The sequence below is a fragment of the Argiope bruennichi genome, chromosome 3 (assembly GCF_947563725.1).
Source record: "Argiope bruennichi chromosome 3, qqArgBrue1.1, whole genome shotgun sequence".
Taxonomy (NCBI): Eukaryota; Metazoa; Arthropoda; class Arachnida; order Araneae; family Araneidae; genus Argiope; species Argiope bruennichi.
The window spans coordinates 51,886,846-51,951,182 of record NC_079153.1 but is presented as its reverse complement, the minus strand read 5'-3'; the positions used below and the strand labels follow the sequence as shown (position 1 = coordinate 51,951,182).

Sequence of the window (64,337 nt, the reverse complement as noted above, 5' to 3'; positions counted from 1 at the left end):
GTATTCAGCCTTATCCATATGCTTAGATAGAGTACAGGTTAATTTATCTTTCCCCGCCGTCATCTAGAATAAGGAGCTGAGAAAAAACAGTACAAATTCATAAGTTTTGGCTTCTATGGCAGTATAATATTGATAGAAAGCTGATTGATTAACGATTCCATGATGTAATATGCTTTATTATTTATTTATTCTATGCAACCATAAATAAAAATGCGCAATTAAGGAAAAACCTTAAAATGATTTTACTACAGTTTTTATATTGCACAACCATCATAAAAATGGGCAAACAATTAAAGAATTTCGATGCATTTTCAATGCTGTCTAACTTATCAGATCAACAATCGCATAGCAAACACAACTGCGCTTACTTTTATCTCCTGTAAAATCTCACTGGACTCCAACACTGAATTATCTCTGCGCACATGATTTATATCGCGTGAGATTGCAACATTCTATTTCTGTTTCATTTTTTTTCGTTATGTAGTATGAGTGGTACAAAGAGAATTTTGCGATCTATAATTTCTCTGATCACTTAGGAAAACAGCTAGATGTTAAATAAAAAATATTTATCTTAAGTATTTATCAATAAATTAATTAATTTATTGTTTATCTGATGCGAATGAGTCTGATGAAAATCAATCCTGTTTGTTGATCTCGTTGATATCAATTTAATTAATCAGTGACAATGTCTGTTTTTTGGGCCTAACTCATCAATATTTAAAAGATGAATGAAATGTAGCATCAGCGTAAGTTTTATATGATATTAGCCCCTTAACTATTCGGCCTCTAAAAATATATAATTAGATAATGTCTTCTGTTTCAGGATTGTTTTGGCTTATTGATTCAATCAAGAATTCGTCGAATATTTGAAAATTTTGTGAATTATATGTATTTTTTGTATCGAACCATCACATCTTTGAATGGTTTGATTTCAGTTATAAGTTCCAAAAGTGATAATTTGATGCCCGTCTGATGCGCGTGCATGTCGGATAAGGGGTAAGCTGAATATCGGAGAGGATTTAAACATAAAACAGAAATTTCTGCTTTTAATTATTAAATATACAGGGATATTTGTTAAGAATTTTATACATGCACTAGCCGCCTTTGGCGACCAGCTGGTTCACCAATCTTAATGTTCGTTAAAATTTTAATAATTAAATATTTTATGCAATTCCTACTTTAATAGATTCTTCATCAAAATATTTTAAAACTTCAAATTTTGATAGTCATATAATTCTCTCATAATATTATAAACGCCTTCAGTCATAAGGTAATATGTATCTCTCTCATTTTCGGTCAGTTCCCGTAGAATTTATACTATAAATTAAAGTGGAAAGGAATAATCTGCAATTAATATAATAATATTTTTTACTGAAACAAAGTATTTTTTTTTGTAATATGGTGACTGAAAACAGTCACTGAGCGTTTAAACTTTATGGGCACCAAAGAATATCTTTCCTAACTTATGTAACATTTCAAGAATTTGTCAACAAAATATTCTCAGATTCATTATGATCAGAACGATTAATTAACAATGTTTAATTTTAAATGCATCAAACGTTAAGAAATCAAAGCGAATCGTTTAAAATAATCGGTTGAAAACAGGTTAAAAAATATTAAAAAAAACGATGCACTTAAAACTATAAGCGTATACAAAAAATATATAACTAACATAAATACAATTTAATTACAAAAACATGCAACTAACCTAAACATAATTTAAATCATCCGTTGATATTGGTTGTCATATCCACAATCAGAACACAATGCGCATGCGTGAATTTCCAACGCCAGTTACGGTAACGCAAATGCGTGAGTTTTTCTACGCCAGTTGGGGTAACACTATGCAGATTAAAAATTTTTAATTTCCTTTATTCTGATTTAATCTGAAAGATCGATTGATTAACAATGTTTAATTTTAAATGCATCAAACATTAAGAAAATAAATAGAATCGTTTCAAATAATCAGCCGAAAAATCTTAAGCCTAGCCTCATGACTGTTGGGAAAAAAATCTGAAGCCGTACTCATTTGGCGGTGGGGAAAATGGAAAGATTTTTTTGGCGGGAAAGTTAGTTTTTAATTAATAATTAAAATTCTAATTAAAAATTCCAAAAAAAAGGGCTATCCTATCTTTTAAGTTAGATCAAACTGCACACGGTGTGCAAATTTGATTAAAATCGGTTAAGTAGTTTAGGAGTCCATCGCGGACAAACAACGTGACACGTAATTTATATATATTAAGATTGTATTGGAAAAAAATATGTGTCTTTACCATATCAGTGCAAACTTATGTGTGACGTCTTCACAATGCTATTGTATATAAATGCTTGAAAATATCGTGACGATATCGTAACAGTTTTGATGTATATTTTATGATCATAAGGTTTAAAGATAGATTCACCTTCAAAAGAAAATCGGAAAATCAAAGTATCTCGATAAATACTGATATTAAAATTCTAATTAATAATCTGACTTGAGAAAATTCTAATGTCTCAAGCTGGATATTTAATTTCCAGCTGGATATTTAAATGTTATTATATAATTTTCTTTATAATTCGTATTTTTAATAAATCAAGTAATCATGGATTTGATAAATAAATACATATAAAATGACAACATCAAATGAAATGAAGCCACAACGGAAATTTTCTATGCTCCCTTTCCTTTATGTGCAACAATTCTGAGATAAACATTACAAAAAGGTGGTTTGGAACTCAGACTAAAAAAGGAATTTCAATTTTTCAGGGAGCAAGATGGCTTGACACCTGCACGTTACTACTGGCATGTGCGAATGATGTCACTACAAAAATCTATTTTTGTGTTTCTCCACTATACACAAAAGAAATTAAATCATTTTAAATATACAGCAATAATACATAATCTTATTAATTATCGGTAACTTTATTTAAGAGGATGTAGTATTCTTCAAAAAAATGTGGGAGACAATTTGACGGCTAATTTTATCGCAAATTATAGAAACAAAAAATTACGTTGTAGCGATATACCGATATTCTTTTTGAATATGCTCATCGACGATAACTGGCAAAATATAAGCAATCTTCGTCAGCGCAAAAATATCTTCAAAGGTCCTTACTACGTTCACAAGTATTAAAACGTAGCCAATCAGATTTCCTGAGTTCTCATTTATCAAATAAGACAATTAATTGTTTAAAGTGAGCAAATTGAAATTGAACATTTATTAATTTGTGACATTTAATTCCTCCATCAGAAGTATTTTCATTTTTTCTAATAACAAATACCATTGGAACTATAAAAAAAAATTAGAATTTTCAGACTTGCATCATTGTTTCCTTCCAAAGTTCCAAAACTTCAGTATTGTAACGGTCTTTCTATCCTTTCCCATTCACAAATACTCTTAGCCAAGCACATTATAATTCATGCTAATTGTTGTGTGAATGCCTAACTTTCTACAATATTTCCATATATTATTAACCATTTTCTACTTGCTAATAAAAGAATGGACAGGGTTTTTAATTCATGGATACTGAAAAGACACCTTTCTTACAATGTGGAAAAGTTCCATCAATCTCAAGAACTCTAAAGCTTTCCAGATGACATAGCATATACAAAATAATGCCACGTTGAAAAAAATTAATAATAAAACTTCTCCGAAAATCAATAATATCTAATTGTATAAAACGCTAACGTACATGGCACAGAAATCACTCTTATTACTTATTGTTGAGTGGCAACAGTCAAATGTAAACAAATAATCGCACGAATTTCCATCTGCCGCAATGAAAGTTTTTACGTTCGTGTAGAATTCAACACTTCCCTTTGCTAATTAATGGATGTATAAATTATTAAAAATATTCTTGAAATGTTTCTCCTGTCACCAAAATGTCCATTCGGTCAAAGCGGAAAGATGATATAAAAGTAATCAAGAAATAAGCTTCAATCAAAAATCAATCCGACGGGAAAATAGACTTAGAAGGATAACAGCAATGACTTAAACATGGAAGCTGATTACTATATTTTCCAAAAAAATTATGTTGCACTAGGAAGTTAAGCCTCCTGCGCGTTACCGCTCTCTGTAATTGCAACGCAATTATCCTTTTGTTTAATTCACAAACAAAATCGACTTATCCATTATAGAGCAATGCAATTTATACTTTTTCTTTCCGAAAGTACATTGCAGTGGTTGAATGAATTCAATGAGTCATTGTATATCATAAGAAAACAAAGAAATACATAGTAAATTAATATCTTATACTAAATAAACAAGATAAGGTAAAATAGATTACAGGTCATTAGCCGGAGATTCATCTCCTTTACCAAAACACGCGTGGCAGAGACTGTTTCAATTAATAGGTTGCCGGATTCTCCCTATAAAACGTTTCAACCCTCCCATTAATTTCAAAATATAAATTATTCAAATAATTTACAAACTAATATGTTTTAGTAATTAAAGATAAATTGCTATAAACCAGTACGTTACATAATACTATAAACTAATACATTTTGGTAATAATGTATAAATTTGAAAAAAAATTAAAACATTAAAATAAAAACTTCAAAAATATACAGAATTATCTTGTTAAATTGCATTTGCACAAATTTAATTTGAGATAATATTGTACAGTATTATGCAATATTAAGATTTCAATAAACAACAATATTTTGTAATGTTGCGAATATTGTTTAATATTGTGCAATAAAATGTTACACAAATTACTGGTATTTGCTTTACTAATGATTTCATAATGTCTTTTTTCTCAAAAGCAGGAAAACTGATATTTTAAATTTATATTAATTATTTTTGAAGCTTTAACTTTTTAATTACCCATCCACAACACCATACACAGAAACTAACGCTGCCAAAACATTCTGGTAACTTGAATGATGGTCCTTAAGAAAATAACATGTTAACTGAGAGTGAAATCCTTTCATCATCGATTGAGGCACAATTTCTTCCATGGGAAGTGCATACCATCCTCGAAGTGGAGGTGATTTAACCCTAAGACATGGTGTCAAAATGACTCCATTATAATTTTTCTTTTCTTTCTTTTTTTTTTTTTTTTTTTTTGTCATTTTTAAATAGTATTGGAATCTATTTTAGAAACGCAACGTGTTCTGGAAATAATGCAATTACTAAAAATAATAAAAAATGCAATATTAAGAAGATGTTAAATGCTATAATATTAAATATTGAAAAGATGTTATAAGAAAAAACCTAAACAATCTTTTAGTTAGTATTTACTTCGTTTCGATATTATGGAATGACACTAATATTAATAACTTCTATTTAACAAGGGCCTGGAGAGCCTGATTGGTAGGGCGTTGGATTTGCAACCCTTGGCTTGTGAGTTCGAACCCCACCGGCTGAAAACTCTCCGTATGTGAGGTGGCTGACGCACGTATAAATCACTTAGACCTCCATGTCGAGAGTATTACCACTAAGGGTATTGGTTCAATGGTGATTGTGCTCTGATTCATGTCTAAATTACGATTTGTAGATGAGTGAATGAAATGCATGAATGAAGTCAGCCTCGTAAAAAGGGTTGTGACGCGTGAGTAGCTAAGACGTATTCTTGACCTTAGATGGCGCTATTGAAAAACAAGAGACACTCTCTCGGCTTAAAATCGATGACTTCGTCAGCGGGCTTGTCTATAGCAAGTGCCATTAGAAACAACAGCAACAGAATTTAACAAACAAAAATGAAGAACACTATTTAAAAATTTTATTTTAAGAATATTTCTTTATTCTTTTTACATTATTGAAATTTGAAAGCAGTTTCAGAGACATGGAGTCATTGACTCCATAAATAACAACAAAAACTTTGAAAAAGAATAACTCGATTATACGCACGCGTTTATACTTAGACTTTTGCCATGTTGCTGCTGAAAGAACAATTTGAAGGTACTGAGGAGATGATTGTATTCAAGGACAAATTACCACGTGATAATCGGAGCTAATGAACTACGCTGCGTCTCCAGTTACAGGTTAACTTTGAACTAATTGCGAACTTCCCGGGTGGAGCGAAAATTAATTTACTTATTTAGCGACGCTTATACGGTGTGTCCCACAGAGAATATATTCATTTTCATTCAATTTGGTAAATGTGTATTCATTGTAACCCTTATAATTTTAATGATAATTTAAATTCTAATTCCTGATTACTGATATTTATTACATAATTTGCAATCAAAAATAATTCACATATTTCGAAAATTCTGGATGTTTCATTGATTTAAATTTTACTCTTCAAATTTTTATTTATTAATTAAGCTTTATTTACTATTGATTGTAAATTCAATACGATTTATTGATTGTAAATTATTAAATTCAGAATCGTAAAATAATTTCATTTAAGGGAGGCTTTTTCTTTAATTTTAAAAGCATAATCCTTTAACTTGCAATTTATGTTATTTGCTTCATCATCGGGAAGTAAATCTTAAAGTATGACTTTAACCAGTTTGCTTTGCTTTTCACTAAGGCCGGTGTTCCTTGGTGATCAGGCTTCAAGACCAGGGGACTCAGATTTAAAATTAGATTCCATGAAATATCACCGTGAAACGGTCTTATTGTACGTTAATCTTCATTCTCTTGAAGACAACGGAAACCTGAGTATAGTTGTATATGGAGATTTGTTAGCATGTTCTTTTAGTAGATTTATCTTCAGTAGCAGAGGATGAAACGATCTATAATTGACTGATAATGTCCTTGATAAATCTTCAATATATACCATCCTACTTTGGGCCGTGAAAGAAAAGCACGTGAATAGAGAGCACAAGGAGCATATTTTTGAGAAATCGTTCTCTTTTTATGTTGCGAAATTCCTACTTTTATAGTAACAAAATCGATCTGAAATATTTATTCGTGCAATATTTTCCTTCCTTACGTTACAAATTATTTTAATATTGATTATTGTCGTCTGATGTTGCATTTCTCCTCCTTATATATATATATATATATATTTAAATAGAGACTTAATGTTTCTCTAATCAAACTACATGCATGTTTCTTAGACACGACAAAGATAAAATAGTAAAATCTGGATTTTTTGAAGAATGTACAAGTTTTCTTCAGTAAATAAAATTTTGAACATCTATATAGTCCTTCTTATGAAAAGAGATTATCTGGAAAATTAATAGAGATATAAGTAAATTGCGCTTATAATTTGTACGGAATGTACTCACACTTTTAACTTATAACTGAGTGGTAAAGAATCGTTTATTCTAGAACAAAATTTTTGCAATTAACTGAATTTTAACAAAAAATTTTTAATACCTGATTATCTACTAGAAAGGACCTGTGTGTGTGTGTGTGTGTGTGTGTGTGTGTGTGTGTGTGTGTGTGTGTGTGTGTGTGTGTGTGTGTGTGTGTATGTGTGTGTGTGTGTGTGTGTGTGTGTATGTGTGTGTGTGTGTGTGTGTGTGTGTGTGTGTGTGTGTGTGTGTGTGTGTGTGTGTGTGTGTGTGTGTGTTCTTTGGTAAAACACACGTAAAGTGAAGCAACATAAATATTACTCATTTATAAGAAAATCTGCTGCGTTAGATTCAAAGGCTATTACAATAGATTTTTCAGTAATTATTTTGAAAAAAAAAGTAATTATTTGAGTATATTTTTAATTACAAGAAAAAAAAACTTTGATCAAAGCATTTATGATTGTATTTCAAAATGTTCTGTTTCTTGTACAAATGAATAGTTTATTGAACTTTTTTCAAATCTTAATTTTTGTAGCTGCTTAGCAAAATTATCGTGCTGCTACAATTTTAAAGAATATTTCAGAAAATTACAAATTTTTCAAATCCTGAAAAAGTTTGGAAGCTCTGTATTATTATTGAAATTGCAAGGTATCTGAAAGCTTACGTCGAAGAGTCTTAATTATATCCTTGTTTTTAAAAAATTACATAACATTACTGATAGAGCATACTTTTTTAATACTACTTCTTATAATTATAATTTCTTATAATTTTCATATAATTAAAATGTAATATTTTGATTTTTATTCTTATTTCCCAAATTTTGAAAGAAAACAAATTTAATCAAAATAATCTTTAAAGGTATACTTTTGTGCATTAAAAAAAATATTTTATTTTATTTATTTATTACTGATTTTGAAATTCATTATTATGGCATCTTCAAATAATTCTTTATTCAAATTCGAAACTTTTGATCGTTTAATGTACGAAATTGATATTTTATTAATTTAATTGATTAATATGTAATAAAGTCACAAAATATTAAAATGGTGCCTCGTCTTGTAGGACCCAAAACTTCAAAACTTATTTAATTCATTTCATTTAGTTCAATTTTTCATTATTCATTTTTTCATCCATACTTATATAAAGCTCAATGTGTGTGTGTGTGTGTGTGTTGGCGCTCTACAGGCCAGACCATTCGACCTACAGCTACCAAATTTGGCACATGCATACCTTGGAGATCGGGAATGTACACCTGGGGTCCCTTTTTTGAATTTTTAATTAGAATTTTAATTATTAATTAAAAACTAACTTTCCCGCCAAAAAATCTTTTCATTTCCTCACAGCCAAATGAGTAAGGCTTCAGTTTTTTTTTCACGCTAAAGAGGATAGGCTTAACAAATTTTCGGCCGCTTATTTCAAAAGATTCTGTTTATTTTCTTAATGTTTGATGCATTTAAAATTAAACATTGTTAATTTATTGATCTTTCAGATTAAATCAGAATAAAGGAAATTAAAAATTTCTAATCTGCATAGCGTTACCCAACTGGAGTAGAAAATTCACGCATTTGCGTTACCATAATTGGCGTTGAAAATTCACGCATGCGCATTCTGTTCTGATTGTTGACAACTATTTTCAACGGATACGGACTTGGTTTTGAGGCCTTAATATGTTTTCGACAGATTATTTCAAACGATTCTATTTATTTTCTTATTGTTTGATGCATTCAAAATTAAACATTGTTAATTAATCAATCTGCCCATGACGAATCTGAGAAAAATTTGCTGACAAATTCTTGAGATATTACATAAATTAAGAAAGATATTCTTTAGTGTCCATAAGGTGTAAATGCTCAGTGACTCTGTTTTCAGTAATCATATTATAAAAAAATGCTTTGTTTCAGAAAAACTACTATTTTATTAATTGCAGATTAATCATTTCCACTTTAATTTAAAGCATAAATTCTACAGGAGCTAACAGAAAATTAGAGAAATACACATTACGTTATGACTGAATGCCTTTATAATATTATGAGTGAATTATATCACTATCAAAATTTAAGTTTTAAAATATTTTTAATGAAGAAGCTATTAAAGTAAGAATTGCATAAAATATTTAATTATTAAAATTTTAATGAGCATTAAGGTTGGCTAACTGGCTGGTCGCCAAAGGCGGCTAGTGATTAATAAATCTTATAACAGCTTACCACCTCTTTAAAATTTTGAATCTATCAATCAAACCCAAACAGTAAATAAAATTACATATTCATTTGTACATAATTTTTAATGTCATTTTCTGGAAGGGGAAAAACCAACTTACAGTAAATATTATATATCTATTAGTGTTAATAGTGGTACATTCGTCTTGATTATAAAATTGTCGTTAAAAATATTAGTAAAAAAAAATTTCAGAAATTTAACTTTATGTATTGAATTCTTACACTTTAATACTTATCTCATACAAATCAATAGAGAACTTAATGCTTGAAAAATGAAACATTTAAAAATCATTTCATAACACATCAAGTAAAATTCAGTTCATAATTCTTTAATTCGTTTCGTTATTTGAATGATCCAGCAAGCAAAAGCAATTAATTATTGTCAAGTGTGACTAGCAGATATTTGTCCTTTTAAGACACCCTTGATGACAACTTGCAATCTGCACCCTTCGTTTTTAGCAGACACCGGTCCAAACATGCCACGTCCCATCATAATCAAATGTTCTTCCGCTTGGCGTGGAAATTTCAAGCTCAGGCATCGCCCTTGCCATGGGATGAAAACATGGACGAAAACATTAAATTTTATTTTTAACGTTTCATCACCAAAAATATTTTATTATATTCAACTAAAATAGTGTTAAAAAATGTATTGTTCAATAAAATAAATATTTGGAGGGCATAGAGAAAAAAAGGACATTTTAATGACTTTTCACAAAATATTGTAATTAAATTTAAATATCTTTGAAATGTTTCAGGTCTCTTAATTTTTTAAGAAATTCAGTAGAATTGATTATAAAGATTTCAGTTAAATATTAGAAGAAAAATAGGATTTGCATTTTATATTTAGAGTTTTTTTAGATAGTTAAAGTCAAATTTAGTTCAGAAAAACAAAATTCTTATGAAAATTTAGCAAGTGTGCATAAAAATATTTTTAAAAAATTAGCATTTAATTGGAATTAGCATACATAATTTTGCTTCCAAATAAGTTTATATTGGGTAATAAGGAAAAAATAATATAAAAAATAAAAATTAAATCTTCTGGAATATTTCAAAAAAAATTTTTAATTATATAATTTTTAATAATAATTTTTAAAAATTTTTAAAGAATATATTTTATTTTAAAAAGTTTTTTTTAAGAAATCCAACGTATTTATATTTTAATATATAAGCATAAAAAAATTTCATAATTCTCAAAAGTTTATTCCAATAATTATAAGCGCCTAATAGATTCCACTAGAATATGCTGATTATTTCTTTTCTATACATTTGAATTCTACCTTTTGTATTTACTCATCATTTATTCAAAAACTCTCATGTGCTTGACGCTGTACTGGGTTCGTTTATGTTGGGCTATTGAAGAAGAACCACTTTTAATTTAAACTATATTTGCATCATTTATATTGATCGTAATTAAAATAGAGAGACATGGGCTTTAATTAAAGCCCGAAAAAAAAATCAAAACAACCAAACTCATCGATGTTCTAGAGCGATTTTAAGTCAACGTAATTACGCATGATGTCAATTAATAAAAAAAAAAATGTTGGAAATAAAAGAATTGGATTCTCGTGTTTTATTAGAAATCGTAGAAGAATAAAATTGAAAGTTTATCATTTTAATAGAATATCAATGTGAAGATTTTTCACGTTCATGGCCTCTAAAGATTTTGTGGTAGAAAAGACTGTTGTAAAATGAAAACCAACCCTTTATCATCAATTTCTTTAAGAATAGTTTTCTGCTTCTCTTACCAACTTTTCAAAAATAGCCAAATTTCATGAAATTTGAAGGAAAATACTCTAGACAAATTTTTTTCAACTATCTCTGATCTGGCAATGCTATTATTTTTACAATGCTGCCTGATTTGTATGTGTTGAAAAAACAAAAAAATTGGCGCTTTTCGGGCATGTTTTTGAAAAGTAAAAAGTAATTTGTTTTAATTAAATTAGAAATGCCATCACTTGTTTAATGTGTGATAGAAAGCTTTAAAATATTTGTATTAATGCTATAACCTCAAATCAATGTAGAAAATCGAACTGAAAAACACATTGTTGATTCCAGAATTGTGTTAGACTGTGGGGTAAAAATATGCTTATTTCTTTCTGTTTATATTTGGTAACAAAATTTAATTTATAATTAATATATTTCAAATGCTTAGAAATATAAAAATGTTTTGATATTCAATGATATTTATATCCAGAATGCGATTATTGAAGACTGCGTATGAAGTTTATGCTAAACATAAAACATGTAATTTTGTTTCTCTCTCTTTCAATTAACAGTTTTTTTAAACACAAAACTAAGAAAAAAGGCTTTCTATTTTATTACCTATGTCATAAAGAGGAAAAATAGTTTGTAAACAATGCATTTTTTGAAGACAATTAACTTTGACAGTTAACAAATCCTGAATATAAACAATAGAATTGTCAGAACAATAATTATGTATAAATCTTTTGATATCTCAAGTTCTTAAGTATCAATTGTTTTTTTTATTCATTTATATCTGTGTTTGTTAGCTATGCAATAAGTTGTATTTGATCAATGACAAAACTTATCAGAGTTGCCAACTTGTTCAATTTCAGAAAATTTACAATGAATAGGGTCAATCCTACAGTTAGATTAAGAAGATAACTTCCTCTGAACCTTGTAAATTTTGGGGAGGTGTAAGTTTTTTTTCTCCCAGTGCATTTAAAATCGTAACATTTGTTTTGCAAGGATTTTACCCGTATTCATATTCAATATAAAACTAAACATCTTTCTATCATGTTTACAAATTTGCTAGCATATCAGTGTGATCTAATTTGCTTTGCTGTTGGTTAATTGATGCATTCTTAGCCTTTATTAAGAGCTAGATGGATAAAAGTTGGTGCAAAAGTTTACCATCTAAAATATACATCTGTTTGGAATTTGGAACGAAATCTAATCATCTGTTGATCTGTACTTTCATAAGCATATAAATATAATGTAAAAATGCAACCATTGAAATAAATGAAATTTGATTAAAAGTACGCCGAAATTATACTTATGTGTCAAATTTTGGTGTCACTGAATCAAAGGAAAGGTCTTTGAAATATGCTCATAATTTTCTTCATTATACTATGTAACACAATATTTACTGTATTACATAGCAGGAAATAAAAACCTAAGCTCTTGCAGTGTTCACAATTTTGCTCAAAATTTTAAGTCAGGAATTATATGTTTAATTAAGAGTATGCAAGACAGTTTGAGACTATTCCCATTGGTTTAACATAGATTTGAATTTAGTGGATGAGAACTGTAATATTTACTTGACCGTCTTGTATAGCTATATTGATGCCAGTTTAAATAATTATAATGAAAAAATAATACTTGTACTCATTGCATAATTTCCTTTTTAATATTTTGTCATTACAATCTCCCATAAAAAAAAGAATTAAAACAATCAAAAATTGAAATGATGAACAGTTGAAGTTAAGGGACATTCATTGGTATCTTTTTTTTATGTGTGAACAGCTGCTTTAGTATAAGGAAATTAATCACATTATGACTTACTGTAGAAAATGGATAAACTGTAATGATCCCAAGTGTAGAAAATTAACATAAGCATGGTCACCAGGCTTTGTATACTCTTATTTACTCCCAAAGCAAAATTACTGTATATTATGTATATAATTTAAAGTAACTTTTAAGAATAAATAATTGGATAAGAATAAATAGTGGATTTGAAGTTCATCATCCACTGGAGATGTCCCTTTTGAAGATAAAATGGGAGATTTTATTTTAAAGTCAGTTATGTCTAAAAGAAAATGTACTTTATTCTTTGCTTCATTTTTTCTTCTTACTATACTACTTTTCTCTATGGTTTGGTAGTTAGATGAAATGCATTCTTATGACTCGCATGCTGGTATATTAAAAAGTCATTTAAGATAACAATTGTTAGTTAATTTTACTTTAATTACAATGAATCTATCAGTAAGCAATACAGTAGTAACAGTGCATGCTTTGATGTCCAAGTAGTCTTAAGGGATACTATATAGAGAAAGAAGGAGTGATGAATCTAGTAAAGCAGGTGGGGGAGGGGGGATCTTTGCTGCCTAAAGCATCATCGACTCTTAATATACCTTTATGTTCAAATGCAGCAGCATCCATTCTCTGACTTCTTGCATTATTACCGTATATTTACATGTTTGCATTATTATGTATTCTAATAATTATATTAAGGTTGTTTTTAAATGTGATGGACGCTTTTATATAAAATATGTTTTAATAATTCTTATTTTTCAAATTAAATGATTGATTCAACTTCATGTGAATATAATTTAATTTCTTAATGCATGATTCAAATATGATTATCAAAGTTATCATTTTTGCTGTAGCAAGTCCTTAAGCCTCTAGATTTAACATTCCACTTTTTTATAATCCTGTGGTGCCAAGACAAAGTGGTGCTAACTTACAGAGTGGTGAATAAGATCCTACAAACAGAAAAATATCCATATTATTCATGACCTGTCTTTTTAAACTATTTTCATCTTCTTCACAATAACATTTTGGTGAGAATATCCGAGTTGACAATTGAACTCCACATCATTGTCAGAATAGATGAATTACTTTATTAATTCCACTTTAGTTAAATCTCATCCAGTGTCATTAATTTTTATAGTGTTTAATTTTTAAGGCTATTTACAGAATGTTTATAGAATGCTTCAAATTATCTGCTTATGACTTTTATTAAATTATTTTTGAAAGAAATAACCTATTACATTTTCCCTACTGTGCTCAACATTTTAATTAAAGCTCTTAACATTTAATAAATATTTTAAAAATCAATAATAATGAATTATTTAATGTAAGAAAATAAATAAATGGTAAAAAGATTTTTTTTAAAAATTAACTCAAGTTTTGCTGTTATTGATTCAGTTTCATTTTGAAAGAAGTACATGTAGGGATTTAATTTGTACAGTTTGTGTTGGGTGAGTAAAATTGAATGATGATAATGACAGTTGTTTGTCTTTTATACAGTCTGGTGAAACACTAGATAATTCTAAAGAAAAGTTGTCATGTAGATTAAATTAACCTCAGAAAGAAATAGCCTAGAGAAAGACACTGTCTTAGATTTTATCATTTTGTAAATAATCATTAGTTATGTTATGAAATCAGTAACTGAGATCAGTGTAGTTTCCTTATCCTTTTTATTGTTCTGTTTATTATCTTTTCAAATTTATTATCCTTTTTATTGATCAATTAAATACATATTTAATACAATGTAAAATGCTTATTTTATTTCAATTTCAATATATTCAGTATAATTCATTGTTTTATGTTCAATCTTTTTTGTTCTAAGCCAGTCATATCTTTTGAAAAAAAAAATTATAAGTTGAAAAAAGTTATAAATTAAATGTTGTTGGCAAAGATTATGAGCCTTTTCAAATTTAATAGATCATTCATTTCTTCTTTGCCTCCTATCATTTTTTCTGAAATGGATCAAAAATAGGGTATCTGTAATTTAATTTCTTTATCAATAATTTATTTACTTTAAATATCATTTCAAATTCTCCTTTTCTCATTCAAAAATTCTAATCCATGCAATTATGTAATTATCACATTGTTTGATTATATATTTGACTAGATTTATAGTATCGCTTCAGTCCTAAAGATCTATAATTACCTGAAATTTTATTGTTAAAAAATATGTTAAATGATATTTCATTTTCAAATTTAGAAAGCCATAACCAACCTTCTCATTTATTTTTTTATCTATCTGTGTAAATCATATTCTTCTCTGTCTTTTCCAGTTATTTCAAATTTAGTTTTTGAAATTCCCATTTTATTAATCCTGTCCTTCAATTCAAAATTTATCATTCTATATTTGATCATTTTCTATATCTATTTGATTCTATATTTAATATTAATTGCATAGTTCAATTAATTTGTTACTGAGAATTGCATAGTTCATTTTGACTTTTATGCTGAGTGATAGACATCCTTTGATACCATAATAATATGATTTGGTAATTGAAAGGAGAGAATCTTTAAATTTTTATTAATTAATTAGTTAGTTTAATCTTACATTGGTACCATACTTCTACTTCATAAAGAATACTTTTTCCAAGTCATTTTTTTTTTTTTCAATATCTACTCTCTATCTCCAAATGAGTTTAGCTCTTCTCAATTTTTCATGATTGTTTCTCTTGAATCGTATTTATATATGGAAGGAAGTAAATTTGGAATCACATTTATATAATGTTGTATCTGGTAATTTTCTTAAAAAATTACCTTGTTAATTTAACATTCTGTACTTTTCTACCATCATCAGGTTTATAACTTAAATATATAGCATTTTGCTGTCTAAATTTTTGATAAATTTTAATATTTTGTATATTATAATTCAGTACTGCTTTTACTGTTACTTTATTATTATTTGATACTGTGCTTTTTTTTATAAGATAAAATAAAAATTAAATGGAAGTTTTTAATTTTTAGTTTTGATCACTTGAAGTGTGGTCAAAAATGAAACCTCCTCCAGAGGATGGAAGCTTGGAAGAAATTACTTCTTCTGGTTTGAATCATGAAATTAATGTCATAATTATTCGAAGACCAGATGAAATAAAAAAGCCTGGTGAAACCACATATACTCTTGCCACTTTTGACAGAACTAAGGAAGGAGAAGAATGGCCTGGTGATGAAGTGTTAGAGAAATTAATTCCTGAATTGCCAAAAGTGAAGGTTCCAGTGGTGAGCAAACCAGAAGTTCCAGCAAAAACAAACACTCTGCTCAAGAATCGTGTTAGAAGGAAGCATAATCAAAAACCTGTGCAAAAAGATAATAATCATCGACCAAAACCTCCCCATAAGAAATTTCACTCTGAACGATCAAGAAAACCTCCATCAGTCTCAAATATTGAACCTTGGGTTCACAAACCTTGGGAAAAACAAGCATTTTTCTCTGTTAATGCTACTTCTCTGACTTCAGAAGTGCCTTTTAATACCTTTCAACAACCATTTCCTCCCAGGATAAGCAGTAATAATTATAATTTTCCTAACAATAGTGCTTATGAAAGAAATATGAGACCTACTGGAGGACCAAATATTCCAATTTTAAACAATCATCATAGACCACCATTATCAAATAGAATACCTAGTGTTCCTTGTCCTTCTTTTCCACCACCAACTAGATATACCTGGCCTTCAAACAGATTTTGTAGTACATTTTCTGCTCCAAATGTAGACTTTACTTGTCCACCTCAAAATTCTGACTTATTCACTGAAGGTCCCATTGTAAGACATCAGGTAAAAAAAGGTTTATTGGGTGATAGTCCAGTATGCCTCAATATCCCAATAGTATCCAATATGCCTCATACTACAAATTTGCTTCCTAGAGATGAAGGAAATATAGGTGATCAAAACAGTTTTATTTCAAATACCAAAAATAATTCCATGCAAGTAAGTTCATATGATGGTAATTATGGAAGGATTCCAGAACAAAATTTTGATAATTATGCAGATGTCAATGAAATTTCCATACAAAATTCACGCGATTCTTATGAGCATCCCAATAGCACAGATGATTCTAGAAATGATTCATTTAGAGATACTAGTGAAACAAACTATAGTAGGTTCCTGAATTCTGGTAATTCAGTTGATAATTATGAAAACCAGTATTGGAATAATTATAAACATTTAGATCATAACTATCCAAATGATAATAATAATATATTTTTAAAGACCCCAAGAGATTCTTATAATACAAATTATGTGGAATTTGAAAAGCCATCTGCTGGAGTTAGTCAATATGAAAGTGATTATATGGAAATAGAGAATGACGATTTGTGTGAAAATAATTATAATGAGTGCCAAATGTCTAGTATACAAGAGACTTCTTTCATGAACAATTTGGGTCAAAATCCAGAAGAAGAATCTTTCATTCATGTAAATAATTCAACTATTGTGTACAACCAAAGAGATTTTCAAAATGATGGATTTTCTGTATCTACTGCAAATTCTTCTTCTCCAGGATCAAATCCGAATTTAGTGAGAAGATTGAACAGGCCATATATCCGTACTAAAAATACACAACGGACAAAGAAACAATGGACTATGTATAAAAATACAAATAACAGACAGAATAGAGGAGGAATTAATAACAAAGTAAGTATTTTACTTTTTTATATGTATAATACTTTATATATATATATATATATATAATGTAAAGGTAAATGTTTGTTTTATATGCCTTTTAAATCTACAGTTTTTGTCTGAGCTTTGAATGAAATTTGGCATATGTACTCTTCAAGGCAAAAAATCAAAACCCAAAAGTTATTTAAACATTAATGAAATTTTAGTGTTTTTCAGCTAGATCTTTCAACAATTTTATCTCAGAAAACTGATTTTTAAACTATCACTTACAATCTCAAAAAAATTAAGTTTTCGGTATGTTCAGTTCATTTATAAGGGGGAAAAAAATCTATTTTTTTAAGAATTAATATACTAAATTATGTGTAACAATATTTTTATTATTATCATGAAATTCAAACTAATTTTATTTTCTGTCAAACCTTCAATTGCATATAGTAATTAGTAGTAAACTATTTTTATTTAAATTTATTTTTCAGTGCTGCAAATAAAAAGGTGAAATTTTAAATGCATCCCCCACCCCCCGTATTGGTAACTTAACAGCCAAAAAATTCTAATATTCTGGACACTCAAGTTTTTTTCTAAAGGTGGCTAGTTATATAATTTTTGAAATATTGTTTAATAATTTATATTCATCTAAATATAAACTATATATATTATTGTTAATGCATCTATTATCTATTGATACAAATGCAAATTAAGAAAAGTCTACTTTATTGTAAATATATGAACCTAAATGTTCTTTATTAAACCAACCCATATAATGTTTTCATTATTATTTTCACATGGTTTTTATGAAAATTTGGTTGAATAGTCAGTGTAATAAATATTTAATCATAGTACTTAGTATCACTTTTGATAAATTGCACTTTCCATTTCAACGTATCCACTTTCATATGGCACTCTGGTACACAAGCTTGTCTATCTTTTGTCTAATCTGATTCTGATAGTGGTGATCTTTCTTATATATGGAAATTTTTCATAATAGTCATGAAACTTCTTTGATATTAAATGTTGTGACGCTCCTCCCCCCTTCCCTCCCCCACACACACTCACTCACTCACGCTCTCATACAATGTAACATTAGAGTATTACTATATTCAGTCTAAAAATAGATGGGGGAAATGGGAATATTTTGCATTAATTAAGTAGGTTATATCTATTTTTACTCACTCTCATGGTTCTAATCTTCAAAGTGTGTTTTATCATAGATAAGGGATAACCACCTTGATAGTTTAAATACTATGAGACAATGAAATAAAGTTCATTCTGTATGTGCAAAAATGCAAGTAGTGTTTTTTAATACCTATAGAGGTTCATTTTGTAAAAATTGTAGCATAATTCATTGAAAACTGGACCATTTACCAATTTTTATTTTATGTTCCATGATTTTTTCTTTTTCTTTTTGTTAGTAGTTTCTCATGTGCTCTGATCAATTTTATACTTTTTTTTTTTATAATACTTCAAAGTTAAAGGATCAAAATATTTTGCTGATAGTACTCGTCAAAATGCAAACCATACGGACGCGTGCACACACACATTGATTGCTATTAAAAAAATGCAATCTTGATAAATTCTGGAACTTCCAATGAATAAAAATTAAAATTGTGAACTAAATTTAATTATTTTAAAAAATTAAACTAAGAAATAAGTAACTGTGAAAGAACATAATTTGTGTTTTTTCATTTTGGTCATGAAATTATTAGAAATGTGTGTGTATGTAAGAATACATGTAACTGTATCACATCAAAATTTCCACTAATAATACAGATGAGTATGTGTTGATGTTCTACAGAACAGGCCATTTGATCTTGGCAAATATATATTTTGGAAAATAGTTAATCACAAGGTGATTTTTTTTAGTTCTAATTAAAAATTAGGCAAAATTTTGATGTTTTTCCATGATAATTTTCAAAATTAATACAGCAGCACAAATATGGTTGTCATTTTAAAATTAAAAAAAAAAATTCTTAATGATATCAGTTTTATAATCAGGATAATTTCACTTTTTTTTTCTTAGTTAATTTGAAATTTAAACTGTTTCCAATGTTTTCTTCCATTGTTGAAAGCTAAGGAAGCTGTGTGGTTCACAGGATGAATAAAAAATAAGTTTGCAATACTGTGAAAATTAAAGAGGTGAATTGCATTTTTAATGTCATGGTTGATTGCTTACCATTAAGAAAATTTATTTCCTGAATGAACAAAAAATATGTAAAATTATTAAAAGAAAATGTTTTATTATGTGACAATCACAGATATGAGACAGAATCATGGATATAAAATTGAGTGAAAGTGATTTCACTGGAATTAAATATAACAATATTTTCCTGGCACTGGTTGATCTCCAAAAGTGACTACTCATACTCTTGAATGATTGAAAAAAATTCCAATTTCCTGATCTGTATCTATTATGTTGGTATCCTTCACCAGTATTTACTGTTTATGGTATAGTTATTTTAGCATACTTCCTGTGAATGCACGGATTTTAATCATCCAGTCTAGCATGTTTTGGTGCTTCTTATATTGTGTTGGAAAAAGACAGTTTCCATATAAATTTTTTTTCATTTTTAATAGGCTGCAAGTTTTATAATCACAATGCTCTGATAGCTGAAATTCCTTTTTATTTGCTGTACTAGATGATTACAATTAATATGATAATAAAGTTAGTTTTATTCAGCGGAAGTTCTTATAGAGTGTTTCATAAAGAACTATCTTTGAAAATAAGTGACTTGGATACACTGACTTTTAAGTTGGTTGTACTTGTAAATCCTCAATGCAGTCATATCAAAAGTGATTCAAAATATTCACGCAACGCACATGTAACAAGCAAGGAGTGAAATGGCCAGTGATATTCTAAAAGTATGTCACTAGAAATTGATACACAAACTTGACAAATAGGCTCCTCCTGCTTGTTGAGTGTTAAAGAATTGCAGTAAACAATGTCTTTCAGTGTGCCTATGGAAAGTAGTCGAAGGAAGTGTGGGTTGGTGAATACAGAGGCCAGTCCATGACTTCTTCTTTAACTGTTGAATTGTTCAATACAACTCTTATCCTCGAAGTATTTATCCAGAAATTCAAAAGCATCTTATAGTATGGGGAAGAATCATCTTGCATGAACCACATTGTGCTTGCTGAGTGGCGGCAAATTGTTGAAGTTTGAAGATTTTTCAAACCATTTATCTTGCACTTCTACGATTAGAGGTTGCTATTGTATACAATGTATTGTCAATGTGAAAGGATTTATTTATTAAATAATTTTAAATTTTTGGGGACGTTAAAGTTGATAGCCACTTATCTGCTGTGAAACTCTGCTTGGTAGACCATGCTGTTGAAATGGAGGTTTGCTGGTCAGGTGTGCAACCTGGTGTTATTTTCAACGATGCAGAAGCTTCTTCTATTCCAACATCTTTGATCTGTGTTTTAAAAAATTTGTCTTTTTAAGAGTTTTATTTTTGCAATCTCTTTTAGTATTAAAAGAGATCTGATTTTGCAAAAAGTGTTTCAAATGTGGCAAATCCAACCTCTTGCTTTCATATTCACATTTTTGTATTATATAATGATGAACCCTTTATTTATGGTGTGATTCCCGGCTTGTAAATAATTGTGAGCCAAATCTCATTATCGGAATATAGTGGGAAACTTGTGAAAATGGTCTGTAGAGTAGCTATGATAGTCAATTCGCTGCTGTGATTAGTAAAACAAGTTATGTATGGTAAATGTGACAGCTAATAGTCCAATCTTAAGAACATCTTTAATGTCACGTTTAATTTATAGAACTGCTTTGCCTTACATGAAGATCTTACCTATCAATTCAAGATATTGCCTAATTTACTGTATCAGAACTGCTTTGTTTTCTTTTAGTGCAATATATCATTGTCTTGGGAATAAATATGATACTGAAATAGTTAAACTGCTGATTACTCTTCGAAAAATAAACTATGGTGAAAATATACACTGTATCATTTTTTAGAGAGTTCAATATTAGATATCAAATTGAGCAAAAAAAAATTTGCAGTTCATGGGCTATAGGTGTAAGGTGTTGTTATTTTATTTTAGAATGATGCAGATAAAATTGCACTTCATTTGATTAGAAGATATTCCAAGTAGTGATGGGAAATGTTCTGATTATTTTCCAAGAAAAAGAAAATATTGGTTCATTTATTGAAAATAGTTAAAATATCATTTTTTTACTTTTCAAGTCTTTTTCTAAAATATTGAAATTGAATTTTTTTTATCATCAATGCAATTTTAATATGTTTAGAAGGTTTTAAATGATTCTATGATTAATGAAACTAAAAATAACCATAAGGAATTATTTACAATTGCCTTTTTATTTTTTCCTACATTTAATTTGAAGCATTAAATGAATGATTTATGATTAATATAAACAACAATAGAAAATAAATTGAAATATTAAATTATGTGTAATGGATGGCTCCTGCTTTCCTATTTAAAGAAAATTGAAGTGTACCTAACACAATATTTATTACAAATTAAGTAGCATCAAATTAACATTTATTATTATTATTATTTTACTAAACCGAAAATTGAATAGTATTGGTAAAGTGTATTTTTAAGCTGTTATTTTAAAAAGTTTTCATTTTTACTGTGGCTTTTTAGAGTGCAATTTAAATGCTAGAAGAAAAGCTAGCAATCAAAAATATAATTGTATGTGAGAATCATATTGAAGTTATGCATGTATTTCTGGAGGATTTTATGGGTAATAAATAAATGCTTCATTGGTTATAATGCTCAAAACTCAAATTGTCATCAGAAACAGTTAAGTCACTGCTGATGCAGAATCCTCTTTTTTTTTATAAGAATTTCAATAACAATGCACAATCTTCCTAACAAAACTAGTTTTGAGAGATGAAAATGCTGCATAAATTTTTGTCTTACATATTAAACTTTTTATGCGCACATTTTGATAAGTGATGGTGTTGCAAAAATTTGCATTTGCATATTTTTGGTGTATATCTATTGCTCAAAATAAATTTTTTGTTTATGCAAATCCACTAAAATCCATGTGCCCTAACCATTCCCATAATGGTGACAATTATATATGTTATGTAGGGGCAGTGAAGTGGCTATGCCCTATATGATGAAATGTCTTACAGTATTACTAGGTTTATGCAAAAGTTGGATAGTTAATGAGCATAATAGCCAGTCACAATAAGCCCTGTTTATATGGCTTAGTTCTGTGGTAACAGGGCGACTGGTTGTAATTTTTAAAAAAGAGTACTACCAGGTCGTAAGACACGAAATGTTTCTCTCTCCTAAACAGTAGGAAGCAATATTTATTTGACCCAAGGCTTGTTCACCTTTCTTGTTCAAAGAAATTTCCATTATTCAAAATACACATCTGGGTACTGAATTGCACATTAGGCTACTTAGCAGGTGACATGCATCAAGCATTTCATCCTGCAATGTTGGTAGAATAGTCATTTTAAGCCTATTCTGCGACTTTTATTTCTGGAATATTTTACCAAGTATTACATTATATTTAATGTGTTTCTCAGAAAAGTACTATCATGTTGAAAACTATACATTTCAGTGTTAGATGTAACAAGTTCTCTAGTACATCGGATATTATGCCTTACAGAAGTTCTAAATATTATACTCCTGTTAACATATATTCATAAAATACAGGACCAATTAGCCTGTTTTTGAAAATTCATCTCCGAGTATTTACACGACCACCGGTAGACAGTCTATCGGTGGTTGTGGTATTTTGTATATTTGATGTTACTGCTCAGTTATAAATGTTCTGTCTATTGTGCATTTTCTTACGCATAAAACATGTCTCTTTCATCTGTTTTATGTTGGGATGAAATGTCAGTTGGAGTTTTTAAATGATGAAGTTGCATTATTTCCCAATGTCCCTTACATGCAATATAAAAATGTTTGCCAATACTAATTAATGCTTAATTTAATCATGATTGTTCGAATGTGCCTTTTGGGGGAGAACTCAGTTTTTAGTCATCTTTCTTTTGCTATTCTAAGGATGATTGAAGCCTAATGCATCCTCTGATTGTCTTGGCATTCCTATTTTAACTAGTCAGTTAATATTCCTTTAAAGTTCCTTGATAATAAAAATTATCTTCTGTAAATAATTAGGACAACCATCGAAACGTTTTGATATAGCTGTCCTTATTTTGCCGTTACATTTATTGCAAATTAAAACTATCTCTGTACTATCTATCAGTCTCGTCTGTTAGAACGTTGTTCTGCGACCAATTGATTAATGTATTGTTCTGTACAGTAATATAGTAAAAAAAATGACTTTCCATACTTATTTGCACAATGCTCAAATACACCAAACATGCCAAATACATATTAGTTTCTATTTTCTTGTCTTGCAAGACAATTTTGCTCATTCAATACGCAGTCTACTGATAATATTACAGTTTCAGAAATTATTATCAAACAAGTCTATATTTTATGCAAACTATTCTTGGTATTATGTGCACTAGATGTCTTTTCAGTTTTCTACAATTGATATTTCCTCCCTTAAAAGTAATCTGATCGTGTTGTATGCAATTACTTAACTATACCTAAATACCTAACACACTATACACCTAAATGCCTCTTTTGTGACTAGTTATCACGTTCTGAAAACGGTGTATGTGGAAACGGGAGGGGTACTTCAATAGCCTCACATTAAATTCTTTTATTGCCTTCAGCTATTTTGTAAGTGTTTGACCAAAATGATGGTTGTTTCTTGCGCCGTTGAAATTAATAGATCAATCGATAAAAGCAATTTGGCTTGCTCTTAGATTTCTGCTTTTGGTATGTTTGGTGTAATATGGCCAAACATGACACTTGCGCCAGTACAAACCAACTTCTGTTTTGGATTTGCTGTGGTAATTTGATGCAATTTGTGAATTTAAAATCCATTTAATCTAGTAGCAGCTTGTTGGAACTGTTTGTCTCGCCAACTATTTTCCCTATGCATGTACAATTTTTATATAATATTTCAAAAATAAATGTATCACTCACTAGATGTGAAGCTGCCCTTTGAGAGCCATAATAGTTTGGTGACAATCTAGGTGTTAGGATTAAGGATAAGCGACCATCGTCTATCAAACATATCCCGTTAAACGATGGTCGCATAACGGAGTTAACATATCCCGGATCCATATCGCATGTTTAAACATATCCGTCTATCATATATATATATATATATATATATATATATATATATATATATTCCGTTATATACAGGGAGGTTTAAATTAAAGTGGCTTTGTCAGATGTGTGTAGAAGTCGTTCTGGTTGACATAATTAATTGAAGTTTGGTTTATACATTATATAGGCCAAAGGGAGAAGAAAACTGCAACAATCTACAAATTTGGTGTAAAGATCGCTTACTAAATTTCATCTTTCTGGTTCAAAGCGTTTATGAGTTATTGTTACAGACAGACGGACACTTTCCTAAAATCTGTTTTTCGAACTCGGGGTGGTCTAAAACGGGGAGATTCATCAAACTCTGGAATTCGAATTTTTTGGTGATCATAATACTTTCTCTATACTACGTATACGAGAAAGTAAAAGAGGGTTTTAAGAAAGAAATCAGCAGCAAAAGCAACATTATATTGTTATGTAATCAGAATGTCCGGGCTGTTCAAGCTTCACGTTAGGACATGCAGTACTCCCATTTACAACGATTCTGAGTCTTCACTGCTTTATCTTGGTTAAAATGTACCTCATCTGATCACGAAATGTTTCAAGGTCTTGCATGTCAATTTTTATTCTGACCCGAAACCAGTAGGCAAAATCAATGCTTTGTTCCAAGTCTTGAAAGTGCAGTTTTTGAACCATGTGAAACATATGAATATCACTTTGAAGTGATTGCAGAATCTTTCGTGCCGTAGTCCAAGGGATGAACAAATCGCGTGGCACCACTCTTATTGAAAAGCATTGGGAATTGAACACTTTTTCTACCACGGCAGTAGTGATTTCTTCCACATTCTTTTCTTTAATTACAACCACCCTCTATGTGAGGATTCAATATCATCACGCAAGTGTGATGGGAAATTTTGCAGGATAGTGTAGCTGGTCAAGTATATTACAGTCGTGCTTTCAAAATCTTTCTCCGAACTTCAAAACTAGTCTTTAATATTATTGGATCAAAGTATTAGATTTTGTTATGTTCTTGAAGGTAGTTATAATTAAAGTGCAGGTGTTTGAAGGGCTGTAAAAGAAAAACTGCTTGGAGTATGTTGAAAAAATTTGGTATATATTATATTTACAACATAGAGAAATAAATTACAAAATAAAAAATTTTAGTTCATTTTTTAAAAAATAGATGGCCCTGTAGATGATTAAAACGTTGTTTTTGTTCTGTACTATGTCAAAATGAATACCACTTCAATTTTAAAATCATTATGATGATAAAAGTCATGTTACTTTGAGCTATAGCCATGACTTTATCAAAGGTAGAACGTGCTCTGTTAATAAAATGTTATAACCAAAAGAATAGCAATTATAGTGCTGCTTTGAAAGAATGTCGCCGTCTTAAAGATTTGAGAAAAGGACAGATGTCTGTGAATGGCTTAAAGAAAATGATTAATAGATTTGAAGCTACACGAGTGCTCCCTGGAACTAGAGAAAGATTTGTGAATCGGGGAGTTGTGGAAGAGATATGGGAAGCAATTGATTCAGGGTTAATGGATTAACGACCTGTAAGCGCTAGAAGTATAGCAAGGACTTTATCGAAACTATGGGCGACCGTACGCAAAGTCTTGCGCTACATTTTAAGACGCTATCCATATAAAATTAAAATCTTGCAGCACTTGCAACTAGGCGATCTACAACAAAGAATTGATTTTGCCAACTTCATTCTTGCCAATATTGATGAAGACGAATCATGGATTCGAAAGATTTTGTGGACTGATGAAGCGCATTTTACTTTATCTGGCCAAGTCAACACCCATAACTGTGGAATATGGCACTCATCCAACCCTCATACTGTTTTTGGGAAACTCTTGCATTCAACGTTTGTTACAGTTTGGTGATTTTCCGTTGATACTTTTTATATTCAAAGGTTGTCTATAATTAACGTTCTCGGTGAAGTTATTTGTAATATTTAAATTAAATTAATTCCAAAATATTTGATAATTATTATTTAAATTTAATTGCATTTAAAATTTTTGAACTCTTCGGTATAAAGATTCAGAAAAATTAAGTGTAGCATCTCATACATAGAGAAAAGAGGGAAAGAAGCGCAGATTTGGTATTTGCCCTGGGCGCCCTTTTATGTAGGCTCATTACTGATTCCGTGTCTCCTTTCTTAGTTGCGAAAACCTTAATTGTTAATATCTGCAGTGTTAAAAGCACCAAGAGGTTTCAATCTAGTGATTTGCTTGTCGAAATTTTTAAATATTCCTTTTACCATATCTCCTCGTACATTGTTGAATTCTGTCAAAATGGTATTCCCTGTGGAAAATTGCTAATTAAAAGTTCTATTAAAAAAAAAATCTTAAAGAACTGCAAGATTAGGGAGTGAGCCATGTATTGTGTATCTATCTATATGTTTCGATGGACATCTCCTAAACACTGAGAATCTGATTTTAACATTTCCATCTGTCGTAATATATTAAAATGGAGTATATGTGTACTTCTGTTCGATCTTATAACCCCAAACTTCTTCCCATTTGAGGCTCAGTTTCAGTTCTATAGATGAGTACGTTGTTCCATTTCTGAGGTTCCTAGAGATCTCTACTCCTTTCAAGTTTATACTCCCTTTCACCTTCTGCTTTCCACTTGTTTTTTCCATCCCTCTCCTGCCATCCGGGTAGCTCTCCATAAGAAGTTGTTGCCACTCTGTTTGTTTTTTGCTTCTCTTGGACAGCCAAAAACACCATGCATGACGATCCATTAAATTGGTGGTGCACTGTTTATCCCCGGTATATCGATTCAGCTGGTAGCTAATCACCTGAATGGTTAATCTGCTGAGGAGAGGGGTTAGGCATTGAGGGTAGTTACTGTCACCGGACATGACTGAGCGTACAGGTTTCGGATAGAACTAATTCAAGCGTTGAGGCTGGGGATGCCCGGAACAGGCGACTGCATTCCCTCGTTTGACTTCATAACGGGCAAACTTGTCGGCCCGAATCTGAACAATGTCTTATGGGGGAGGAGGAGGTTTCCTTCAGTAGGCAGCAATGCTTCAAATCCTGAGCATAACAACTATCGAATCTGTTTTATAATTCAAGTCTTTTCATAATGTTTCCCTTTTTCTTATGGAAAATGCCATTTCTGGAAACATTTGCCGTGAGATCTATTTAAATAAAGTCTATAATTCTCATTCAGATTAGTCCCCATCCAACATTAAATTCATCCAGAGGGATAATATCCTTCAGAAAATTACTGAAAGTTTCAAAAAGCTTACCAAAAATTTTAAAAATCCAAGTAATATCTAATATAATCCAGGTGTATTTTTATCTATATAGATAACTAGTTTCTGAACGCTTACATTGGCCATACTTAACATTGGCCTTCGGTTCTGCTAAATTACCGGAATTAATAAAAGCTGAGTATTAGGGCCTCTCTATGAGAGCCTACATTCTGCATCTGTTGCACTGCAACATTTGCATCAAGTCTCAACATTTTGGGCATTTTAAATTTTCTTGCATGGAACTTTGACCTTGCCAGTTGTGCAGAAGCTGGCCATGATAGTACCGACTGCACTCTCGAAACTGTGCCATCTGGAAACAAGAAAAAGAAATTATTTCTACAAAATTCAAAAACCAAATTTCTTATCCCGTAGTCAGTAAGCTCATAAAATCTGAAATCCTTGTAGCTGGAAATAATTGCTTCTACCATAAAAAAGTTTTTTACCATATCTACTCAATAAGGCCCAGCTCATATATCATCTTGTATTGTTTCGAAACTATCCGACTTCACTACAAAACGTCTCATACGGTTAACCGTCTAAATCCCTCTTCTCTATCTATTGTAGCAATTTGTGAGGCTACTGCTCCTTCACCTGATGTAAAAGGATTTCAACTCTTAACTGGGAAAAAAAAAAAGTCTTGAATTAAAACAAATATCACTAGCGCAAGAAAAGAAATTTTAGGCAACCTTGCCTGATTTAATTTCCACATCAGCATTATCCACAGTAAATACAATAACGGATGTCTTCAAACAATATCACATTCTGTTGACACTGCATTGCGATCTCTGTTCGTGTTTAGAAGAAGCAAATCTCTTCCTATCTCGGGGATCAGATGCAGATGTCTAGTTGAACTTTTTTGCAGTTTCGGTGGATGATATGATACTTAAAATATAACATGTTCGAAGTTACTTGCCCTCCGCTGTCTATTAAACTTCAAAAAGAAAGAAGGAATGCATTATTCTTAGAAAATACAAACTTTTATATCTTAATTTTTTCCCCCTGAATTTTTCCACTGAGATTGTATCTAATGGCATTATTATTATAATGCTCTGTTTCTGATATAATTAAACTCTTTTAACATTCATGTGTTTTTTTATACAAATACTAGCTGCCCGGCAAACGTTGTTCTGCCATATAAATTATTTCTAGTGAATATTTTGTTTGTTAGTTAAAAAATAACGAATGTATATAAGTGTGTGGGGATGGGATCTATGAAAGCAAGAGGAATGGAACGCTGCAGACGATGATCACCGATAAAGAACACACCAACAATTTATTTTACACAATGTATTTCATTAACATAATGAACATATACATTGTGTGATCCCTTAAAAGTTAAACGTAAAGTGAAAAAAGTAATCTATTTTTTATCCTAAAGTATAAAAATGAAATAAAGGAAATCAATACTTATTTCGAAGAGCAATTGAGTGTACGATATTTTTTATCAGTCCGTCTTTAGACTATACAAAAACGCTCGAGGGTTTGCCCACGCCAGAACATGCCACGTATAGTTAATTGTCCGTGTGAAAAACATGTGTGCCCTAATCTAAGCCGCAAACAGACATCGTTTGGCTTTGCGACTTATTGTCATTGCAAATGCCAATCTAATAGGAAATTGAACGCGTTTGAATTCATTTGGCATGTCTGTGAGAATCATTGGCATTCGTGGCAGCAAAACATCTGAGGCTCAGAATTTGCCGTTCAAATGGTGGCTTCGATAACGTTTTCATCAATTTTTTAGTCACCAATCGGGTGCCATTGCGCAGCCGTGGTGAGTTCAAATTCCAAAGTAAAATAATCGGAGATCCAACTTTCAATCGTAGGTGTGATGACATGCCTGGCAAATCCAGTGAGTTCAAAAACTCTGTTGGATAATTTACAACTTCGTTAGCATCGCAAACTGTATCGATCGATTTGTATGGTCCAAGTCGCCTGGCAACGACTGCTTGTATCTTGAAGTTTAAATCGTCGACGTCCACATTTTTTGCTGCGAAAATAGCCCTTTCTGCCAGCCACGCATGATTTATGTACTGTGTGCGTACATCGGAAAATATGCAGTTAATGAAAGCATTTTCCTAATCAATGATAGTGCAGAAATTAGTGGGCAATTTTATGAATCCAGGATTTTCAGAGATAGCAACTTTTCCATGGCTGATATCTAACAATTGGTCCGAGAATGTGTCAACAGGCAGATGGATCTTGTAGCATTTGCACGGGCATGTTTATTTTTAGCTGGACTTTTTCAACATTACGCCACAGTGGCGGTGATTTCAAGAAGCGTTGATCTCATCAGCGTACGTTGAACATGGAATGACAGCGTTTGTCTGAAATCACCTGAAAGGATTAACGGAGTGCCGCTGAATAGTTATATATATATCTTTGAGTGTTCTGTTCAACGCCTCAAAAGAATGTGTGCCATAAGGCATTCATTCCAGATGATAATTTTGCGTATTTTCAGTACCGTGGCCATGGACGATTGTTTTTTTATGTTACACATTGTGTCTGGGTTATTTTGAATATTCAATGGCAGCTTAAATGCTAAATGAGCTGCTCTGCCTCTATCCAATAAAGTTGTTGCAATGCCAGATCATGCAACGGCCAATACGATCCCATTATTAGATCTTATTTCGGCGAGAATTAGCGAAATGAGAAATGGTTTGCCAGTTCCTCCCGGTGCATCCAAAAAAGAATTAATTTTGTCCTGCCGAAACTGCCAGTATAATGCGGTCGTAAATGATTTTTTGTTCATGCGTCAGTAGTGGGACATTGCGAGTAACAATCGCTGCCATTTCTGCAGTATTGTACTGCAGTTCACGATTCATTTTGGTGTCCATTAAATCAGATGCACTTCAATTTGGCGCACTCATACTGAAATGACTGAGTGATAAATTGGCAATGACAACGCATAGATCCTAGATAGCAATCAATGCTTCATTATACATAGCGTTGCTGAATGTAATCGTTAGATCGTTGAACCGTGTACGAAATCGATGCAATATATCGTCAGTCATTGAATCTTTGTACTTATCCCACAACGTGTCTGCACGTCCCGGGAAACATGTAGTCAATACTATAGCGAATTGTAAACAAATTTGTGTTGCTGTACAGCCCAATGCTGCTTCAGCAAGCATATCGTCCCAGTGAAAAAAAATTCTGGACAGGGACACCCTAATTACCTAGCGTTATGAAATATACTTTACGACCTATTCTCATACCTACCAAATACACATAAGAAATTTCATAAAAATTGATCGAGCCGTTTCGGAGGAGTGCGAACACAAACACCGTGACACGAGATTTTTATATATTAAATTTCAGCTTTATATCGACATTGTTCACTTCTTTATGTTCTTTGCTCAACACTTAACTTCTTAGACATAGTTTACACCTAACGTTTGGGACTAATGTTTGTGATCTTTCTTAACTGGTTTTTCCTTTCAGATTTGAGAGCATAATTTTAAACATTTTTCTGATTGATTTTTCTATCAGTATTCACGAAAGGATTTTAGAATTTATAGCAAACTTTTTTATTATATCAGCATGACGCACTTGATTTACTATATCCTTAGCGCAACAGAGTCAGTCTTGGTTCTTGCGCCACTAAAATCTAACCAATCCCAAACCCCTTCCGCTGCTACAGATGTCAGCGTGTTGGCATTCTACAACTTCTTTCCTCAGGACACTGATCTGCATCCGCTGTGCAGAAGTCGATCATGATAGTGGTTAATTATGCAGAAAAGTATGTAAATATCTGTGAAATTAGGCAGATCACAAAATCCCTACAAACATTAGCTACTTTTCTAAGTTCACGCTCCGGGTAAGCAGATAAAACTTTCTATACACCAAATGATTCGATTCCTATAGACAAGCAGTTTCCAGTTTATAATATATTCTTAATTTCTGATATATTCTCACATAATCCATCCATTACACATGTGAGAAAATATGATTTTAAATGGCCTAACCCTACAATTATCGACATAATGTAGAAAGTTCTGAGTTTTGGATAAAATCTTCTTTACACATTTTTTCTTCTAATAATAAGCTGGTCTGTGAAGTTTCTCATTCCCCAATGGTAGCAGAAGACTTCATAATAATAATAATAATGAGACAAATCTGATACATGCTAATTCTGACTCTGAAGCTATGCTAATAGCGATATTCCCAGGAATAAAACTAATAAGAAAATTTAATCGTTTTCAGTTACCATTGATTACGATCGGAATGAATCTTTGAAGAAAGTCATTTTGTTATGGAACAGCAGCAACTCTCCAAAATTTAAAGTTCCAATGAGTTGATTTTAAAACCTTCTCTCCCATAAGATTAAGTATTTAATATGACACCAAACGGAGAAAGCTTCAATATTTGTTCCGTTTTTCTGTTCCCCGTTGTTTGATATCAGTTTGATTTTTTTTTTTTAATATTTGTAAAAAATTTTATTCGGGTAATTATTTATTTTTGTGTATTTAAATATTTTAATTTTGTATTCGGGTTTCGAATTTTCGTTCTTACATTTTGATTGATTTTTTCCTCCTAATACATTGTTTTTATTTTCAATTACATTTCAAAACATTTTGGATAATATTTGTTTTGTTATTTGTTTTAAATTGTCTATGTTTTTTTCTTAAACTATCATTTTTAATACTAACTTTAAATGTTCATAACTTTAATAACTGTATACGCTATTGCTATGAGCTATAGCGAAGTATAGACAAATTTTGCTCTTGTACCAATGAACTACGACATTTAATCTATTCATAAAATTTTACTCAACAGCATATCAACTAAATGAAGCAAGTGTACTTAAATTTGCATTCTAATTTCTATCAGTTGTTGAAAAGAGAAATTGTATCCCTGAAATGAGATTTTTGTCTGCATTTGGTTCAATATAAAAAAAATAGCTATTCATTTTTTCAAGGTGTCCTGATATAGATTGATGATTTTCAAAAATTCATAGCAGGAAAACGGTTCAAGGAAAGAAAAAAAAAAAAAAAAAATCTTGCAGCGAAATTCATATGGCAGGGCATAACTTTTTTCTCCTGTAGTTTTTTTGGGTTTTGTTTAAAAAGTTGTCGATAGATGGCGCTGCAGACAGTGAACATGTAAATCAAGAAATAATTGAAAATCATGTCGCATTTTTTCCCAAATCTTTTAATAAATGAAACTCACAATACAATATTTTCGAAATGTCCACCATCAGTCGTAATCGAAGGACAAAATTGGTAGACATTTCCTGGAATTTTTTGGATACAACATGGAATGGCTGTACGTGTGTCACTGATTGGCCAATATATTTCCTTTCCTGTGAAGCATGGATAAGTTAAAGCAATTACACGGTTACCAAAGTATGACTCTAAGAAATGGAAAAAGTCAGCAATGCGTGCCATCTTCCATAAACTAGGATGTTGCGGATGGTTCGTCTAAAACATTTTCAGTGCCACAAAATCATTGAAAATTTCAATATATCGTTTTAAAGTTGGCTGTATCATTTAGAATAAAGGATGCCATCAAAAACATAACTTGTAAAAAAAACCAAGTCTCGCAACTCAATTCTTCTATCGTAAAAAGTTATGAGATACATGTAATATCAAGTCGGTCCATTTATTCATTCCCTACTTAAGGGTCCTTCTGTCTTAAGTTATTACGTAATTAGCTAACCTAACAACATCTTATAGTGACCATATCAATATTAAAAATCTTTTATGGTTTAAATAAATAGATTGACTTGGCCATCGCATGAAAACACAACGCATCTTTACATTAAATTAGATTACATTAACATATTATATTAAATTAGATTGTTTAGTGCGATTGCCAAGTCAATCTATTTATTTAAACCGTAAAAGATTTTTAATATTGATATGGTCACTATAAGATGTTGTTAGGTTAGCTAATTACGTAATAACTTAAGACAGAAGGACCCTTAAGTAGGGAATGAATAAATGGACCGACTTGGTATTACATGTATCTCACAACGTTTTACGATAGAAGAATTGAGTTGCGAGACTTGGTTTTTTTTTTACAAGTTATGTTTTTGATGGCATCTCATTTCTTTTTATAGATAGTCCTTTTCTTATTTTTGTATGTAGTCTTTTTCTTTTCCTGTACTACTTTTTGAGCTTCAGCTACAGTTTTTCTCATCGACACTTCGTCTATGATAAATAACACTACTTCTTTCAAATCTGATCTCAGAACTTGGAGCACTTCATCTGAAAGTGCCTTGTACTTCGGTGTTTCCTTATGTTCTACAGGCAGCTGCAATAGTCTATGTATAGTCAATCTATTAACACTGAATGCAGCTATTCCTGTTGGAGCACTAACTGCCACTTTTTTGTTTAAATACGTCTTAATCCAAACTTTCAGAGTTTTTGTTAAATAGCACTTCCCAGTGTCACCAGTTCCACTCACAAAACAGCGTAAAACGTCAGCGTTATTATCAGTTGTGTCCATTTTATTTGTGATCACATCGAATACTTTTTTGATCGGCATTAAGTTTTGCGATCATACTTTGAAGATCAGTTTGCTCTTCTACCAGATTGATTCTCTGAAAGTCAACCATTGCATTTGCAGCTTCCTTAGCTTCTAATTGAATTATTTCAGAATTAGATATTGTTACAAACCTGTAATTTTGCTTCCCAGTGCAAATAGTGTCATCATAAGAAAGATCGTTTTACAGTAATCTGTATTGGATGCTGTAGGATGCCGAGCCAGTGATCCCAGAGCTTGGTGAAAGACTTGGCGACGAATTTGCCGACAAAATGGATAATGCTCGAAACTTCGAGAAATTTATCGATTCGTCCATTATTACACACATATTTTAGTTTTTCCTTAATTTATACACTGAATTCCTTAATTTATACACTAATTGTATTCTAAATGTGAAGCTTCTATGTCTGCTAGACTTAGAACATTCTATTATTCTTAGAACATTCTTCTATGTCTGCTTGGATTAGAAGTGCCTTAGAATTTTGATGATCGGTCAGTCAGTCAGTGACAAAATTCACAAACTTTGACTAGTTATAATTCTGAAACTACTGGTTCAAATTTAATGAAATTTGAAATATACCGTGTTTATTTCATGCCTGCTTGGTTACTGAAAATTCAGGCTTCTAGTTTTATTCACAACGAAGTTATAGGACGAAGAAAATGACCTGAACTGCTTCGAGAAAAGGATGGTACGGCCGTGCCGCTTGTTTTTGCTCGACTTGGCGGGGGCACTGCCGTGCCCCCAGATCCAATTCCATATCTATAATTAGTAACCAGCTGCCCCTACAGTCACTTAAGAATAAAATGATTTTGGATATAACATTGGGGTTTTCAGTTTCCCAAATTCGCCATTTCGTTTATTGTCGAATCCATCGAGATGGAAATGTATTTCATCTGAAAAAAAAGGGTGGGGGAGAGAGAGAGAGTTTATATCAATATTGCCGCCGTCAATCATGTACAGTAATTCATTCGCTAACATGTTCCTTTTCTCTGTGAATACGGTATGATGTTGCTGCTGTATTTGAATTTTGTACAGGAAAAGGGCTAAGCACCCACGCATTATGGTACGCGTCACCATTTTGCTCACTTGACATGCAGCTACAATTTTTTAACTGATTTTCTAGGAAAGCGTTCATTTGTTTCCACAACGACCTTTGCATTTACTTTTGTAATAGCCGAACGGTATCGTTCAATAGTTTCGACTTTCTCGACCGCAACTCTACCTGTTCTGTTGAATTTCTCTTACAATTGATTTTTTAACTGATTTTCTAGGAAAGCGTTCATTTGTTTCCACAACGACCTTTGCATTTACTTTTGTAATAGCCGAACAGTATCGTTCAATAGTTCCGACTTTCTCAACCGCAACTCTACCTGTTCGGTTGAATTTCTCCTACAATTGATTTATTGTAATCGACTATGGACTCTTAGCTACTTGAAATTCGCACTGGAAGCTTCTTGTCGCAGTTACACTCTTCCCGAATCGGTGGAATTCTAAAACAAGAAAAATCCTCTTCTCCAACGAATACGTCATTTTGGAAACTTCCCTGCAGAATCGGATGTTCAACTTTCTGCTGCTTGTCCAGTTACAGAACACTCATTTTAAAGTTGAAACAGTAACATCTTTTGAAGTTGCGTATTTTGATTTGCATGCCAGAAGAACGATAAAAAGGGACTTGTAGCGCCATCTCTCAGTAACTTTTTGAACTATAAGCAAAAACTGAGAGTTGAAATATCTATGACCTTCTGCATAAATTGGCAGTATTTTTATTTATGTATATATATAATCCTTAACCATTTGCCTCTTATGCATTTTTGAAAATCGTCAGTATATTTCAGGGCAACCTGTATATATAGATATATTGCAATTATTATTATCTTTATTGCTATCATTATTGATACCCTTTTTAATAGCTGTTTTTCATGCTGTTTGTAGTACTTTACACATTTTTTTTTCTTAATTATAAAAGGGAATGTGGATGTGAGTTATAAAAATATTACCATAACTCATTGCTTTTATTTTCTGAACATTTCTGGTGATGAGTGCGTTAAAAATTAAAGTTGTTAATGTGTTTTGTAAAAATATATAGTAAATTTTATTGCAAAAATATGAGAATGCTGTTGAAATAATAGTAAAAATGATTACATGTGAAATTGCTATAGCTTTTTCAAAATTTCTATTAAAGAATTTCTGTGGAAGTGGATACAAGCTGATCATCTGATTTTTCTGAGTAAATGATATGTGTCACTGCTTTTTGACATTAAATGATGTCTGAAATTAACTTTATATTTTCAATGGAATTTTGAAATAAAACTGTAATGATTAAAAAAAGGAAGGGGGAGTGGGAAACATTGCACTTAGAACAAAATAAAGCATTTTCTCTTGACAGAATTTTCACCTTACTGCTGTGAGCTTCTGTTTCCCCTATGACTGATTTCAGCATTTGTAATCTATATATATATATTGAGCAAAAATAAAAACCAACTAACTGCAAACAAATGCTATCCTTTGAAGAAACAAAAAGTTCTCCATTTTGAAAGTATAAAATACTAAGATTATTCATATGAATTAAATCTTGGACTTGTTATTTAATTCTATGTAGTTGGTAAAATTTTTGTCATTATTTCATTTAAAAGTACTTAAAATCTTCGAAATTTCCTTTTATTTTATTAAATAAATAATTGTCCAAATCTTATGATAATTTTTTTATATATTTAATCAGTTTTTTTTTAAGAAAAATAAAATTCAAATGTGCATTGAATAACTTCTTTATTCCTTTTTTAAAATCATATAAATTATAAAGCAATTTGTTGCAGTGTTACTCATTCATTAAACAGTAATTTGCATCTTATGCTGATATGATATGTCAATATGCTGTGCCAATACAATTTTGAAATATCCTGTATGTTTTGATTGTGGAATGGCATAAAAAAATATGCAGTTAGGTAGCATACACAAATGTCATGTAGCATATAGCGTCAAATGAATTGATTCTATTCCCTCAGAAAGATCTGAGATCTTATTATCAGAAAGATCTTATTTTTGTCATCACTATTTGCTTTAAAATTTTTGTTCAAAATTTCAGGGGCCACAAAGATTCAACAGGAGAAGGAGACCTTTTCGAAAATGAACGACATGCAATTACATCTGTATTGTTTGTATATATATTTTAAATTATTTCTCTGTGATACGTGTTTTTTCATTCAAAGCGAGTAACTGCAAAAGTGCCTTATCTGAAGATATTTCAGAATGCAAATGTATATAAATAAAAGTTCCCTTTGAAGGAGCTAAGAAAAATATTTTATCTAGTGTCTGAAAAAAAAAAAATTGCTTTTGAAATTCAGAAAAAGGTCTATATTATTTGAATGTAATTGTACTATCTTCTTGTAAATAAGTCTTTTGTTGATGAAAAGTTAGTGTTTTATTTTCCTTTTGTCTATTTTAATTTTTTACAATGTTTAGCTTTAAAAAAAGCATATTCAATACTGAATAGCTTAAACTAATTTGAGTTTGAATGCGTAATCCACTACCTCGGCCAAAGACATTGTAAGAAAGATTGCAGCTTTTTAAGGAATGGATATTTTTATTTCTCCACTTGAGTATTCTCAGCAATCCAAGAGCCTCAAGCACTTTCATGTATGTATGTGAAAGCATTTAACTCAAATAAGAGATTTAACTCTCCTATGTGAGTAATATTCAACTCTTTTTATTTAGTGGTTTAATTCTTTGTCATTGGATGAATTTATTTATTTATCTTTTTCATCAAGAATTAACGTGATTCTTCTAGAATCAAGATCTAGAAGAATGTGTAATTGTAACTTGAAACATTTAAATTAATTTCATTGATAAAATGTGGCATGTAGGTTAATTTGATCTGCAATATAAAAAAAAAAGTTTCATTATTCCGTTTTAGCATTGAATAGCTAAAATGATTTCTTATTGTTGCCATTTTAGAATAATGCATTAAAATTTTTGATGGATTTTATTTTTATTATTATTTTTTTAAGTTTTAAAATTTTTCACATTTATGTTAATTTTTTGACAAAATTAATTTCTTTTTAAACCACAGTCAGAAGTGTTGTGATAGTTTTTAAACAATATTATATCAATTGAAACAAAAAGAACTGCAATGGTTGCATTAAATTTTTGATTATATATATATATATATTGATCGAACCTTTTGTGAAGTAACATTTTCAAATGGATTTATAATTTCCATTTTCTTTCCTCTGTAAATGTGTTTGGAAGATTGCCACATTTAGAATGTCTATTAATCATGAATTACTAATTAATAAATGGCCAGTATTATATATTTACTATTATTTAAAAAAAATTCAATATTGGATTTTTAAAAAGTTTCAGTTGGAATTTTTTTTAAAAAAATCTAACGCTGTGTGGGATTGTTATAGCTTGTAACATTGAAATTTTTACAAATTTCATTGACTCTCCATTATCATAGACAGCTTAAACTGATAATCAAAGAAATGCAAGATACATCATTACCCTTTTTATGATCCTGATGTATTTGAAATAGCTAATTTAGAAAAATTTATTTCTGATTACCAGCCATTGATGTTCTGTATTATGAAACTGTTTAAAATGAAAGGTTTTAATTTTCTGGAACTCGTTCTGTTATTCTAAGAAACACATTGCTTCATGTGCTGGTGATACAATTACCTGTTACATATTATATTATGTCGATTTGAGATCATAATTAAAAACTGAAGGGCAAATTGTAATATGTAATGATAATCCTAATGAATAGTATCTCATTTATCTGGCAGATCTCTTACTGAGTAAAATATTTTCATTATCTTTCCTTTGAGGCTCTTGGATAGGTAATTAAAATGTGTTCATTATATTAATTTGAATTAGTTTTACCTGTTGTGTTCATCTTAGCATTTGCTTGAGATATTATTTTGTATGTGTCATAATTTTTATATGTTTTTTGTCAGTGTATGTTATAACATTCACTTTTTACAACTAAATGATTTAATAGCAAAAGATTTTGTTGAAATGCCTTCCAAAAATTTGGTATTCTGTTGATGCTAAAATTTGCATCACTGTGTCTTGCTATGAAAAGTATAGCTAAATAGTTATTTTTCTTGTTTTACAAATTTATTTTAATTTCTTATATGTTAAGTTTACCAAAGGATTAGATAAGGCTGTAAATTAAATTGTTTATCAGTATTTTGAATGAATTATAAAGAATTTGGAAGAAAAAAAAAACATTCAATTTGAATTCAATTTCCTTATAAACATCCTTATAAATATATATTTATAAACATATTAAATATATGATAATGGTGATTTCTCTTTAGTTACTAAAAAATTTATGAATTGAAGGTGAAAAAATATTATCTAAAAATACCTGTGATGTGTGCATTTACATTTTAATGAAATAAAAATATAGATGTGCTAGTGCTTTGTTTTGCATTCATTTTTCATCTTGTAATACAATACTGTGAGAGTATTTATTATTAAGTTTTGCTTTTCAGTAAATCATAAATTTTAAAACAAAATCTGTCACACTTCTGAAACAATTAAACTTAAATAACACAGTTAAGAGTTTGTATCTGATGTAGAAGAAATTGGCCATTGTTTTTCACTCCATCATTTAAGGCCATTGGCCTTTAATTTTATTGAATTGCATATTCGTTTTACATGCCAGAGATCCTCTGTTTTCCTTTGCAAAGTTTCATGTCTCTAAGGAAGGATAACTGCTGGAGGTAACTGACAGTGAACAAGCTGACATTTGACAAAATCTGCCATTACTATTTTAAACTATCCTGTCCCTGTCAGTGATATAAAAAAGCCTGCACTCAAAAGGCAAACTGAATAAAATCTCAACTTACTCAGTTAAGCAACAACATGTTGATTATTGTCTTAGTTTGCTTCATAGAAAGCGTGGTACAATTCTTACTCGATTAAGAATAGGTCACACTAGATCCATGCTTGGTCGTTTTCCTGTTAGGAGAATCTGCCCTTCAATACAATACAAGCATAACAGTGCCCATTGTCAGTTTAGCACTTTCCGATGGATTGCCAACATTTTTATTCACAATTCGTCCGTTACTTTCATTTTTGTTATATTTTAAAAGACAATCTTCAAAAAAATTACCCGCATCTTTTTTGCTTTCTTAAAGATGACTAATTTTTATTATTTAATCTAACTTTAAAAAAACATTAAGCATATTTATAGTTTTCTTACAGCTACTTTTAACCACATACAATAAAAATCGGTAAATTAGATACTTGACAGGAGTTTTTAATAAGTTTATTTTAAAACAATCCTTGACACGGCATAATCAAGAATGCTTTCTGTGCTATTGAAATAATATCAGATTAATTTTATAAATGTGGGGCGTTTTAAAAGAAAACCAGTACAATAAAAGGCATTTTATACTACGATGCTTGACTAGAAGTTTTAAAACGCATACCTTGTCTAAGCTACGCATCTGCTATCCAAAAGCCACTCTCTACAAAATGTACTTGCTCAAATTCTGCAATAAAATATCCCTAAACTAACCTCCCCCCCCCCCCCGAAAAAATGCCCGGCTTTGGCACTGAAACAGAATTAAATTGTTGAATTAAACAATTCAACAATTTCCTTCTCTTTCTTCTTCCATAGTCTGGACTTGGCTATTTGTTTTCCAGAGCTTCTTCCATTCTTGAATTTTACAATCGGGAATAATCTATATAATAGTGATCATTATCCTATAATAGTCTCCCAAACTGATAGCGGTGATGTGACTTTATGTTCACCGAATTTCCTATTCCAGCGGGCAGACTGGACTGCTTTCTCGCAATAGACAGATATCATAGAGACTATGATCAAAACTCCGGACATTTCGGAAGCAGTGCAACATGTCGCTGACATTATAATGAACGCCGCAAATGTAACTATACCAAAGAGTTCTCCACGTCTAAGGAAATTCCGTAAACCGTGGAGGAATGAAGCTTGCCGCGACAGTTATAAAAAATAAAAAAAAGCTTTGGAACATATTTAGAAAGTATCCGACAATGGAAATTCTTGGTGCTTTTAAATGTGCCAAAGCCCTTGCTCGTCACATTCGCCGTCAAAGCCAGAGGGAATCCTGGGTATCATTTGTTTTGTCTTCTCTAAATTCCATACTCCTAGTAAAACTTGTGGAGGAAGGTAAAGACTGCTAATGGGATTTATAGTGAATCTTCCATTCCTGTTTTAAAAACCGGAAAAATGTAATGTATTCCGCCCCATTAGAGGTTGCCAATGTTCTCAGCCAAGCATTCGCACAAGTAACAACAGATTCTTATAATCCTGATTTCCTGGTAATTAAGAATCGCGCGGAACGGTTGCTTTGCGTTTTAATACTAGAAGAAACTTCCCATACAATTGTGAATTTAAGATGTCGGAACTGGAAATGGCTTTGTGTCAAGCCAATGATACTAGTCCAGAGTCAGATGGAATCACCTATAACATGCTTCGCCATTTGAATACCACTTCCCTTCCTAATCTGTTAGAGTTATTCAACAGAATTTGGACTGGGCAGAAGTTTCCTTCACAATAGCGCTAAGCGATTCCAATCCTAAAACCTGGTAAAGATTCATCCAACCCTCTGCATTACAAGTCAATAGCTCTGACAAGCTGCCTTTGCAAGACTTTTGGAGCGCATGATCAATGCCCGGCTCGTATCGAAGTGGAGAAACAAAGATGCATTTCTCCGTTGTAGAGTGGTTTCCGTAAAGGTAAGTCTACTTTTGCTAACCTCGTATTGCTGAAAATCCAGATACGCAACGCATTTGTCAGAAGGAACAACGTATAGGTACCGACCAGCACTAAGGTAAGCGCCGAGGCTGGGAATGGCCAGAGCCGATGGCTGCCTTCCCTTGTTGGGCTCCATGATGACCGGTGACGTCGGACCTGATTTAAATCAATGTCGTATGGGTAAAACCAAACGGGCTCCCTTCGGTGGGCAACAAATTTTCCTACTTTTTTTGTAATTAAAAGATCATCTGACACTAATGAAACATTTCATTTTCTTTCTCCGTTTTTGGTAGAAAAGGCCATTACTAGTACTGTTGGTGAAGTGAAAAGCGCTAAAAAGCTCAGATGTGGTGATTTAATGGTCGAAGTATGTTCTCGTAAGCAATCCCAACAGATTATTAAAATGAAAGCACTTTCAAATATCCCGGTTACTGTTTCTCCCCATATATCTCTGAATTCCTTCAAAGGAGCTGTTTAATGTTCCAATTGAAGAAATCACTAAAGAATTGCAAATACAGGGGGTGAGCCATGTATGGCGTATTTCTATACGGAGAGATGGCCAGCTTCTGAACACTAAACATTTAATTTTGACGTTTATTTCCTCTAAATTGGCAGAACATATAAAAACTGGTTATATGCGCCTTGCTGTCGGATCTTATATTCCCAATCCATTACGTTGTTTCAAGTGCCAACGTTTCGGGCATTCTAAATCTTCTTGCCGTGGGACTTTGACTTGTGCCCGTTTTGCAAAGTCGGTTACGACAGTACTGATTGCATTGCTCAAGAGAAGTGTGTGAATTGCAAAGGGGAGCATACTTCTTTCTCTCGGAATTGTTTGCCTGGAAGCGAAAAAGAAATCATTTCAACTAAAGTAAAAAATCAAATATCTTATCAAGAAGCCCGAAAATTAATAAAATCTAAAATTTCTACCGCTGGAAATGATTATGCTTCTGTCGTCAAAAAATTATCTACCATATCGATTCAATGGGATCTAAATGATCTAACTTCTGGCATTAGTTTGAAACAGTCCGACTCTGCACAAGTAGCATGTAGTTCAAATAATCTTCTCCACGCTCTGTTACCCCGGTTTTTGAAATCGTTTCTGCTTCACCTGATTTAACTGGTTTTAAACTTGTTACACACACGAAAAAGTTGAAAAAGGCCTCTGCTGTTAAAACAAAAAATGTTAGCTAGGCTGAAAAAATTTCAAAATTTTATATTGTATCGCCTCGTGAAAATCCCAAAACAGGTGCTTTACAAAATACTCCAGATACTTCTATTCAAAACAAATTGCTTCCTTCGGCTGACACTGTTATTCCTTCAAAAGAAACAAGAGTGAAAAAAAAATCTCGGGAATCGGATGCTGATGCCGAAATGAGCGCCTCCTCTGTGTCAGATGGTGACACATTAGAATATAACATGTTTGAGGACTTGTAGGACTTCCCAGAAGTGATCAGTTCTCCACCTCCTTACAAACACAAAAGGGAAGGAAGAAAATATATTATTCCGACAAAATACAATTTTTTTTGCATTTTGCTTAATTTTCTATCTATCTTTAACATTGTTGTTTGTTACCATCGGTTTTCTTTTGGTTTCTATCGCATAATATAATTTCGTATGTTTTTAGTTCTACATTGTTTACTTCAACAATATTTAATCCTTTTTATCTATTTACTTTACATCTTTTGCTCTAATTTTAGATGTTTTAGATTTAATGTTTTAGACGTATTTTGCATCTACAGTTTTGCGATGCGAAAAACTGACTAACTACATTTTATCAGTTATAAACTGTATCGTGAAAAATTTCAATGTTTTTAGAATTTTAACACCTTTTATACAACACCACGATCTTATTTATCGACCATACGTTTGGCGCAGTATAGCCAAGAAGGGCACTTGCGCCAATAAAACCAACCAACCAGAAGGAACCACCTTGCCTCCATATTCTTCTATATTGAGAAGGCATATGACCGTACTTGGCACTTTGGCCTACTTTCAACACTTTTTAACTTTGGTTTTAGGGAAAACCTACCAATATTGTTACAGAACTTTATATCTCATCGAACTTTTAGAGTTCGTTTAGGAAACTTATATTCTCATCATTTTATTCAAACTGAGGGAGTTCCACAAGGAATTGCCCTCAGTGTCCTCTTTATATCCTTCATCGCAGCAAAATCCTTAATCATTTGCCTTCTGTATCTTGTGTTTGTACGCGGATGATCTGCAGATTTCTTTTGAAGATAGTAACATGATCCTAATTTAGAGGTAATTACAAAACGCCGTGAATAAAGTAATGGAATGGTGCAGTAGCAATGGATGTGTTATCTCTCCTGGGAAGAGTCGCTGCTTACATTTTTTGCAGGAAGAGAGGGACTCATCCAGATCCGAATATTTGCATTCGGAATGTTTCTGTTCCTGTTGTGAACGATATACGGTTTTTGGGAATGATTTTGATCATAAACTAACTTTCCTTTCTCATATCTTATACCTGAGGAAGAAGTGTGAGAAGTCCCTGAATATTTGGAAGGTACTATCCAGAACATCTTAGGGAGCTGATCGAACCTCCCTACTTCGTATTTACCAAGCAGTAATTCTCTCCCGATTAGATTACGGTTGTATGATATATGGCTCAGCTCATGCGTCTGTTTTGCAGCATTTGGATATCATTCACCAGTAAGGATCTGCTCGGGGGCATTTCGAACCTCTTCGGTAAAGAGCCTGTATGCTATTTGTTATCAATTGCCTCTTAAATTGAAGACGAAAGAAGTTGTCTGCCCTTTATCATTTCCGAACAAAGTCCCTTTCAGATCATCCTATTTCCCAAACGACTTTACCAGTTGGTCTTCGAAGACTCTATGATGTCGGCTCCTTTCACATTCTCCCATTCACTGAGAGGATCAAAGAAATTCTCCATGATTTAGATATTAATGATGTTTCCATAAAACCGCATGATTTCTCTTTCTTTCCACCCTGGGATACCCCAAAATTTTCCTTTCTGAATCCCTTCTCAGGATTCGACAAAAATTCAACTGCTCCAGTTGTTTTTCAACAGCTATTTAACTATCATCGCTGTCGGTATTCTTCATTTACACCAATATTCACTGACGGTTCCAAATCAGTTGATCATGTTGGTTGTGGCATTGTTCTCCCATCTGGTGTTCTGAGCTATCGTATACATAAATACTGTTCTGTATTCACTGCTGAGCTAGTAGCTATTTTTTATACTCTCCAGGAAATTTTCTCATTGGCTCAACGGAATTTTATTATTTATACTGATATCATGAGTGCATTAGAAACACTTTCTCACTACCACAGTAGGATGCACCTGATTGCTAATAAAATTCTGTTTACTTTGAGTCTTCTGAAAATAGATGGTTTTAATATCATTTTTTGCTGGGTGCCAAGTGATGTTGGTATATCTGGAAATGAGATGGCGGATTCTTTAGCTCAATCTGCATCTTCTTTCCTAAACCAAGAACTCCCATACTGTGATCCCCTCAGGGGCTCACCTACTATAGATGAGTACGGGTGTCCCAATCCCGAGGTACCCAGGGATCTTTACTCCCTTTAGGTTTACTCTCCTCTGCGCCTTCTGCTGTCACCTTTGTTTTTTCTTTCCCTCGACGGCAAGCGAGGGAGCTCTCCATGAGAAGCTGTCGCCGCTCTGTTTGCTTCTTGCTTCTCATGGACAGCCAAAACCCCACGTGTTGGCCGTGCGTGGCAACCCATTTGACAGACGGGTGGTGTACTGTGGTCCCCTGTGCATCAATCGGCTGGTCGCTAGCCACCTAAGTGGTTAGTTTGCTAGGGATCAAGCGAAGGGATTACTCCTTGGGCTTGGCGTTAAGGGTGGTCACTGTCCCCGGGGATAACTCCGAGCGTATAGGTTTCGGCTAGCGCTAGGGTAGGCGCCGAGGCTGGGAATGGCCAGAGCCGGTGGCTGCCTTCCCTTGTTGGGCTCCGTGGTGGGCGGTGCTGTCGGACCTGAATTTAAATCAATGTCGTATGGGTAAAACCAAACGGGCTCCCTTCGGTGGGCAACAAATTACTTTCAACACCTCAACAGCAACAAATTTTCCTACTTTTTTTATAATTAAAAGATCATTGGACACTAATGAAACATTTCATTCTGTTTCTCCGTTTTTGGTGGAAAAGGCTATTACTAGTACTGTTGGTGAAGTCAAAAGCACTAAAAAGCTCAGATGCGGTGATTTACTGGTCGAAGTATGTTCTCGCAAGCAATCTCAACAAATTGTTAAAATGAAAGCACTTTCAAATATCCCGGTCACTGTTTCTCCCCATGCATCTCTGAATTCCTCTAAAGGAGTCATTTCCTGTGGGGAGCTGTTCAATGTTCCGATTGAAGAAATCACTAAAGAATTGCAAATACAGGGGGTGAGCCATGTACGGCGTATATCTATACGGAGAGATGGCCAGCTTCTGAACACTAAGCATTTAATTCTGACATTTACTTCCTCTAAATTACCAGATCACATTAAAGCCGGTTATATGCGCCTTGCTGTCAGACCTTATGTTCCCAATCCATTACGTTGTTTCAAGTGCCAACGCTTCGGGCATTCCAAATCTTCTGGCCGCGGGACTTTGACTTGTGCCCGTTGTGCAGAAGTCGGTCACGACAGTACTGATTGCATTGCTCAAGAGAAGTGTGTGAATTGCAAAGGGGAGCATACTTCTTTCTCTCGGAACTGTTTTGCCTGGAAGCAGGAAAAAGGAATCATTTCAACTAAAGTAAAAAACCAAATATCTTATCAAGAAGCCCGAAAATTAATAAAATCTAAAACTTCTACCGCTGGAAAAGATTATGCTTCTGTCGTCAAAAAATTGTCTACCATATCGACCCAATGGGATCTAAATGATCTAAATTCTGGCATTAATTTGAAACAGTCAGACTCTGCACAATCCAATCCAGTCCACTCAAATAATCTTCTAATACCTTCTCCACGCTCTGTTCCCCCAGTTTGTGAAGTCGTGTCTGCTTCACCTGATTTAACTGATTTTAAACTTGTTACGCACACGAAAAAGGTGAAAAAGGCTTCTCCTGTTAAAACAAAAAATGTTAACAAGGCTGAAAAAATTTCAAAATTTTATGTCGTATCGCCTCGTGAAAATCCCAAAATAGCTTCTTCGCAAAATACTCCAAATGCTTCTAAAATTTTTTCTCAGCCAACTGGTCATGAATGTGAAACTTATGTTCCATCCAGTGAAATGCCACAGGACCTTCATGAATTTAAAACAGTTACATATAAGAAAAAATATAAAGAACACAAGCAAAATTCTGACAATGTATCCAGTTCTAAATTCTGGAAGACTTCACCTCGAGAAGTCTCCCAATCTATGCCAGTCGCTAATTTTAGCTCTTCGACCGTTAAATCCAAATTATATGATAAAATGGATGAAGCCAACTCTGTGACTGAAACAATGTCCACAGATAAATCCAACCAAAACACTGATAGCGAAATAGAATCTGATAATGCAATAATATATAATCCTCATGAAACAATTGATGAAACACCACCTGCTCCGGAACTTTCTACCGATTCCACCACAGTGGACAAAACTGTATTTAAACAAAGTCTTCAAAAAAGTATGGTTCAATGGGTTGACCCAAAAAAATTTTACAGTCAACCTTCAAATACACCTATTTACAAGAAATACTTGAAGAAACATCGAATAAAAAGGTTACAATGATTTTTTTCACTTGTTTCCGTAATTTATTGTACATGTCTTTTTATTATGAGAGTTGCACTTTTACCTTTTTAAATTTCATTGATATTTTAATCTTCTGACATTTTGGGAAAAATTTCCTTTCTGGGATGTAATTTGCATTTATTTTTAAGACCACTGTTACTATTCATTATTTGTATTCCATATAATCGTATTTCTAATTTTAAATTGTATGACCGAATTGTATTAGACACATTTTTACCATTTGTTTGGCGCAGTATAGCCATTTTTGGCTCTTGCGCCACTAAACCTCAAAATACCAAATACCATACCCATACTGTGATGTCAAGAGATCATTGGCGTGTCGTCTTTTGTTTACTTGGCAAGAAACGTGGGATCTATTGACCTACAATAAATTGCACTCTGTCATGCCGACTATTGCTATGTGGCCAATTCTTCCTATACGTGAGATTGATGTCTAGCTAACACGCCTCCGTATAGGGCATATACGCTGTACTTACACCTCTGATCTTTGGCGAAAGGGCACCAATTTGTCAAACGTGTCACGTTGATTTAAGTATTAAGCATATTTTAATTGAATGCCCTTACCATTCCCATCTTGTCAGCTTTTTCAATACATCATCCTTAACACTAACCGACCTGGTAGATGAGAAATATCACCCAAATATTTTTTTTAAAGCTATCCACCTTTTTACTTGCATCTAGCTGCTTTTTAATCTTTTAATGTCTGTTAATGCTTCATTATGAAGTTGTATCATTAACCTCATACTTTTGCTTTGTTTCAAAACTGTTTTCTTTCGGTGATTCGGAAATTTAAAATTTTATCAATTGATTGCTATATCGTTTATATTTTATGCATTTTATCTCAGTTGGTATTTATTTATAATTCATTGATTGGGTTCATATTAATGTGCGCTTAAATTAAACCAAATGACTGGCGCAGTATGGCCTCGCATGACCCTTGTGCCAATAAACCCTACATACCTACCCTCCTAAACCTACTGCTTTCCTTTTTCCTTCCTTCGACGGTAAGCGAGGGAACTCTCCATGAGAAGCTGACGTCGCTCTGTGTTTCCTGTTTCTCATGGACAGCCAAAAAACTCCCACATGTTGGCCGTGCGTGGTGACCCACGGGTTGTGCATTTTGACCCCCGGTGTATCAATCGGCTAGTAGCTAGCCTCCTGAGTGATTAGTCTGCTACGGATCAAATGATGGAATCATGTTTTTGGCTTGAATTAAAGGTGATCATTGTCCTCGGGGATGACTCTGAGCGTATAGTTTTCGGCTAACACCTAGGTAAGCGCTGAAGCTGGGAACACCAGAGCCGGTGGCTTCCTTTCCTTGCTGGGCCCCTGAATCTTTCTTTCATGTCATATGGGCGCAAAATCCAAATATTCTCTCAGTGGCCACCACAAAGATCTGAAAGTAAATAACAATTATCAACCTTTTGATCGTTATTTTATTATCAAATGTGTTTCAGGAAAGAATGATACCTTTAATGTCGTTTCTTGTACAAAAATCTTTTACCGCAACCATTAGTGAAGTCACTGCTATCCGAAAGATGCGTTCTGGTGACTTTCTGGTAGAAACTTCTAAAAAGAGGACATACTTCACTAGTCTAGACTTTGGCCATATGTTTTCCTGAATTTCTGCCGTTGCATACTTTGCGGTTAGCAACGATTTATATAATAGTGACCATACCATTTTCCTATTATCGTCTACTATGCTGATAGGGCGGTGCGACTTTCTGTCCTCCGTGTTTTCTATTCCAGTGGGCAGACTGGGCTGCTTTTAAGCAATTGGCGAAAATCAGAGAGTCTATGGTTAGAACTGCAGACATTACGGAAGCAATGCGTCTCACCGTTGAAACTATTTTGAATGCTGCAAATAACTATATCCCAAAGTTCTCTCCATGTCTCCGAAAATTTCGTAGACCTTGGTGGAACGAAGCCTGTCGTGACAGTCATAAGAACCAAAAACGACTTTGGAATATATTTCGATGTTACCCTACGATAGAGAAATTAGTAGCTTTTAAAAAAGCCGTTGCATGTTGCGTCCGTCGCCGATGTCAGAGCGAATCGTGGATTAGTTTTGTTTCTTCCATCACATTGACTACTTCTAGTAAAACCTTGTGGAAGACTGCTAATGGTATATATAGGGAATCCTCTATTCCTATTTTAAATACAGGAGATATGACGCACTTCGCTCTATTAAACATAGCAAATATTCTCGGTCAAGCATTCGCACAAGTTTCGTCTATCGATTCTTACAGTCCTGCTTTTCTGGTAATTAGGAATCACGCGGAACGTTTGCCTTTGCTTTTTAACGACCGAAGTACGCTCATTACAGCTGAAAGTTTAGTATATATAAATTGGAAGCAGCATTGTCGAAGACCCACGATACCAGTCCCGGACCAGTTGGAATCACGTATAATATGTTTCGCCATTTAAATTCAACTTCCTTTTACAATCTGTTATTGCTATTCAACAGAATCTGGACTAAGCAATTGTATCCCGCTCAATGGCACGAAGCCACTGTAATTCCTATCCTAAAACCTGGTATAGAACCCTCCAACCCTCTGAATTGCCGACCAATTGCACTGACGAATTGTCTATGTAAAACTTTTGAGCGCATGGTCAATGCCTGCCTTATGTACGAATTGGTGAGACAAGGATGCATCTCCCCGTTGCAGAATGGTTTCCGCAAAGGTATATTGACCTTTGATAAATTCGTCTTATTGGAAACCCAAAGACGCAACGCATTTGTAAAGAGAAATCTCCTAGTCTCTGGTTTGATATCGAAAAGGCATACGACGCTTGGCGCTATGGCATACGTTATACCCTTTATAAATTTGGTTTTGGAGGACATTTACCCATATTTTTATCTAAATCTTTATCCTATCGAACATTTCGTGTTGCCAATTTTTATTCTGATGCTTTTATTCAAGCTAAGGGAAGCTCAAGGAAGTGTCCTTAGTGTCACGCTTTTTATCGTTCATTTAAGTCAAATTTTGAATCATTTGCCACAATCTGTTCATGGAAGCCTGCATTTTGATGACCTGCAGATATCATGTCAAGGTAACCTTGCACAAAAATAAGCAGCATATTAATTAAAACTATCTATAAAGGGTTAATTAAATTTAAATATTTTGTTTAAAAAATGCATCTGTATTTATAATTTTTTTCTTTTAAAATTTTAATTTTATTATTATGTATTTCGATAATAAATATTTATTTTGGATGAAAAGAATTAAAAACATATTAATTAAGAGTATTTGTTATCAGTATATAAACTTTACCAAAAGTTTGAGGACCATTTTCTCGAAATTGGCTGGACATTGCGTTTTAATATTTTTTATGAATGAACATTCTAAATGTATACTGTTGTGGTGAATAGCATATAAGCCAGTAACAGCGCTTCTACCCGGACAGCTGTTTTGGTATAACTGTTAAGTTACTGGACTACTAACCAAAAGGTCCCAGGTTCTATCCTTCGTCCATCTCTTACCGCTTCACTGTCATTATACTAAATCTCATCCCTATCTCAGGTTTCAACCCCATGACCTCCGCTTGTAGTCAGATTCTTAACAATTTACCTTCATCTGTCCAGGGTACACTTGTAAAAGATAATTCAGTTGTGACGTTAAACAGTTTTTGATTATACACGAGATACTCACATTACATTTTGTAACAACTCAACTCTCTGTGTATAGCTAGATCAACTCAACTCTTCATTTTAGTTTTATGTTTAAAAAACTGCTGTTACGTTTTTAAGTTTGAGTAAAAAAACAAGAATTCGAATTGCGTTTGCATTTAGAAGTCGTTTATTACACACTGCATGTGAACGATCTGCAGATTTCTTGTTAAAGTTCCACCATTTCCTCGATTGAGGACAATTACAAAATACTGTAAACAAATTAGTAAAATGGTGTCATGAAAATGGACATACACTTTCAGCAGAGAAAAGCCGCTGCAGCCAGATCCTAAAATCCATATCGATGGAACGGATATTCCTGTTGTAAATGACTTGCTATCCGAAAGAAGAAAAGCCGAATTCAAACGTAGAGGACCTACTTAAAAAAGAACTCCAACAGTCAGAAACTACTGTGAAAATCAAATCAGTTCGACGAATCCAGAAAGGAGGGCTGGCTATCACATGCAAGAGGGAAGAAGACCTGCAGAAGTTTACAGAAACCCTAAAACAAAAAGAAGCTATTACTGAAAATATAACAACTAAAAGACCTGGAATGAGGCATCCTAGCATTATAATTTATAATGTACCCAACAACATACCAATGGAAGACGTTCAAAGGGCAATTAGTGCACATACAGAAAATCCTGACCATCTAAAACTTCGCTTTAAAATGAGAGGCAGAACAGAAGACACTTCCCACCTCATCCTCGAAGCTCCTAGTGAGGCATTTCATCGTCTAAAAAACTTGAGAAGGGTTCCTATTAATTGGGAAATGTTTCATCTGAGGGAATTTCATCATGTCAAGCGTTGCTCAACCTGCCAGGCTTTCAGCCATACAGCCAACTCGGGCCAATGCAAAAATGATATTCCATTTTGCGGTCGCTGCAGCGGACGACACCACACCTGGAAGTGCATGTCTAATGAGCACTTCTGCATAAACTGCTCAGAGTCGAACAGACTCAATGGAACTAACCTACATATCTACCATATGGCCACAGACCCACGATGCCCCTGCTACCAAAAAGCGCTAGCAGCATTTAAACGGACCAGGGATTATTAATGACAACTAATATCACTCTAAATTCTTCCTTCTCCAGCAATAAAAATTTAAATATTCTCCAAATTAACCTTGGCAGAACTAAAGCAGCAGCCACTCACCTCCACCCGACAGTGGTAAAATTGAAAACGGACATTCTCTTGGTACAAGAACCATGTGTGTACAGCAATAAAATACAAGGTTTGCCGATGTCTTGGAATATCTTCACATCCACATCAAATAAAGCTGCAATTTTTATTCCCCAAACCATCCATAAAGCAATTACAGTAGCTAAATTGGAAAATACAATAGCAATCAAACTCCATACTGACAACAAACCTATAACACTCATTTCAGCTTATTCTTCTCCAATAGCGGATATCAATGAAACTTTACAAGAGATCCAGAATATTATAAGAATGCTACCAAATGAAAACTTCCTTGTAGGAGCCGATCTGAATGGTCACAATTGTTTATCTGATTTTATTATTTATAATATTTTGTTTTTATTTAATGACTTTATTTGTATTTTTTATTCTTTGTATATTTATTCATACAGTAAAGATTAATACTGAACATAGATGGCGCAGTATGCGCTAACCCATATGTATGTTTGGAAAGTGGGGGAAGCGCACTTAAGCTGTTTTTGTAAACACTTCTCCCTGAGAGTTGGTGTGAAACTGGTGCAAGTAGGCACCGCTCGCTCTTTTGTTAGCGGCAAAAAGAAGTATTCGTTCGCTCTTTGTTAGCGGCAATTTCTACTTTAATTGTATATAGTATTATGTGTTACCTTATATATGTGAAGTCATCGTCCATGTGTTGTTATATGTGTGTGTGTGTGCAAAATAAATAAGAAAGGACAATAAAGCATCTTTCCTTGGCTTAAATACACACAACCAGCTCTACATAAAATTGGAGGCACCGACGAGATGTCAGCATGAGAAACAGATAAGTTTCTTTCATTTGTTTCTTATTATTATTGATTATTAGTTTGATGTTTTTAAAGAGAAGAACATCTGAAGAGTTAATAAGAAGTTCTCGAATTGCGAGCGAACATAATTTGCTTTAGTTTCGGTTCCGTTTCGCAAACGATTTGTTATATAATTTCTTTTCAACATGGACGATCCGAAAAGATATAAGGAACACATAACGCAAATTAAAGTCGCAAGAGGCAAGGTTAAGGCCTCCTTAACTAGATTAGAACATTCTGCAGATGAATTAGAATCAAAAAATGAAGTAGTGATTCGTTTGCAGAGGTTAGAAGAACTTTTGAAAGAATTCGAAAAATTAGATTCAGAATTAACTATTGAGGATTCTGAAATAGAGGAATTCGAAAATAGATATTTTTCCTTGAAATTAAAGTTTCAAAATAAAATTGATGTCTTTAATAGATCTCAATTTATTTCTGCTCAAACACAAAATTCTTCAGTGCAATCTATTTCGAATTTTCGTTTACCAAAACTTACTATTCCAGTGTTTTTTGGTAAATTTGAAGATTGGATGAACTTTAAGGATTTATTTGTATCCACAGTTCATTCGCAGCTTTCACTAAGCAATAGCCAAAAATTTCAATATTTAAAGGGTTTGTTGTCTGATGAACCCGCTTCTTTAATTAAGCACATACCGTTGTCCAATGATTCCTATGAAGAAGCATGGGGAAAATTAAGGGACAGGTATGATAAGAAGAAGAAAATTATTAATGCATTAATCAAAACATTTTTGGAACAAAACGGCATCTCTCAAGCCAATTCAACGAATTTGCGAAATATAGTTGACACGAGTGATGAGGTTTTGAGAGGGTTAAAATCTTTAGGAGAAGAGGCATCTAGCAGAGATCCATGGCTAATTCATTTGTTATTGCAAAAATTAGATCCTGAAACAAGAAGACTTTGGTCCGTGAAAACTTCAGAAATAGAATTTCCTACGTGGGAAGAATTCTTGGAATTTTTAAATACCAGATGTTCATCTCTTGAATTAATGGTTTATAATGAATCTGATACTAAAATTCCTACTAAGTCTAATTTTGTTGCATGTGAAAATATTCAAAGAAGTAAAAGTGATAAAAATTGTTTGAAATGTTCGGGAATGCATAAATTGTTTAAATGTATTAAATTTAGAAATATGGATTTGAATGCTCGGAAGAATTTTGTAAAGCGAAACTATCTTTGCTTTTTATGTTTGAATTCTCATAAAATTAAGGATTGCACTAATTGCCATTTAAAGTGTACCATATGTAAATGAAACCATAATTCACTCTTGCATGAAGATGTTAAAAGGGTAGTAAATAGTGCACGTGTTTCAGAATCCGAACCCGAACCTAACGATCAAACCCCAAAACACCCCTCCGAAGACGACATCCGCCCAGGGGGAGAAACGCAACGCAATAAATCAGTGGAACCTCAAAGGCCTGTTAGTTCTAGCACATGTCTAAACAACTCCAAATTTATAACCTTCCTTCCCACGGCAAAGGTTTTACTGTATAATAGTGGGGGTGATTCTTTCTTATTCAGAGCTTTACTAGATAGTGGTTCGGAGTCCAGTTTTGTCAGTGAAAATGTAATAAATATTTTAGGACTAAAAAGAAAGAATGCTAGAGTGTCTCTAAGTGGGATAAGTGGGGTTCAAGCAGGAACCACACGTGGCTCAGTTAATTTAAAAATTGGGTCAAGATTTAGTGAAGAATGTGTGACAGTTAATGCTTTTATTTTAAATAAGGTTACTTCTCAAATCCCAGTTGAGAATATTAACATTAAAGAATTAGATTATTTGAAGGGCATCACTCTGTCAGATGAAGATTTTTCAAGGCCATCAGTATGTGATATAATTTTAGGTTCTGATTGCTTTTTCTCAATCCTTCGTAATGGAAAAATTAGTGGGTCTGAAGGACAACCAATTGCGCAAAGCACAATATTTGGATGGGTTGTCGCAGGTCAGATTCGAAGAGATTCTATTTCATCATCGTACACACAATCGCATCTGATTTCCGTTGAAAGTGATTGTAACATTGATTCTGTTTTGCAAAAATTTTGGCAAATGGAAGAGTTGCCGGATAAAAAGTTTCTTATGTCAGATGAAGAAGAATTTTGTGAAAATCATTTTAAATCGACTTGCAGGATAAATGATCAGGGTCGATTTGTTGTAAGATTACCTGTTTATAAGGACATTAATCAGTTAGGAGATACAAAGGGAATGGCTATTTCTAGGCTTCTAGCTATGGAAAGGAAGTTTAAATTTGACTCAGAATTTGAAATGGAATACAAGAGTTTTATGAGTGAATATGAAGAATTGGGGCATATGTCACCTAATAAAGATTTTGATTTTTCTAAACCGGATTACTTTCTTCCTCATCATGCTGTGCAAAAGAAAGACAGCATTACAACCAAATTTCGAGTTGTGTTTGATGGATCCTGCAAACCGCCTAACTTTAATTCGTTGAATTCAGTTTTGGGGGTAGGAAAATTATTGCAACCAGATATATTTACTATTCTTGTCAGATTCAGACTAAATAAAGTTGCTTTCACTTCCGATATAAAGCAAATGTATAGACAAATTTTAATTGATTCAGAAGATCAAAATTTGCAAAAAATAGTGTGGAGAAATTCACCTGATTCCACTATTAAGGAATACAAACTTTCTACTGTAACTTATGGAACTTCATCCGCTCCATTTTTAGCTACTAGATGTTTACATCAAATAGGCTTGGATTCTCAAATTATAAATCCTGAAATATCTAAAATAATTCAAAATTCCTTTTACATGGATGACTTGATGGCTGGAGCAAAATCTAATGAAGAAGCAATCGCGTTAATTCAAAAATTGTCGGAAATTCTAGATGTCCGAGGATTTCACTTAAGAAAGTGGCGTTCTAATTCTCCACATGTCTTAAATAATTTAGCTGAATGCCTGAGTGCTAATGAATCTAATGTGGAAATTCATCCCGAAAACTGTTCTAAAACTCTGGGACTTATTTGGAACTCTTCTACTGATTGCTTTGTTTTTAAAATTGACTTTAATTTTGAGAATGAAATCACCAAAAGATCTTTTCTGTCACAATCAGCAAGGCTATTTGATCCTTTGGGTTTTCTTTCACCTTGCACAATATTAATAAAAATCTTTTATCAGCAGTTATGGTTGCTGAAACTTGATTGGGATAGTGCCTTACCGGAACATTTTGCAGTTAAGTGGCGTAAATTCAAAAAGGAATTTCAGCAAATATGTCACATTTCTATTCCGAGATGGCTTCTAACTACAGAAAGGGAAATTACTCTTCATGGATTTTCGGATGCATCGGAATCAGCATATGCCTGTGTAATTTATGCGGTTCAAAGAACTGATAATGGTGTTACGAAAGTCACTATTTTAGCAGCTAAAAGCAAGGTAGCTCCGCTAAAGCCTGTATCCATTCCACGGCTGGAGTTAAATGGAGCTCTCCTGTTAGCCCGATTATTATCTGTTCTAATTAAAACTTTTAATGATCATGTTATTAATATATATGCTTGGACAGATTCTCAAGTTGTTCTTTCCTGGTTGTCTTCACCTCCTCGAAATTGGAAGCCCTTTGTTGCCAACAGGACTTCAGAGATCTTGGACCTCATCCCTCAAAATAGATGGAGGTATGTGCCGTCAAAGGAAAATCCAGCAGATATAGGATCCAGAGGTTTGTCTCCTAAGGATCTGCCAGACTGGCGTCTATGGTGGGTTGGTTGGTTAGTTGATTTTACTGGCGCAAGAGCCATGTTTGGCTATGCTGCGCCAAACATATGTTAGATCAACAGGATCAAGGTATAAAATATATAAAATTTTAAAAATATTAAAATAAATTTCCCTTAAGTACATAAATAGAAATGTCTAAAATCATTGAGAACAAGTACTATACATATGAAATACTTGAATAAATTTACGGCAAAGATTAAAAGGAATTAACCGAGTACATAACGTCATACACTAAATGTAAATTTTAAAACCGACAGATAACTACGAAATAGATAACTTTAAAAAACTAAGGTTGAAAAGATGATATATATTTATTTATATTTTGTTGGAATAATAATATGGGAGTATCTTTTCTCCCGTTTGCGTGTAGTAGTTGGTAGAGGCGGAGTTGGAGGACTAGTGTCTTCAGATGTATCCTCTAAGTTTTCTGACATATTATATTCCAGTGTATCACCTTCCGATGCACTAGAACACATTTCTGCGTCAGTATCCGATTCATGACGTAATGGATCACTGGAGTTTCCCGAAGGAAGGTCAACTAAAATTCGAGTCTCAGTATCAGCTGAATAAACAAGGGCTGGAGAGTTTGTAATCAAAGCAGCACTTGTTACATCATTCGTTCCAGAATTGCCCTCTACGGAAGCGGAAAGGGGAGGCTTTCTAGGTGAAGTTTTATGGAACTTTGCACTCTCTTTTTTATCCAAGTTCATCTTGTGAGATTCTGAAAGATGCGAGGTTTTATAATGTTTCGGTGCGTTATTAATATTTAGTTTTTGATTATCTTTATTAATCCTATAATCTTTTTTGAACTTTTTCCTGTTATTAACTTTTTTAAAACCAGAGCAATCAGATGAACTTATATTAGATTCTGGGACAGTGGATTTACGCATTTCTTCGGTTTTCTCTCCACATGTACTGGGATTGAATGCTGCTATAAAAGATTCGTCATATCTAGGGCAGGTCTCCGAAGGTATGTACGATATTTTAAATCGAGCAGAATCGGATGGTAGGACTGCAGATAAGATCTGAGTGCTTGTGGTTCCGAATGTTTTATTCACCACAGATGCATAGCTGACTCCTGGAGGTGGAGTGCGAGACTTCACAATCTGTCTGGCTTCGATATAAGAAATATCTTTTTTTACCTTCTCAGCAATCACTTCTTTTTCAAATTTCCAAGCAGAACGGGAACGGGAAAAGGAAGTATGAGAATCTTTGCAATTTACGCATTTCTCTGGTTTAGTACATGCAGAACTGTCATGACCAGTTTCCGCACAGCGGGCACAAATAAGAGTTCCACGGCAGGAAGCTTGTGAATGCCCAAAACGCTGGCATTTAAAACACCGCAGTGGGTTTGGAAAATATGGTCTAACTGCCAATTTCATGTACCCCGCTTTAACTGACTCGGGTATTTTAGGAGAGTGAAAAGTGAGAATTAAATGCTTAGTATCAACTAGTTCACCATTTTTTCTGATTTTGATCCGTCGCACATGTGTAACGCCAATTGCCTTGAAATCTTTACAAATTTGCTCTACCGGAACATTAAAAAGTTCTCCACAAGAAATCACACCCTTTGAGGAGTTAAGAGATGCATGCGGAGTAACAGAAATAGGGATAGTGCTTAGAGAATTCAATTTAAGAATTTGTTCTGCTTGCTTACGAGTTGCTACCTCAATAAGCAGATCTCCTGAGCGTAGTTTCCGAATAGACTTAGTGTTACCAAGATTAGAGGATATCGCCTTCTCAACCAAGAACGGAGAAACAGTATGAAAAGTCTCATTTGTAGTAGAAATACGTTTCAAAATAAAAAATGTATCAAAAGATTTGTTAGATTCGACTTGATTATTGAGGTGTCCACTGAAGTTAGAAAAGTTTTTGCGGCCCATATGATATTTATAGAGGTTCAGGCCCAGCGGCATCGCCCACCACGGAGCCCTACTAGGGATGGCAGTAACTGGCTCTAGATGTTCCTAGCCTCAGCACTTACCATAATGCTAACTGGTACCTATACGCTGGGAGTTACCCCCGGGGACAGTGACCACCCTTAATGCCAAGCCCAAGGAGTAACCCCTTCGCTTGATCCCTAGCAGACTAACCACTTAGGTGGTTAGGTACCAGCCGATTGATACACTGGGGACCACAGTGCACCGCCCGTCTAATGGGTCGCCACGCACGGCAAACACGTGGGGGTATTAGCTGTCCATGAGAAGCAGGAAGCAAACAGAGCGGCGACAGCTTCTCATGGAGAGCTCCCTCGCCTACCCTCGAGGGAAAGAAAAGAAAGAGACAGCAAAGGGCGTAGTGGAGAGTAAATCATAAAGAGAGTAAAGATCCCTGGGTACCTCGGGAGTGGGACACCCGTACTCACCTATAGTAGGTGAGCCCCTGAGGGGCGTCTATGGTGGGAGGGCCCTACTTTCCTAACATCATCAGAGGCTGACTGGCCAAAGCAACCAGTATTCAAAAACAATGACTCTGTCCTTAAGGAAAAGAAAAAAACTGCATGTGTATTTGCTGCAATTTTGAAAAATGACTTAATAGATTCATTAATTGAAAAATACTCGTCATATACTAAGTTAATTAATGTATTATGTTTTTGTATTAGATTTATAAATAATTGTAAAACTGGTAAAGTTAATAATTCTACAGGTATAATTGGACCTATAACTTCAAAGGAAAGAATTTTTGCTCGTAATATTATTGTAAAATATGTTCAAACTGTATTTTTTGATGCTGAAATCAATTGTATAAGGTCAAACCAACGAATGCCAAAAAAAAAGCCCACTATCAGCACTTTGTCCATTCATTGATAAGGACGGGTTGCTCAGAGTGGGAGGGCGTCTTCAAAATGCATCTTTGCAGTATAATGCAAAACATCCTATCATATTACCTAACCAGCATAAATTACGTATTCTGATTGTACAATATTTTCATATTTTAAATTTGCATGCATGTGGTAATTTGTTAATGGGTATTTTACGCCAAACATTTTGGATATTAAATGTTAAAAGAATAGTTAGAAAATGTGTATTAAATTGTGTTGTATGTTGTAGATTTAGAAATAATATGTCAAAACAAAAAATGGGAGATCTTCCTGAGGGACGAGTGACTCTCAACAGACCATTTTTTGTCTGTGGTATTGATTATGCAGGTCTGAAACACCGAGGCAGAGGAGCCAAAACAACGAAAGGTTATATGGTTGTATTTGTATGCTTTGCTACGAAGGCTTTACATTTAGAATTGGTTAGGGATTACACGTCCGATTCCTTTATTGCTGCATTGAAACGTTTTTGCTCAAGAAGGAGCACACCTAAACATATTCATTCGGACAATGGGACTAATTTTTTAGGAGCTAAAAGGAAGTTCAAAGATTTATACAACCATTTATCTAAAATTAATCTAGATCAAAAGGTTTCGTATTTTCTTTCTCAACAGGAAATTGAATGGCATACTATCCCTCCTTTGAGTCCGCATTTTGGTGGACTCTGGGAAGCTGGTGTAAAATCGGTAAAATTTCACTTAAAGCGAGTTTTAGGAAATTCAAACTTAACTTTTGAAGAACTTTATACTTTATTAACTCAAATAGAGGCGATATTAAACTCAAGACCCCTAGTTAGTGTAGATAATGATGATGTAGATAACTTAAATGTTCTAACACCATCTCATTTTATAATTGGAGATGTAATTAATAGTCCACCTGAGACACTGGAAGTGTCTACACTTTCATTAAGGAAGCGCTGGGATATTGTCCAAAAAATGAAATTAAATTTTTGGAAAAGATGGCATATCGATTATTTGAGCTCATTACAAAATAGGAGAAAATGGAAAAATTGTTATCCAAACATTAAAATCGGTGATATTGCAATTATTAAAGAAGACAATATTCCCCCAGCAACATGGCCTCTTGGTAAGGTTGTAGCTATACATCCTGGTAAGGATGGGGCCATAAGAGTAGTTACATTAAAAACTTTGAAAGGGCTTTTTAAAAGGCCTATAGTTAAACTGTGTATCTTACCTGTGCATCAAGAATGACTTCTTGATGGGTGGGAGTATGTTTATGTGATTTTATTATTTATAATATTTTGTTTTTATTTAATGACTTTATTTGTATTTTTTATTCTTTGTATACTTATTCATACAGTAAAGATTAATACTGAACATAGATGGCGCAGTATGCGCTAACCCATATGTATGTTTGGAATGTGGGGGAAGCGCACTTAAGCTGTTTTTGTAAACACTTCTCCCTGAGAGTTGGTGTGAAACTGGTGCAAGTAGGCACCGCTCGCTCTTTTGTTAGCGGCAAAAAGAAGTATTCGTTCGCTCTTTGTTAGCGGCAATTTCTACTTTAATTGTATATAGTATTATGTGTTACCTTATATATCGCTGCTTGAAATGAACAGTGGCATATTTGCAAAACACTACTTTTCAGGAGAGCATTTCAAAGTTTTTGCACAATCGAATAAATTATTCCCGAATATATTATTAGCCACAGTGAAATATTTTGGTGGTAAAATAATTGTTTTTTACTGAACTACTTATACAGGCAAAGAAAAAATGCCTAAAATATTACTATTTAAGAAAGAAATGAAGATATGCCGTTGTTACGTAAGTATTATTATTAAATACTGAAGATAATTCTAGGCAACAATAAGGTAAGTTATTATTTAATTAATTGGAAATAAAATAAAAATAATTCATTTGAAACGTTTTAATATGGAAATAAAGTAGGTACAAACTAGTTACAAACTGTTATAAAAATCGGAAAACTGTCGAGGAATAAGGCCATTTTTTAACACACCCAGTAGCTTCTCCTTTGTTTTTTTTTTTTTGCCACCTTGAATGGAGTTGGGTATGCCTGCTCATAATCAGGAAATGTTGGACTCACAGACTTTCGAGTTTTCTTCATTTCTAAATCTACTACGATTTGGAACTGCGCATCCCCGTAAGAAATTTTTCCATAAATCTTCAAGGGTTCACTCTTTTTAAACATAATGACGCTCATTTCTGAAATTGCTGGGATAGGGATGCCCGTATCCCTAATATTTAGGAAATCGGAGTACATCATCTCAACAAGTTTGTATGGCTTTCCTTTTTTTTTTTTTTTTTTTTTTTTTGTCATACTGATTATTGTTGAGTATTGAACTGGTGAAAATATGCCGGATTGTCCACGCAAAAAGTGATTGACCGATTTTTCAATTTGTCTATGTACGTTATCACCTTCATTTTGAGTATGCCCTGTGACAAGATATTTGTGTGTGATTGAATCGAAGTTCATTTTATTAATTGCTTGGAGATACATAGACATTAAGTATTGGTTTTTTTGTTGTCCAGAACAGTTGTCGCTGTAAAAGATGACATTTTTCACTGACCCCTGTGCATCAAGGTAAGAGAGATACTTCCAGACGGACGTTCCGATTTCTACTGGGCCACGGTGTCCCTGTGTTTCGTTCCAGAAGTAACAGAACACTTCATCTTTTTTAATGTTAAATATAGTAAAGTTGTATGAAGCCACCTTAGACAGGTAATAAAAGTCTGACACCAAACAGTTCGGAACCGAAAGAACAGCTTGTAAATCATACACAGCAACAGCAGTTTCAGCGTCCGAGTTTTCTTTGTCTGCCTGCTTCTCCATTCGAGAAAGATCTTTCTCTATGATATGCTGCTCATACTTCTCAGTTAATGCATCCGATTTTGGAGAGTTTTCGTATTGTCGGCAAAGTGAACATTGGTCTTTTTTTGGTTGAAAAAAGCTAATATTATATGTCTTAAATATTTGGAAATATTGGTCGTAAGTAGCACATTTTTTTCCTTCTATTTCTCGTTCCTTCTTGTAGTCTCTATGCAAATCTGCGATAGACTTTCCCCCTTCGATGTAAACTCGTGAAGTGTCTTGTCGGCAGTAGTGGCGAGGGATTTTTGGGATGGAATTGATGTGTTTATGAACACTTTCCACCAAAGTAACTTCTATTTTGTTATGCTTCTGGTGTTTTCCCCTTTGATCTGTTTTTAGAATATTTGTTTCGTTGTCTATTTTTTCAATGACTGTTCTGATGAACCTGTCTGTTATGTTGAATGTGTTTTTGAAGAAATACTTAGACTCTGAATCTTTCACCTTTATGGATCACATAATATCCTTGGTTTTTACCTCTAATACGTGTCGCAATCAAAGTGACCCTTTCTACTTTTGGCGCTACTGTTTGCATACAATCTTTGACGTATTGACGTTGACGCTGCAAGTCTCCAAGGGCCCAAAAGGTTTTAAACATTTCTTGTCTTTGGCTCTCGTCAATTTTCTCCTTGCAGTTTAACTTACGATTTTGACATGGCGGTAACAGCTTTTTAGCGGCGACAAGCTTGTCAGTGCGACCGATGTATTCTTTACCCAATTGTCTCAAATGTTTTCTTGTTTTCCTCTGATTCCCTTTCTTGGGTTTCTTGGTCAAAAGCTTCGATTTTTTGGCATCTGGTAGGGATAAAATATTATTATTGCTCATTTCATTGTCAGGGTTGTATGACGGATCATTTTCTTCGCCGTCAGACGCTGCAAAGGGGTCTGGTGCTCCATCAGAATCTCTACCAGTCTTATCCAATTCATTAACTCCATTCTCATTCATTTTGGTAACAGCAGTCTCATTTTCTTCGGTAACTTCATTTTCATTTATTTTGGTAACATCAGCCTCATTTTCTTCATTAACTCCATTCTCATTCATTTTGGTAACACTAGACTCATTTTCTTCGGAAATTTTATTCCCATTTATCTTGGTAATACTAGTACTAGTCTTATTAACTTTGGTAACTCCAGTCTCACTGGTTTCAGGAATTCCAGTCTCAGTCTTTTTAGAAACTCCATCAGTCTCATTCATTTCGTTAACTCCATTATTTACAGTCTTAATATAATTCAAAGTGCCATCAGTATTAATTATTCCGGCATCTTCACAAAAGTCTTGCATCTCATTGCTATCATTGCATCTGTACTGCATTGGTTGTACTGGTTGTAGTTCAAAATAATCGGGGTCCGGCAGGTTGTTTACCCATTCTTGTGTACCTAAAACCGTTGATGTAGAACCTATC

The 64,337-nt window shown here is 33.0% G+C and overlaps 2 protein-coding genes across 4 annotated transcripts; both read left to right on the top strand.

The window, feature by feature from the left end:
- Positions 1–11,015: 11,015 nt before the first annotated feature.
- LOC129964143 (uncharacterized protein DDB_G0287625-like) lies at positions 11,016–39,626 on the top strand. 3 transcript variants are annotated; one of them, XM_056078842.1, is made up of 3 exons: positions 11,016–11,300; positions 15,841–17,505; positions 37,459–39,626. In XM_056078842.1, the coding sequence occupies exons 2-3, from the start codon at positions 15,868–15,870 to the stop codon at positions 37,501–37,503; spliced, it is 1,683 nt and encodes a 560-aa protein (XP_055934817.1). In that variant the 5' UTR covers positions 11,016–11,300; positions 15,841–15,867; the 3' UTR covers positions 37,504–39,626. The 3 variants fall into 3 exon arrangements, with proteins under 3 accessions (XP_055934817.1, XP_055934816.1, XP_055934815.1); XM_056078841.1 differs by having other exon boundaries at positions 11,016–11,307; XM_056078840.1 differs by having other exon boundaries at positions 11,016–11,461.
- Positions 39,627–46,125: 6,499 nt separating this feature from the next.
- Positions 46,126–51,484, top strand: LOC129962838 (uncharacterized). Its single transcript, XM_056076838.1, has 5 exons — positions 46,126–47,163; positions 47,449–47,725; positions 50,015–50,112; positions 50,775–50,904; positions 51,375–51,484. The coding sequence occupies exons 1-5, from the start codon at positions 46,126–46,128 to the stop codon at positions 51,482–51,484; spliced, it is 1,653 nt and encodes a 550-aa protein (XP_055932813.1).
- The last annotated feature ends 12,853 nt before the right edge of the window (positions 51,485–64,337 follow it).

What these genes read in the sequence shown, in the direction of transcription:
- LOC129964143 (XM_056078842.1), top strand. Translation starts at nt 15,868, where the DNA reads ATGAAACCTCCTCCAGAGGATGGAAGCTTGGAAGAAATTACTTCTTCT. An exon ending in GAGGAGGAATTAATAACAAA is followed by an intron (nt 17,506 to 37,458) that starts GTAAGTATTTTA and finishes TCAAAATTTCAG; the next exon opens with GGGCCACAAAGATTCAACAG.
- LOC129962838 (XM_056076838.1), top strand. Translation starts at nt 46,126, where the DNA reads ATGGGTAAAACCAAACGGGCTCCCTTCGGTGGGCAACAAATTACTTTC. An exon ending in TAAACAAAGTCTTCAAAAAA is followed by an intron (nt 47,726 to 50,014) that starts GTATGGTTCAAT and finishes TTTTAAATACAG; the next exon opens with GAGATATGACGCACTTCGCT. An exon ending in CTTACAGTCCTGCTTTTCTG is followed by an intron (nt 50,113 to 50,774) that starts GTAATTAGGAAT and finishes CTTTTATTCAAG; the next exon opens with CTAAGGGAAGCTCAAGGAAG.